Genomic DNA, 71,007 nt, shown 5'->3' on the forward strand with positions numbered 1-71,007 from the left:
AAATTATAATTAAATTGAATCATTTACATATTCTTCTTTTAACAATTCAGGCTGAAACACGACCCTGACTTGTCTAAGAGCTTCAGCCAATATCTTAAATGACTTACCGACAGGAGTAAATAGGTTTGGGAGTTTTTAAATCACTCATTTTAAGATGAGAGATGAATCTGATCTACAGAGGGAATGAGTTTGGTCTGCGGAGAGAAATATGAGACATTTGTGTAACTTTAATAAAGTTCCTATGGCCCGCTGCTCTGTGCTTCACGCTGTAATTGCTAGATGAGGCATTCCTGCTTTGCATCCCAGCGGATCGTGTCTATATCTACCCACACGCGGGGAAACGGTTGCCGTCTGGTTACCTGAGCAACGAGTTTCCACCGTCCTTCCATTCATCACCATACACTGCAGTGTGATCTCAAACACACGCTTTACCCAGCCATCTTCACACTGCACAAACACATGCTGGAACTCTGTGTTCTCATGTTCAGACTGACACTGGTTGAAGAGAAAGGGTAAACATGTCAATCAAAATGCATTATGGGAGCAAGCAGTTTCCGTGTAAAACCTTCTGTTTCATTAAATTTGCAACAGAAAAAAAGTTTTGTGTAATACTTTTAACAATACTTAGACCTGCTACCACCAAAAACCATCATACTTACACACTCTTACGATATTTTGTAACACAAAAAGTGTAAGAACAGTAAATAGCTGCTGATGAGGCGATGAAGAGGAGGAGCTGCTGCTGAAGAGGAGGGACTGATAAGAGGATGAAGTAGAGGAGCTGCTGTTGAATAGGAGGGACTAGTGATGAAGATAAGGGACTGATGACGAAGAGGATGGGCTGCTGAGAAAAAGAAGAAGTGGTTGATAAAGGTGTGAAAATGCTGATGAAGATGAGAGGCTGGTGATGAATAGGAGAAGCTGCTAATGAAGAAATGAAGAGATGCTGATGAAGAGGGGTTGTTGATTAAGATAAGGAGCTGGTGGCGAAGGGATAAAAAGGAGGGGCAGGCAGCTGATGAAGAGGAGGGGCTGGTGATGAAGAGTAGGGGATACTGATGAAGAAGGGGGGCTGGTCATAAAGGGGAGGGGCTGCTGATGAAGAGGAGGGGATACCGATAAAGAAGAGGGGCTGGTCATAAAAGGGGAAGAACTGCTGATGAAGAGAGGCTGCTTATGAGGTGATGAAGAAAAAGAGCTGCTGGTGAAAGGATGAAGAGGGGCTGCTGATAAAGAGGGGCAGTTGATGAAGAGGAGGGGCTGCTGATGAAGAGGAGGGGATACTGATGAGGTGGAGAGGCAGCTGATGAAGGGGAGGAGCTGCTGATGAAGAAGAGGAGGGGCTGCTGATGAAGATGAAGGGCAGCTAAAGAAGAGTAGGGGCTGTTGATTAAGAGGAGAGGCTAGTAATGAGGAGGAGGAGCTGCTGATGAAGAGGAGGGCCTGCTAATGAAGAAGAGGGGCAAGTGATGAAGATGAGGGGCTGATGACGAAGAGGAAGAAAAGGGGTTTCATTTCAAAAGGGGCTGCTGATGGAAAAGGGGCTGCTGATGAAGAAGAGGGGCTGCTGATTAGAGGAGGAGCGGCTAATGAAGAGGAGGGGCTGCTGATGAAGACGAGATCTGCTAATTATAGGGTGTAAAAAGGGGCTGTCGATGAAGAGGGGCTTGTGATGAAAGGATAAAGAAGAGTTTATGATATAAAAGGAGCTGCTGATGAAGAGGATGGGCTGGTGATGAAGAGGAAGGGCTGGTGATAAAGGGGGAGGTCTGCTGATGAAAGGGAGGGGCTGGTGATGAAGAGAAGGAGCTGCTGATGAAGAGAAAGGCTGGTGATGAAGAGGAGAGGTTGCTGATAAAGGGAGGAGCTTGCTGATGAAGGAGGAGTTGTTGCTGATTAAGAGGAGGGGCTAATGATGAAGAGGAGGGGATGCTGATGAAATGAAAAATTGATGATAAAGGGGAAGAGCTGCTGATGAAGAGGAGGGGCTGCTGATGAAGCGGAGGAGTGGCTGATGAAGAGGGATTGGTGAAGAGGAAAAGATTTTGATGAAGGGGAGGGGCTGTTGATGAAGAGAAGGTGCTGATGAAGAGGATAGGCTGCTGATGAAGAGGAGGGTCTGGTGATGAAGGGGAGGAGCTGATGAAGAGCAGGGGCTGGTGATGAAGAGGAAAAGATTTTGATGAAGAAGAGGGGCTGCTGATGAAGAGGAAGGGAAGGTGATGAAGATGAAGAGAAGAGGCTTCTGATAAAGAGGGGCTGTTGATGAAAAGGATGAGCTGCTTATAAAGAGGAGGGGATGCTGATGAAGAGGAATGGATGGTGATGAAGGGGAAGGGCTTCTGATGAAGAGGAGGAGCTAATGATGAAGAGTAGGAGCTAATGAAGAAAAGGGGCTGGTGATGAAGGGGCGGGGCTGGTGATGAAAGGGAGGGGCTGTTGATGAAGAAGAGGGGTTGCTGATGAAGAGGAGGGGCTGCTAATGAAGAGGAGGGGCTGATGATGAAGAGAAGCTGATGAAGAAGCAGGGATGGGGCTGCTGATGAAGAGGAGAGGCTGGTGATGAAGAAAGGTTGCTGATGAAGAAGAGGGGCTGCTGATGAAGAGGGGCTGGCAATGAACGGGAAGGGCTTCTTATGAAGAGGGGCTGCTGATGAAGAGGAGGAGCTACTGATGAAGAAAAGGGGCTAGTGCAAAAGAGAAAGTGCTAGTGATGAAGAGGAGCTGGTGATGAAGAAAAGGGGCTGATGGTGAAGAGAAAAATTGGTGATGAAGAGGAGGAGCTGATAAAAAGGAGGGGCTGGTGATAAGGAGGAGGGGTTGGTAATTAAGGGGAGGGGCTGCTGATAAAAAGGAGTGGCTGCGAATGAAGAGGGGCTGTTAATGAAAAAAAGGGGCTGTTGATGAAGGGGAGGAGCTGCTGATGAAGAGGAAGAGCTGAAGAAAAGGAGGGGCTGGTGATGAAGAGGAATGGATGGTGATGAAGGGGGGCTGGTGATAAAGATGAGGGGCTGGTGATGAAGAGGGGGTGCTGATGATGAAGAGGAAGGGATGGTGATGAAGAGGAAGGTCTGCTGATGAAAGGGAGGGGCTGGTGATGAAGGGGAGGAGCTGCTGATGAAGAGAAAGGATGGTGAGAAAAAGGAGGGACTGGTGATAAAGGGGAGGGGCTGGTGTAAAGGGGAGGGGCTGGTGAAGTAGAGGCACTGATGAAGCGGAGGAGCTGCTGATGAAGAGGAGGGGCTGGTGATGAAGGGGAAGAGTTGCTGATGAAGGGGGGAGCTTGCTGTTGAAGGGGAGGAGTTGCTGATGAAGAGGAGGGGCTGCTGATGAAGGGGAGGAGTTGCTGATGAAGAGGAGGGGCTGCTTAAGAGAAAGGGCTGTTGATGAAGGGAAGGGGCTGCTGATGAAGAGGTGAGGTTGCTGATCAAGGTGGGGTGCTGCCGATGCAGAGGAGGAGCTGATGAAGAAAAGCTGATGAAGAGGAGGGGCTGCTGATGAAGAGGAAGGGAAGGTGAAGATGAAGAGAAGACGCTTCTGATAAAAGGGGGTTGCTGATGAAAAGGAGGGGCTGGTGATAAAGAGGAGGGGCTAGTGATGAAGAGGAAGGCATGGTGATGAAGGGGAGAGGCTGCTGATGAAAAGGAAAGGTTCCTGATGAAGAGGAGGAGCTGGTGATGAAGAGAAAGAATGGTGATGAAGAGGAGGAGATGCTGCTGACGAAGAGGGCTGATGATGAAGAGGAGGGGCTAGTGGTATGGAAAAAGAATGGTGATGAAGAGGAGTTGCAGATGAAAAGGAAGGGCTGCTGATAAAGAGGAAGGGATGGTAATGAAGGGGGGGCTGCTGATGAAAAGGAAAGGTTGCTGATGAAGAGGGGGAGGTGGTGATGAAGAGAAGGGGCTGATGGTGAAGGAAAATGGTGATGAAGAGATGCTGATGAAGAGGAGGGGCTGTTGATAAAGAGGAGGGGCTAGTGGTGAGGAGAAAAAATGGTGAAGAAGTGGAGGAGCTGCTAATGAAAAGGAGGAACTGATAAAAAGGAGGGGCTGGTGACGAAGATGAAGGGATGGTGATGAAGGGAGGGGCTTCTGATGAAGAGGAGGTGCTGAAGATGAAGAGGAGGAGCTGATGAAGAGAAGGGGCAAGTGATGAAAAGGTAGGGATGGTGACTATAGGGAGGGGCTGTTGATGAAGATGCGGGGCTGGTGATGAAAGGGAGGGGCTGTTGATGTAGAGGAGAGGTTGCTGATGAAGAGGGGCTGCTGATGAAGAGGAAGGGATGGCGATGAAGGGGAGGAGCTGATGATGAAGATGAGGGGCTTGTGGCGTAGGGATAAAAAGGAGGGGCTGCTGATGAAGAGGAAGAATTCATGAAGAGGAGGGGCTGGTGATGAAGAGGAAGGGATGGTGATGAAGGGGAGGGGCTGCTCGTGAAGAGGAGGGGCTGGTGATGAAGAGGAGGTGCTGCTGATGAAGAAAATGGGCTGGTGATTAGGAGGAAGGGATGGTGATGAAGGGGAGGGGCTGCTGATAAAAAGGAAAGGTTGATGATGAAGAGGAGGAGCTGGTGATGAAGGGGAGGAGCTGATGAAGAGGAGAAGCTAGTGATGAAGGGGAGCTAATAAAGAGGAGGGGCTGGTGTTGAAGAGATATGAAAGTGATAAAGGGGAGAGGCTGATAATGAAGAGGAGGAGCTGATGAAGAGGAAGGGATGGTGATGGAATTGGAGGGGCTGGTGATGAAGAGGATGGGCTGTTGATAAAGGGGAGGAACTGCTGATGAAGAGGAGCTGATGAAGAGGAGGGGCTGGTGATGAAGGGGAGGGGCTTCTGATGAAGAGGAGAGGTTGCTGATGAAGAGGAGGGGCTGCTGATAAAGAGGGGCTGATGATGAAGAAAAAATGGTGATGAAGAGGAGAAGCTGATGAAGAGGAAGGGATGGTGATGAAGAGGAGAGGTTGCTGATAAAGAAGAGGGGCTGCTGTTGAAGAAGTGCTGGTGATGAAGGGGCGGGGCTGCTGATGAAGAGGAAGAGATGGAAATGAAGGGGAGGGGCTGCTGATGAAAAGGAAAGGTTGCTGATGAGGAGGAGCTCATAAAGAGGATGAGCTGGTGATGAAGGGGAGCTAATAAACAGGAGGGGCTGGTGATCAAAAGGAATGAATGGTGACGAAGTGGAGGAGCTTCCAATGAAGAGAAGAGGTTGCTGATGAAGAGGGGCTGGTGATGAAGAGGAGGTGCTGATAATGAAGAGGAGTAGCTGCTGATGAAGGGGAGGAGCTGGTGATGAAAAGGGAGGGATGGTGATGAAGGGGAAGGGCTGTTGATGAAGAGGCGGGGCTGTTGATGAAAGGGGGGGCTATTGATGAAGAAGAGAGCTTGCTGATGAAGAGGAGGGAGAGAAGGAGAAGATAAAGAGGAGGTGCTGGTGATGAAGAGTAGGGTATGGTGATGAAGGGGAGGGGCTGGTAATGAAAAGAAGGGGCTAATGATGAAGAGGGGCTGATGTTGAAGAGGAGGAGCAGATGAAAAGGAGGGGCTGGGGATGAAGAGGAAGGTATGGTGATGAAGGGGAGGGGCTGGTGATGAAGAGGAAGGGCTGTTGATGAAGAGGCGGGGCTGGTGATGAAAGGGAGGGGCTGTTGATGAAGAGAAAGGGATGGTGATGAAGAGGAGGGGCTGTTGATGAAAAGGAAAAGTTGCTGATGAAGAGGTGCTGATGATGAAGAGGAGATGATGAAGAGAAGGGGCTGGTGATAAAAAGGTAGGGAAAGTGATGAAGGGGAGGGGCTGTTGATGAAGGGGCGGGGCTGGTAATGAAAAAGAGGACCTGGTGATAGAGAGGAGAGGTTGCTGGTGAAGAGGAGGGGCTGCTGATCAAAGGGAAGGGCTGTTGATGAAGAGCAGAGGTTGCTGATGAAGAGGAGGGGCTGATGAAAAGGAGGGGCTTGTGATGAAGAGGAAGGAATGGTGATGAAGGGGAGGGGCTGATAATAAGGAGGAGCTGATGAGGAGAAAGGGCTGGTGATGAAAAGGTAGGGATGGTGATGTAGGGGAGGGGCTGTTGATGAAGAGAGGCTGGTGAAGAAGAGGAGGTGCTGATGATGAAGAGGAGGAGCTGATAAAGAGAAGGGGCTGGTGGTGAAAAGGTAGGGAAGGTGATGAAGGGGAGGGGCTGTTGATGAAGGAGCGGGGCTGGTAATGAAAGAGAGGAGCTGGTGATAAAGAGGAGAGGATGCTGGTGAAGAGGAGGGGCTGCTGATGAAGAGGAGGGGTTGATAATAAGGAGCAGGAGCTGATGAAGAGAAAGGGCTGGTGATCAAAAGGTAGGGATGGTGATGTAGGGGAGGGGCTGTTGATGAAGAGAGGCTGGTGAAGAAGAGGAGGTGCTGATGATGAAGAGGAGGAGCTGATAAAGAGAAGGGGCTGGTGGTGAAAAGGTAGGGAAGGTGATGAAGGGGAGGGGCTGTTGATGAAGGGGCGGGGCTGGTAATGAAAGAGAGGAGCTGGTGATAAAGAGGAGAGGTTGCTGGTGAAGAGGAGGGGCTGCTGATGAAGAGGAGGGGCTGATAATAAGGAGGAGGAGCTGATGAAGAGAAAGGGCTGGTGATGAAAAGGTAGGGATGGTGATGTAGGGGAGGGGCTGTTGATGAAGAGGCGGGGCTGGAGATAAAAGGGGGGCTGATGATGAAGAGGAGGAGCAGATAAAAAATTGGAGCTGGTGATGAAGAGGAGGGGCTGGTGATCAAGACGAGGAGCTGATGATGAAGAGGAGCAGATAAAGAGGGGCTGGTGATGAAGAGGAAGGTATGGTGATGAAGAGGAGGGGCTGGTGATGCAGAGGAGGGGCTTCTGACGAAGAGGAGGGGCTGCTGATGAAGAGCAGCCGATGAAGAGGAGGGGCTGGTGATTAAGGGGAGGGGCTTCTGATAAACAGGAGGGGCTGGTGAAGAAGAGGAAGAAATGGTGATGAAGGGGAGGGACTGCTGATGAAGAGGAGCTCATAAAGAAGAAGAGCTGGTGATAAAGAGGAACTAATAAAGAGGAGGGGCTGGTGATGAAGAGAGGCTGGTGAAGAAGAGGAGGTGCTGATGATGAAGAGGAGGAGCTGATAAAGAGAAGGAGCTGGTGATGAAAAGGTAGGAAAGAGGATGAAGGGGAGGGGCTGTTGATGAAGGGGCGGGGCTGGGAATGAAAGAGAGGAGCTGGTGATAAAGAGGAGAGGTTGCTGTTGAAGAGGAGGGGCTGGTGATGAAGAGGAAGAGCTGGTGATGAAGAAGAGGGGTTGGTAATGAAAGAATAAAGAGGCGAAGCTGCTGATGAAGGCTTAAAGGGAAGGAGTTGCTGATGAAGAAGAGTAGATGGTCACGAAAGGATAAAGAGGAGGGGCAGCTGATGAAGAGGAGGGGCTGCTGATGTAGAGAAGCGGCTACTGATGAAGAGGAGGGGCTGCTGACGAAGGCTTAAAGGGGAGGAGCTGACTATGAAGAGGAGACTGTGCTGATGAAAAGGAGACGCTGCTGATGAAGAAGAGGGGTTGGTGATGAAGACAAGGGGCTGCTGATGAAGACCTAAAGGGGAGGAGCTGGGGATGTAGAGGAGGGGCTGCTGATGAAGAGGAGGGGCTGGTGATGAAGAGGAGGGTCTGCTGATGAAGAGGAGAGGTTGCTGATAAAGAGGGGCTGCTGATGAAGAAGAGTAGATGGTCACGAAAGGATAAAGAGGAGGGGCAGCTAATGAAGGCTGATGAAGAGGAGGAGCTGCTGATGAAAAGGAGCGGCTGCTGAATAAGAGGAGGGGCTGCTGACGAAGGACTAAAGGGGAGAAGCTGATGATGAAGAGGAGACTGTGCTGATGAAAAGGAGATGCTGCTTATGAAGAGGAAGGGCTGGTGATAAAGAGGAGGGGCTGGTGATGAAGAGGAGGGGCTGGTGATGAAGAGGATGTGCTGCTGATGAAGAGGACGGCTAGTGATGAAGGGGATGGGCTTCTGACGAATAGGAAGGGGCTGGTGATGAAGAGGAAGAGATGCTGATGAAGAGGCAGACCTGCTGAGGGAAAGGAAAGGTTGCTGATGAAGAGGAGGAGCTGATGATGAAGAGGAGGAGCTGATTAAGAGGAGAGGTTGCTGATTAAGAGGAGCTGATGAAGAGGAGGGGCTAATGATAAAGCGGAGGGGCTGCTAATGAAGAGGAAGAGATGGTGATGAAGGGGAGGAGCTGCTGATGAAGAGGAGGAGCTAATGAAATGGAGGGGCTGGTGATGAAGAGGAGGGTCTGCTGATGAAGAGGAGAGGTTGCTGATTAAGAGGAGGGGCTGCTGATGAAGAGGAGGGGCTGGTGATGAAGGGGAGGGGCTGCTGACGAAGGGGAGGGGCTGCTAATGAAAAGGAGGGGTTGGTGATGAAAACAGGGGCTGCTGACGAAGACTTAAAGGGGAGGAGCTAGGAATGTAGAGGAGGGGCTGCTGATGAAGACCTAAACGGGAGGAGCTAGGGATGTAGAGGAGAGGCTGCTGATCTGGATAAGATGCTGCTGATGAAAAGGAGGGGCTGGTGATGAAGAGGAGGGTCTGCTGATGAAAATGAAAGGTTGCTGATGAAGAGGCGGAGCTGCTAATAAAGGGGAGGAGCTGATGATGAAGAGGAGACTGTGCTGATGAAAAGGAGATGCTGCTTATGAAGAGGAAGGGCTAGTGATGAAGGGAAGGGGCTGCTGATGAAGAGGACGGCTGGTGATGAAGGGGAAGGGCTTCTGACGAAGAGGAGGGGCTGGTGATGAAGAGAAAGAGATGGTGATGAAGGGGAGGAGCTGCTGATGAAGAGGAGGAGCTAATGAAATGGAGGGGCTGGTGATGAAGAGGAGGGTCTGCTGATGAAGAGGAGAGGTTGCTGATTAAGAGGAGGGGCTGCTGATGAAGAGGAGGGGCTGGTGATGAAGGGGAGGGGCTGCTGACGAAGGGGAGGGGCTGCTAATGAAAAGGAGGGGTTGGTGATGAAAACAGGGGCTGCTGACGAAGACTTAAAGGGGAGGAGCTAGGAATGTAGAGGAGGGGCTGCTGATGAAGACCTAAACGGGAGGAGCTAGGGTAAAGAGGAGGGGCTGCTGATCTGGATAAGATGCTGCTGATGAAAAGGAGGGGCTGGTGATGAAGAGGAGGGTCTGCTGATGAAAATGAAAGGTTGCTGATGAAGAGGCGGAGCTGCTAATAAAGGGGAGGAGCTGATGATGAAGAGGAGACTGTGCTGATGAAAAGGAGATGCTGCTTATGAAGAGGAAGGGCTAGTGATGAAGGGAAGGGGCTGCTGATGAAGAGGACGGCTGGTGATGAAGGGGAAGGGCTTCTGACGAAGAGGAGGGGCTGGTGATGAAGAGAAAGAGATGGTGATGAAGGGGAGGAGCTGATGATGAAGAGGAGTTTGCTGATGAAGAGGAGGAGCTGCTGATGAAGAAGAGGGGCTGGTGATGAAGAGGAAGGGATGGTGATGAAGGGGAGGGGCTGGTGATGAAGAGGAGGGGCTGGTGATGAAGAGGAGCCGATAAAGAGGACGGCTGGTGATGAAGGGGAGGGCTTCTGATGAAGAGGGGGGGGGCTGGTGATGAAGAGGAAGAGATGGTGATGAAGAGGAAGGGCTGCTGATGAAAAGGAAAGATTGCTGATGAAGGGGAGGAGCTGATGATGAAGAGGAGGAGCTGATGAACAAAAGGGGCTGGTGATGAAAAGGTAGGGATGCTGATGAAGAGGAGAGGTTGCTAATGAAGAGGAGGAGCTGATGAAGAGGAGGGGCTAATGATAAAGAGGAAGGGCTGCTATTGAAGAGGAGGAGCTGCTGAAATGGAGGGGCTGGTGATGAAGAGGAAGGGATGGTGATGAAGGGGAGGGGCTGCTGATAAAAAGAAAAGGTTGCTGATGAAGAGGAGGTCCTGGTGATGAAGAAGGGAAGGTTGACGAAGAGGAGGGCTTGCTGATAAATAGGAAAGGTTGTTGATGAAGAGGAGGAGCTTATGAAGAGGTAGGGATGGTGATGAAGGGGAGGGACTGCAAAGGAAAAGGAAAGGTTGCTGATAAAGAGGAGGGGCTGCTGATGAAAAGAAAGCTGCTGATGAAGAAGAGGGGTTGGTGACAAAAGGATAAAGAAGAGGGGCTGCTTATGAAGGCATAATTGGGAGGAGCTGATGATGAAGAGGGGTTGGTGACAAAAAGAGAAAGAGGAGGGGCTGCTGATGAAGAGGAGGTGCTGATGATAAAGGCTTATATGGGAGGAGCTGATGATAAAGACGAGGGGCTGGTGATGAAAAGGAGGGGCTGCTGATGAAGAGGGGGGCTGGTGATGAAGGGGAGGGGCTGCTGATGAAGAGGAGGGGCTGCTGACGAAGGCTTAAAGGGGAGGAGCTGATGATGAAGAGGAGACTGTGCTGATGAAAAGGAGATGCTGCTTATGAAGAGGAAGGGCTAGTGATGAAGGGAAGGGGCTGGTGATGAAGAGGATGTGCTGCTGATGAAGAGGACGGCTGGTGATGAAGGGGAAGGGCTTCTGACGAAGAGGAGGGGCTGGTGATGAAGAGAAAGAGATGGTGATGAAGGGGAGGAGCTGATGATGAAGAGGCGGTTAGTGATGAAGAGGAGTTTGCTGATGAAGAGGAGGAGCTGCTGATGAAGAAGAGGGGCTGGTGATGAAGAGAAAGGGATGGTGATGAAGGGGAGGGGCTGGTGATGAAGAGGAGGGGCTGGTGATGAAGAGGAGCCGATAAAGAGGACGGCTGGTGATGAAGGGGAGGGCTTCTGATGAAGAGGGGGGGGCTGGTGATGAAGAGGAAGAGATGGTGATGAAGAGGAGGGGCTGCTGATGGAGAGGAAGGGATGGTGATGAAGAGGAGGGGCTGCTTAAAAGAGAAGCGGCTGCTGATGAAGAGGGGCTGCTGACGAAGGCTTAAAGGGGAGGAGCTGATGATGAAGAGGAGACTGTGGTGATAAAAAGGAGATGCTGCTTATGAAGAAGAAGGGCTAGTGATGAAGGGGAAGGGCTTCTGACGAAGAGGAGGGGCTGGTGATGAGGAGGAAGAGATGGCGATGAAGGGGAGGGGCTGCTGATGAAAAGGAAAGGTTGCTGATGAAGAGGAGGAGCTGCTGATGAAGGGGTGGGGCTAATGATAAAGAGGAAGGGATGGTGATGAAATGGAGGGGCTGCTGATGAAGAGGAGGGGCTGTTGATAAAGAGGAGGGGCTGCTGATGAAGAGGATGGGATGCTGATGAAGAGGAGGGGCTGCTGATGAAGAGGAAGGGATGGTGATGAAGAGGAGGAGCTGCTGATGAAGAGGAGGAGCTGATGAAATGGAGGGGCTGGTGGTGAAGAGGAAGGGATGGTGATGAAGAGGAGGGGCTGCTAATAAAGAGGAGGGGCTGCTGATGAGGGCTTAAAGGGGAGGAGCTGATGATGAAAAGGAGATGCTGCTTATGAAGGGGAGGGGCTGGTGATGAAGGGGACGGCTGGTGATAAAGGGGAAGGGCTTCTGACAAAGAAGAGGAGATGGTGATGAAGGGGAGGAGCTGATGATGAAGAGGAGGAGCTGATGAACAGAAGGATCTGGTGATGAAAAGGTAGGGATGGTGATGAAGGGGAGGGGCTGTTGATGAAGAGGCGGTTAATGATGAAGAGGAGTTTGCTGATGAAGAGGAGGAGCTGATGAAGAGGAGGGGCTAATGATAAAGAGGAAGGGCTGCTATTGAAGAGGAGGAGCTGCTGAAATGGAGTGGCTGGTGATGAAGAGGAAGGGATGGTGATGAAGGGGAGGGGCTGCTGATAAATAGGAAAGGTTGTTGATGAAGAGGAGGCGCTGATGAAGAAGGGATGGTGATGAAGAGGAGGGGCTGATGACTAAGAGAAAGAATGGTGATGAAGGGTAGGAGCTGCTGATTAAGAGGAGCTTATGAAGAGGATGGGATGGTGATGAAGGGGAGGGACTGCAGAGAAAAAGGAGAGGCTGCTGATAAAGAGGAGGGGCTGCTGATGAAGAGGAGGAGCTGCTGATGAAGAGGAGGAGCTGCTGATGAAGAGGAGGGGCTGGTGATGAAGAGGAAGAGATGGTAATGAAGGGGAGGGGGTCCTGATGAAAAGGTTGCTGATGAAGAGGTGGAGCTGCTGATTAAGGGGAGGAGCTGATGATGAAGAGGAGGAGCTGATGAACAGCAATGGCTGGTGATGAAAAGGTAGGGATGGTTATGAAGGGGAGGGGCTGTTGATGAAGAGGAGGGGCTGGTGATGAAGAGGAGCCAATAAAGAGGACGGCTGGTGATGAAGGGGAGGGGCACTGATGAAGAGAAGGGGCTGGTAATGAAAAGGTAGGGATGGTAACAAAGGGGGGGGGGGCTGCTAATAAATAGGAAAGGTTGCTGATGAAGAGGAAGGGCTGATGAGGAAGACATGGTGATGAAGAGGAAGGGCTTTTGATGAAGAGAGAGAATGGTGATGAAAGATAGGAGCTGCTGATGAAGACGAGGGGCTGCTGACGAAGGCTTAAAGGGGAGGAGCTGATGATGAAGAGGGGATTGTGCTGATGAATAGGAGACGCTGCTTATAAAGAGGAGGGAATGCTAATGAAGAGGAGGGGTTGGTGATGAAGGGGAGGGGCTGCTGATTAAGAGATGCTGATGATGATGAAGAGGGGATGGTGATGAAAGGATAAAAAGGGGCAGCTGTTGAAGGCTGATGTAGAGGAGGGGCTGCTGATGAAGAGGAGCGGCTGCAGATGAAGAGGAGGGGCTGCTGACAAAGGCTTAAAGGGGAGGAGCTGATGATAAAGATGAGGGGCTGCTGATGATAAGGAGATGCTGCTGATGAAGAGGGGGGCTTGTGATGAAGGGGAGGGGCTGGTGATGAAGGGGATGTGCTGCTGATGAAGAGGACGGCTGGTGATGAAGGGGAAGGGCTTCTGACAAAGAGGAGGAGATGGTGATGAAGGGGAGGGGCTGCTGATGAAAATGAAAGGTTGTTGATGAAGAGACGGAGCTGCTGATGAAGGTGAGAAGCTGATGATGAAGAGGAGGAGCTGATGAACAGAAGGATCTGGTGATGAAAAGGTAGGGATGGTGATGAAGGGGAGGGGCTGTTGATGAAGAGGCGGTTAGTGATGAAGAGGAGTTTGCTGATAAAGAGGAGAGGTTGCTGATGAAGAGGAGGAGCTGATGAAGAGGAGGGGCTAATAATAAAGAGGAAGGGCTGCTATTGAAGAGGAGGAGCTGCTGAAATGGAGGGGCTGGTGATGAAGAGGAAGGGATGGTGATGAAGGGGAGGGGCTGCTGATAAAAAAGACAGGTTGCTGATGAAGAGGAGGTCCTGGTGATGAAGAGGAAGGGATGGTGACGAAGCGGAGGGGCTGCTGATAAATAGGAAAGGTTGTTGATGAAGAGGAGGGGCTGATGACTAAGAGAAAGAATGGTGATGAAGGGTAGGAGCTGCTGATGAAGAGGAGGAGCTTATAAGGAGGAAGGGATGGTGATGAAGAGGAGGGACTGCAGAGGAAAAGGAGAGGTTGCTGATAAAGAGGAGGGGCTGCTGATGAAGAGGAGGAGCTGCTGATGAAGGCTTAAAGGGGAGGAGCTGATGATGAAGAGGAGGGGCTGCTGATAAAGAGGAGATGCTGCTGATGAAGACGGGTTGCTGACGAAGACCTAAAGAAGAGGAGCTGATGATGAAGATATGCTCCTGATAAAAAAGGAGATGCTGCTGATCAAAAAGAGTAGATGGTCATAAAAGAATAAAGAGGAGGGGCAGCTGATGAAGAGGAGGGGCTGCTGATGAAGAGGAGCGGCTGCTGATGAAGACGAGGGGCTGCTGACGAAGGCTTAAAGGGGATGAGCTGATGATGAAGAGGAGACTGTGCTGATTAAAAGGAGATGCTGCTTATGAAGGGGAGGGGCTGGTGATGAAGGGGAGGGGCTGCTGATGAAGAAGAGGGGTTGGTGATGAAAGGATAACGACGAGCGGCTGCCGATGAAGACAAGGGGCTGCTGACGAAGACTTAAAGGGGAGGATCTAGGGATGTAGAAGAGGGGCTGCTGATGAAGAAGAGGGGATGGTGACGAACGGATAAAGTAGGGCAGCTGTTGAAGGCTAATGAAGAGGAGGGGCTGCTTTAAAGAGGAGCGGCTGCTGATGAAGAGGAGGAGATGCTGATGAAGGCTTAAAGGGGAGGGGCTGATGATGAAGAAGAGACTGTGCTGATGAAAAGGAGATGCTGCTTATGAAGAGGAAGGGCTGGTGATGAAGGGGAGGGGCTGGTGATGAAGAGGAGGGGCTGGTGATGAAAAGGATGTGCTGCTGATGAAGAGGACGGCTGGTGAAGGGGAGGGGCTTTTGACGAAGAGGAGGGGCTGGTGATGAAGAGGTAGAGATGGCGATGAAGGGAAGGAGCTGATGATGAAGAGGAGGAGCTGATGAACAGAAGGGGCTGGTGATGAAAAGGTAGGGATGGTGACGAAGGGGAAGGGCTGTTGATGAAAAGGCAGTTAGTGATGAAGAGGGAGGTTGCTGATGAAGAGGAGGAGCTGATGAAGGGGAGGGGCTAATGATAAAGAGGAGGGGCTGCTGATGAAGAGGAGGGGCTGTTGATAAATAGGAGGGGCTGCTGATGAAGAGGAGGGGCTGCTGATGAAGAGGAAGGGATGGTGATGAAGAGAAGGAGCTGCTGATGAAGAGGAGGAGCTGATGAAATGTAGGGGCTGGTGGTGAAGAGGAAGGGATGGTGATGAAGGGGAGATGCTGCTGATGAAGAGGAAGAGCTGCTGATGAAGAAGAGGGGTTGGTGATGAAAGAATAAAGAGGAGGGGCTGCTGATGAGGGCTTAAAGGGGAGGAGCTGATGATGAAGAGGAGGGGCTGCTGATAAAGAGGAGATGCTGCTGATGAAGACGGGTTGCTGACGAAGACTTAAAGGGGAGGAGCTGATGATGTAGAGGAGATGCTTCTGATCAAAAGGAGATGCTGCTTATGAAGAGAGGTTGGTGATGAAAGGATAACGAGGAGCGGCTGCTGACGAAGACTTAAAGGGGAGGAGCTAGGGATGTAGAGGAGGGGCTGCTGATGAAGGGAAGGGGATGGTGACGAACGGATAAAGTGGGGCAGCTGTTGAAGGCTAATGAAGAGGAGGGGCTGCTTTAAAGAGGAGCGGCGGCTGATGAAGAGGAGGGGCTGCTGATAAAGGCTTAAAGGGGAGGAGCTGATGTTGAAGAGGTGGGGCTGCTGACGAAGAGGAGATTGTGCTGATGAAAAGGAGATGCTGCTGATGAAGAGGAGGGGCTGGTGACGAAAGGATAAAGAAGAGGGGCTGCTCATGAAGGCATAATGGGGAGGAGCTGATGATGAAGAGGGGTTGGTGACAAATGAGAAAGAGGAGGGGCTGCTGATGAAGAGGAGGTGCTGATGATAAAGGCTTAAAGAGAAGGAGCTGATGATAAAGACGTGGGGCTGGTGATGAAAAGGAGGAGCTTCTGATGAAGAGGAGGGACTTGTGATGAAAGGGAGGGGCTGCTGATGAAGAGGGGGGCTGGTGATGAAGGAGAGGGGCTGCTGATGAAGAGGAGTAGATGGTCACGAAAGGATAAAGAATAGGGGCAGCTGATGAAGAGGAGGGGCTGCTGACGAAGGCTTAAAGGGGAGGAGCTGATGATGAAGAGGAAACTGCTGATGAAAAGGAGATGCTGCTTATGAAGAGGAAGGGCTTGTGATGAAGGGGAGGGGCTGGTGACGAAGAGGATGTGCTGCTGATGAAGAGGAAGGGCTTGTGATGAAGGGGAGGGGCTGGTGACGAAGAGGATGTGCTGCTGATGAAGAGGACGGCTGGTGATGATGGGGAAGGGCTTCTGACGAAGAGAAGGGGCTGGTGATGAAGAGAAAGAGATGGTGATGAAGAGGAGGGGCTGCTGATGAAGAGGCGGAGCTGCTGATGAAGGGGAGGAGCTGTTGATGAAGAGGCGGTTAGTGATGAAGAGGAGCTGCTGATGAAGAAGAGGGGCTGGTGATGAAGAGGAAGGGATGGTGATGAAGGGCAGGGGCTGGTGATGAAGAGGAGGGGCTGGTGATGAAGAGGAGCCGATAAAAAGGACGGCTGGTGATGAAGGGGAGGGGCTTCTGATGAAGAGGCGGGGCTGATGATGAAGAGGAAGAGATGGTGATGAAGAGGAGGGGCTGCTGATGAAAAGGAAAGGTTGCTGATGAAGAGGCGGAGCTGCTGATGAAGGGGAGGAGCTGATGATAAAGAGGAGGAGCTGATGAGGAGAAGGGGCTTGTGATGAAAAGGTAGGGATGGTGACAAGGGGGAGGGGCTGCTAATAAATAGGAAAGGTTACTGATGAAGAGGAGGTGCTGATGAGAAAGGCATGGTGATGAAGGGAAGGGGGTCATGATAAAGAGGAAGGGATGGTGATAAAATGGAGGGGCTGCTGATGAAGAGGAGGGGCTGCTGAGGAAGAGGAAGGAATGGTGATGAAGGGGAGGAGCTGCTGATGAAGAGGAAGGAATGGTGATGAAGGGGAGGAGCTGCTGATGAAGAGGAGGAGCTGATGAAATGGAGGGGCTGGTGGTGAAGAGGAAGGGATGGTGATGAAGGGGAGGGGCTGCTGATGAAGGGCAGGTGCTGCTGATGAAGAGGAAGAGCTGCTGATGACGAAGAGGGGTTGGTGATGAAAGAATAAAGAGGAGGGGCTGCTGATGAAGGCTTAAAGGGGAGGAGCTGATGATGAAGAGGAGGGGCTGCTGATAAAGAGGAGATGCTGCTGATGAAGACGGGTTGCTGATGAAGACTTAAAGGGGAGGAGCTGATGATGAAGAGGAGATGCTTCTTATGAAAAGGAGATGCTGCTTATGAAGAGGAAGGGCTGGTGATGAAGGGGAGGGGCTGCTGATGAAGAAGAGAGGTTGGTAATAAAAGGATAACGAGGAGCGGCTGTTGATGAAGACAAGGGGCTGCTGACGAAGACTTAAAGGGGAGGAGCAAGGGATGTAGAGGAGGGGCTGCTGATGAAGAAGAGATGTTGCTGATGAAAAGGAGGGGCTGCTGATTAAGAGATGGTGGTAGGGATGCTGGGATGGTGACAAAGGGGAGGGGCTGCTAATAAATAGGAAAGGTTGCTGATGATGAGGAGGTGCTGATGAAGGCATGGTGATGAAGAGGAGGGGCTGATGATGAAGAGAAAGAATGGTGATGAAGGGTAGGAGCTGCTGATCGAGAGGAGAAGCTGATGAAGAGGAAGGGATGGTGATAAAGGGGAGGGACTGCAGATAAAAAGGAGAGGTTGCTGATAAAGAGGAGGGGCTGCTGATGAAGAGAAGATTGTGCTGATGAAAAGGAGACGCTGCTGATGAAGAGGAGGAGCTGGTGATGAAGGGCAGGTGCTGCTGATGAAGAGGAAGAGCTACTGATGAAGAAGAGTAGATGGTCACTAAAGGATAAAGAGGAGGGGCAGCTGATGAAGGCTGATGAAAGGAGGGGTTGCTGATGAAGAGGAGGGGCTGCTGATGAAGGCATAAACGGGAGGAGTTGATGATGAGGAGGGGTTGGTGACAAAAGGATAAAGAGGAAGGGCTGCTGATGAAGAGGAGGTGCTGATGATAAAGGCTTAAAGGGGAGGAGCTGATGATAAAGATGAGGGGCTGGTGATGAAAAGGAGGAGCTTTTGATGAAGAGGGGCTGCTGATGAAAAGGAGATGCAGCTGATGAAGAGGCGGGGCTTGTGATGAAGGGGAGGGGTTGCTGATGAAGAGAGGGGCTGGTGATGAAGGGGAGGGGCTGCTATGAAGGGCAGGTGCTGATGATGAAGAGGAAGAGCTGCTGATGAAGAAGAAGGGTTGGTAATGAAGACTTAAAGGGGAGGAGCTGATGATGCTGATAAAAAGGAAATGCTGCTGATGAAGAAGAATAGATGGTCACGAAAGGATAAAGGGGCAGCTGATGAAGGCTGCTGAAGAGGAGGGGCTGCTGATGAAGAGGAGATGCTGCTGATCAAAAGGAGGGGCTGCTGACGAAGGCTTAAAGGGGAGGAGCTGATGTTGAAGATGAGGGGCTGGTGACGAAAGGATAAAGAGGAGGGGTGCTGATGAAGGCATAAAGGGAAGGAGCTGATGATGAAGAGGGGTTGGTGACAAAAGGATTAAGAGGAGGGGTGCTGATAAAGAGGAGGTGCTGATGATAAAGGGGAGGAGATGGTAGATGGTCACGAAAGGATAAAGAGGAGGGGCAGCTGATGAAGGCTGATGAAGAGGAGGAGCTGCTGATGAAGAGGAGCGGCTGCTGATGAAGAGGAGGAGCTGCTGACAAAGGCTTAAAGGGGAGGAGCTGATGATGAAGAGGAGACTGTGCTGATGAAAAGGAGATGCTGCTGATGAAGAGGAAGGGCTGGTGATGAAGGGGAGGGGCTGGTGATGAAGAGGAGGGGGTTCTGACGAAGAGGAGGGGCTGGTGATGAAGAGGAAGAGATGGCGATGAAGAGGAGGGGCTGCTGATGAAAAGAAAAGGTTGCTGATGAAGAGGCGGAGCTGCTGATGAAGGGGAGGAGCTGATGATGAAGAGGAGGAGCTGATGAACAGAAGGGGTGGGAAATGGAGGGGCTGCTGATGAAGAGGAAGGGCTGTTCATAAAGAGGAAGGGCTGCTGATGAAGAGGAGGAGCTGATGAAATGGAGGGGCTGATGATAAAGAGGAAGGGATGGTGATGAAGGGCAGGTGCTGTTGATGAAGAGGAAGAGCTGCTGATGAAGAAGTGGGGTTGGTGATGAAAGAATAAAGAGGAGGGGCTGCTGATGAAGGCTGATGAAGAGGAGGAGCTGCTGATGAAGAGGAGCGGCTGCTGATGAAGAGGAGGAGCTGCTGACAAAGGCTTAAAGGGGAGGAGCAGATGATGAAGAGGAGACTGTGCTGATGAAAAGGAGATGCTGCTTATGAAGAGGAAGGGCTGGTGGTGAAGGGGAGGGGCTGGTGATGAAGAGGAGGGGGTTCTGACGAAGAGGAGGAGCTGGTGATGAAGAGGAAGAGATGGCGATGAAGAGGAGGGGCTGCTGATGAAAAGAAAAGGTTGCTGATGAAGAGGCGGAGCTGCTGATGAAGGGGAGGAGCTGATGATGAAGAGGAGGAGCTGATGAACAGAAGGGGCGGGAAATGGAGGGGCTGCTGATGAAGAGGAAGGGCTGTTCATAAAGAGGAAGGGCTGCTGATGAAGAGGAGGAGCTGATGAAATGGAGGGGCTGATGATAAAGAGGAAGGGATGGTGATGAAGGGCAGGTGCTGTTGATGAAGAGGAAGAGCTGCTGATGAAGAAGTGGGGTTGGTGATGAAAGAATAAAGAGGAGGGGCTGCTGATGAAGGCTTAAAGGGGAGGAGTTGATGCAGAGGAGGGGCTGCTGATAAAGAGGAAATGCTGCTGATGAAGACGGGTTGGTGACGAAGACTTAAAGGGGAGGAGCTGATGATGAAGAGGAGATGCTGCTGATGAAAAGGAGATGCTGCTGATGAAGAAGAGTAGATGGTCACGAAAGGATAAAGAGGAGGGGCAGCTGATGATGGCTGATGAAGAGGAGGGGCTGCTGATGAAGAGGAGCAGCTGCTGATGAAGACGAGGAGCTGCTGACGAAGGCTTAAAGGGGAGGAGCTGATGATGAAAAGGAGATGCTGCTTATAAAGAGGAAGGGCTGGTGATGAAGGGGAGGGGCTGCTGATGATGAAGAGGGCTTGGTGACGAGAGGATAAAGAGGAGCGGCTGCTGACGAAGACTTAAAGGGGAGGAGCTAGGGATGTAGAGGAGGGGCTGCTGATGAAGAGGAGGGGCTCCTGATTAAGAGATGCTGCTAATAAAAGAGGAGGGGCTGCTGATGAAGAAGAGGGGATGGTGACGAACGGATAAAGAGGGGGCAGCTGTTGAAGGCTGATGAAGAGGAGGGGCTGCTTTGAAGAGGAGTGGCAGCTGATGAAGAGGAGGGGCTACTGATGAAGGCTTAAAGGGGAGAAGCTGATGATGAAGAGGAGATTGTGCTCATGAAAAGGAGATGCTGCTGATGAAGAGGGGCTGGTGACGAAAGGATAAAGAGGAGGGGCTGCTGATGAAGAGGAGGAGCTGATGATAAAGACGAGGGGCTGGTGATGAAAAGGAGGAGCTAATGATAAAGAAGAGGGGCTTGTGATGAAGGGGAGGGGCTGCTGATGAAGAGGAGATGCTGCTGACGAAGAGGAGGGGCTTGTGATTAAGGGGAGGGGCTGCTGATATAGAGAGGGGCTGGTGATGAAGGAGAGATGCTGCTGATGAACTGGAGGAGCTGCTGATGAAAGGATAAAGTGGAGGAGCTGGTGATGAAAGAATGGAGCTGCTAATGAAGGGATGAAGATGACCTGCTTATGAAGAGGAGGGGCTGCTGAAGGAATGAAAAAAAAGCAGTTGCAGAATCAAAAATTCAATAAAACAAAAGTGTACATTAAACTATCAGGACATGAGTTTGTTTTCACGCCCCAAAACAATAGTTTTCTGAAAAACATATTAATTACAACATAACAATTTTCAAAAAGTGATACAAAGTGATTTAAGCCGTATCCACTGAAACATATATGGACTGTTTCCACTTGAGCCTGAAATAATTTTTTTTTCAGGAAAAAAGTGTTCCTGCCTTTTGTTTGGTGCCGCCAGTGGCACAGAAATTGCTTACAGCAGCTTTAAGTATAATTGCATGTGTATGTATTTGTGCTTATGTGCTTTTGTGTCTGTTCTGATGTTGAAAGTCATCACTCTATACCTTGATTGTGTGAAATGTTACATCTTCAGAGTGACAGCTTTACAGTACCAGCTGACTGCTGTGGATGCATGCGATCTGGAACCCAATCTCCATGTGCTTCTTGAAATCCTGTTCATTTCTCTATCCTGCCAGCACAGAACAAGCATTTCTCTATTTTGTCTGAAAAGAAAAAAACACAATCTGAGGTATTTCTAGGTACAATTTAATCTCCTGAACAGCCTACAATACTCTGGTTCACACATTTTTTAAAAGACAGGTAAGATTGCAGTGGTGAGCGCTTCAGCTCAATTGCACCGCTGTCATCTCTGGTTTTCTGGATTGATGTTATGCTTTTAAGAAGCAAGATTCAGAAGCTTTATATATATGCAGTTGAACATTTGAGATTTGGTCCTAAAATTAAACTCAAACAACCTACACCCAAAAATAAAGTTGTTTCCTCTATATCAATGCATTTAAAAATAAATACTCAGCGGCTGAAAGATTTAATTGCAATCTTAGAGAAACAATTGAGCCATCAAGAAATTTCAGATTTTTCCCCTATAATTACCTGAACAGAATTAGATATGAAGGTGTGCCTATTTTAAAGTAGTCCATTTCCCACAACCTAGACAGATGCACCTGCATATCAAGAGCTCTTTCAAAAAACTTTCTGTCTTTGCCCTTGGCATTGATGGTCTGTTTTTCTAAATACCCCACTGTTCGTAACTGAGATGAGACATCAGCTGAAAAGGTGACTGGCACTTTGTAAGCAGCTCTGGTCCATCTGGTGAAATTGTGCATTTAATCCAATTTCAGCGGAGGTCTGAATTCATGTGTGAAAGCTGAAATGAGATGCACCCATTACATATACACAGAGGTTTGCCACTACAGACGTGAATGGCATGCAAAAGTGGCCTCGTGGCAGGGTACAATTAATTTCTATCAAATATTAAATTAGGATATTTTGTTTAGATTTCCAAAGAGCCACTAAATGTTACACAGGCAGCATGTGATTTGTAACCACTAAATGAAATGTGGTCATTATTTACTCACTCTAGCAGCATTTTCAAATCCATAATAATGTTTTATGCATGCCTCTTTTACAAGCTCAAGGCTGCACAAATACATAAGTTAAATATCTAAGGTTTTAAAGAATCAATATAATAATAACAGTTTGGTACATTAGAATGTGCCGTTTAATTTAGCTTCACTGAAGACACTCACTAAAAGTTTGTAACAACGTAATTAACGATGTAACAATAATTTAGGTAGCGCAAAATCTGTAAATTTAGAGCAAGAATCATTCATTCATTCATTTTCTTGTCGGCTTAGTCCCTTTATTTATCCGGGGTCCCACAGCGGAATGAACCACCAACTTATCCAGCAAGTTTTTACACAGCGGATGCTCTTCCTGCCGCAACCCATCTCTGGGAAAGAGCAAGAACCAATTAATGATATTTAAAAGACTATTTAAGAATCACAATGCAGCCAAAACATACTAGGTAATTGCTTTCTAAAATCTTCATACTTTGTCACAATAATTTTTGTCCAACCCCTTTGTCAGCATGAAGTTTTACATCATTCAAAATTTTGATTAAATTAATTAATTTAATAAGAACAAGTCAGAATAATGTGTTGTTTAATTTTGACATAAACACATTTGTTAAGCTAAACTATGATGATGATGCATCATTTCACTGTCATTTTGTCATTTTATTTACACAAATGTGATTTGAATCAATAAAGTATACCATTTGGTTGGTTTTAACATGCATTCAATGCATTGAAATAATTTTTAATAGTTGAATATGTTGTCTATAACCCACCCCTCCGACAAAAACAAAACTAATTGCAATAATAACAAAATACAGAAAATAGAAAAATACAAGTTCTCAAAAAGATTGTTTCATAAATTTGGTGCAAACACACTAAAACATTTTTAGATTTCTGTGAAACATAATAAGTTTACATTATGCTGCTCTTAATGGGTTTTAAACCACATAGAAGTGAGTAAATAAAAATCTAAAGATCATTTTTAAAGAATAGCTAAAGTGAAAAATATTTTTAGAGAAAATGTGCTCTGTATGTTTAAGAAAATGAGTTTACCAGTTATTGAAAACTCTTTCGGGGTCTTGCTGAGGAGAGTTCGCACTGAGGTTGGCCAATTCTGATGTAAGGACTGTTTGAGAAAGAGATGGAAAAAAACAGACATGGACAATATTGGTGAACAAACAATGTGGGGGCTTTGATACAGCATTGCGTCCCACATGGATTGAGTGTCGCAGACAGTACAGGAGAGCCTTGGGAGATGAGCACACATATCAAAATGCAGACACAAACACCTGGGCCCCACAAATATCACAGCGCCTGCCTCTTATCTGTCTTTCTGCCTGTCGCTAACGCTTGTCTATTTGCTGCATCTCTCAACATGTGCATTTATTAAAAAGAAAATTTTCATTTACTCACCCTCGTGTCATTCCAAACCTGTGTGCGGTAATTTATTCCTGAAGAGCACAATTTTGCAGGATTATTTCAGATCACAGTCATTTCCAAGATGTAAAAAACACAACAAATCTGTATTCAAATTGCATAATACCATATATAGTAAACTATGGTTCGAAGCTCTCTTTTTAAGTGTTCAGCAGCTGCAGGATCCCACTGAGATTAATAAGTGTCATGCAAAGAGCTGCACTTTCTGTAGCTGTAGGACACTCAGACGCCATATGCCAGAGAATAACAAGCTAATGAAATAAAGGGGAACGCAGACATGAATGCACAACGCATTTCTTCTTGCACACCAGCAAGAAAGTATGCAGTTGTTTGGGAAACACTTGTGGGTTTTTGATTTTCTTTTAAAGAAAATCAAGTGTGAAATGTCCAGTGTTGTCCCCAAATCAAATTACATGGATGCACACTGCCATCTAGTGGCAATGTTATTCATTAAAAATCTTTAACTGTGGTCACAGTGGCCCCTGTTGATTTAAAAGGATATTTCACATATTACAAATTCTGCAAAATCATTTGCTCTCCCTCAGGACAGTGACTAGTTGTAAAATAAATGGATATAAATTATTCACCAAATACTGGTGTATTGCAGTATTAAATTTAATTTAAATGAGAGCAATCTATGCGAGAAGCAATGACTGTTGAAGTCATCCCTACTGGTATGACAAATTTCTACAAAGTGTCTGTAGTTATTTACTGGTTCTCATGTCTTTACTTTAATGTTACTGAATATATCTGCATTATTTTGAATAAAAACAGCAATAAAGAAATATTATATAATGCTACAATTTAAAACAACTGTTTTCTGCTTAAATATATGCATAATTTAGTATTTATATAGACATCTTTTAAAAGCTAAATTATGCACAATGTTTTTACCAATATCAATCAATACTGGTTAAAATCCCTGTGTGACTATGCAATTATACATTTATACCAATTATACTTTTATCAGGCAAAGAAGCATATATGTTAACCTAATTGGCATTGATTACCAATTTTTTTAAAGTCATTAAAGTTCAAATGCCTTGTTATAACTCCCCCAAGTAACACTCCAGGGTTTTTCCAATAAGTGTTTCAACAAGTGCCCTATAAAAGGTTAAAATAACAGTAAACTAAATTAAGCAAAAACTAATTGCAAACTAACTAGTAGTTAATGTAATGTATAACTTATGCAACAATTTAGTAATTATTAAAGCTCTGTGCAACGTCCTAGTTGTCAAATGACCTTGTGGAGAAAGGAGTTGCTTAGTTATGCTTTCAGCGAAGTGAAAGTAAAGGGAAGAAACGAAAGTGTTGGGTATAGTGTAGGTTTCACAGTATCTTCAACAGTCGAGTGTCTCCACTGGGGATTGTTTACAGTCATGGCAGATGCTCTGTCTTTTTTGGAAGAGGATTTGTCATGCCTCATCTGCTGTGATGTCTTTACTGATCCAGTCACTCTGAAATGTAGCCACAGTTTGTGTGAGAATTGTCTCAAGAGTTTCTGGAAGACTCAAGATGTGCTGCAGTGTCCAGTCTGTCGGAAGGAATGCTCACCTGACGAGCCCACCAAGAGCCTGGCATTCAGAGCACTCTGCGAGTCCTTCAAGACGAGAAAACCCACAGCTGTTTCAGGAGACGTCTGTCCACAGCATAAGGAGACACTCAAACTCTTCTGCTTTGAGGACAAGCAGCCCATCTGTGTGGTCTGTTACACTTCAAAAAAGCATGAAAATCACAAGTGCTCCCCTGTCGAGGAGGCTGCTGGGAATTTAAAGGTATGAGGAGTTTTGAAATCTGATGTGGCCGACTTTTGACATCTTCAAGCTCATTATTAAAGAGTTTATCTTGTGATTCTAGGCGGATCTTAAGATGCAAATGGACAAGCTGCAGGTGACGCTTGATGACCTCAAGAAAACACATGAGAGCTGCATGGAACAGGCTGAAAATATAATGGTATTGTATGTGGTTAGTACTATAATAAAAATAACCAGGTCCTAAAGCTAACATTCTGCCACACCTGCCAATGGCTAGTTCATGTTTCACTTTACCTGATATAAAACTGAATGAGCATAACTTTGATAACACGCTGGCTCAGCGTTAATCATGCCAGCAGTATGACATGACAATATGGTGCCAATTTTATATTAAAATGTAGTTTTTTTTTCATATTAGCATATTATATATTCTAGCAGCATTAAAAAATGTGTTTAAACATGCCAAAAATTTGCTAAAGCATTCAAATCAATAGTTATTAATGTACAAATACAGACAACAATGCCTAAAGCTTGTTAACATCTTCGAGTCAGCAACATCATTGCACCAGATCTTGCAGATTTTGCAATGAGCTCAGTAGCTCAGGCGGTCTTTGGCTGTTGTTCGAACGTATTCAACCACATGCGTGTCTACAGTCTGTTTAGGGGGGTGGAGTGTTGCTGTTGGGGAAACCAAGATGCTGGCTCAACATTGTTAAGTCTGTCAGCCATTGTCTACTGGCACAACCCTATTACCTGTAAAGGAGCCATATTACTTTTCATTTAATGATAATATTTATTTGTTTACCGACTAGTTTGGGTTTTTCACAGTGGTGTTTTATGTTTTGGTCACATGGGCATACCTGGCACCTGCTAGCAAATAAAGGGCGCTCACACAGGTGTTACGAACATGAATGAGAGTGAGGTAGCCGTATTTGTTGTTGACCGCCACGGCACACACAACAACCCTTTATAACTACACGCTACAATGCAATAATCAGCCTTTGACGTCATGCTTAACAGGTATTCAACCTACAGATTGCTGTTTGTTATGTCATGTTTTAAGTTTATATAAAGTTTTGCTACAAACATCTTGGGCTCAGCATGTCTGTCTCAGCCACCAGCGTGTCACGAATCAAAGGACCCTCACTGCCTCTCTAGCCACTTAAGAAATCAGGAAGTCGCAATAACCTGCCTTCATTGTTTCTTCTTGTTTCCGCCATTACCTGCAAAGACATACAGGGAAGTTAAACAGTGTCATACGATGCACATTAACAAGTGACTCAGACTCACAGAACTTGCAAAGTGGAAGTGTTAATGGCTATGAGACTGAAAACATGTCAAAAGTCACACAACAGTAGATTATGTTTCATATTACATAATTAAAACCTAATGTTTGCAATAAGACAATCATGTTAAACTGCAAACCATAGTAACACTGTTTCACATATGAACTAAAGGTAACTATCACCAACGTGGCACTTGGTGAGTGTTAATTTTAGCACTGAGTATGATGATGTTAACAGAAATGATTAAGCCTTCTTACACCATTTCAGGAAAAAGAAGAAATCCAAATCAAGAAAGAATTTGAGAAGCTGCATCAGTTTCTCAAAGACGAGGAGGACAAATGGATCAAAGCATTGAAGAAACAAATAAAACCTCAAGATGGGAAATTTAAAGCCAGAATCAAGCATCTGTCCACACAGATAACAGATCTCTCTGAGAGGATGGCAGCCCTCTGGCAGGACATGGAAGCTGAAAACATCCCATTTCTCCAGGTACAGCCTAAACACTCAAAAACGCACACAACTCCAGGGATGAAAGTCAATCAGAGAGCTGTAATCTAGAGCAAACGTGTCTGATAATCAATGTTTGTGATGTTTACCTACCTACATGACTGAACACTAATAGCTTTTTATTTCTCATTCAGAATTACAGCGATACATTACAAAAGTGAGTCTTTTTCCAATTAGCATTCTGATTCTGATGCAGTAGCTTTTTCTCTCAAATGTAGCATTGTTTATGTACACAGACTCAAACACTCTTCGGTAGAAAAGAGACCCGCTGAAGCAGAGAAATATCAACACCATTCTCCTCAGACAATGATCTTCACCACCTGGGCTAGAATGCAGAACCTTGTGGAGCAGCGTAAGTAATCAAGTCTGCTTAGATTTTAATTACTTACCAAATGCTGCTCAAATTAAATGGTGTAATTTGTTTAAAAGGAACACACAATTCCTGCAGCTCTTTCTCATTTAGCTCATGATAACCAAAAGCTGGCAAGGGGGAAAGCGTTCGTTCTTAAACTGCATCTATTTCTATTTATTCAGTTAACAAACACCTTTGTTTAGTCTGACTTAAAATGAAGAACACAAATAAAGTCAAATAAAATGACAACATCGAGGTTTGGATAAGCATTTTTAAAAATATTATAAATGGTATTGAATTGTTTTTTTAAATTACAATACAATCACATTTTCTAAATATGATCGCAGTCATTATATAAAATCGCAATGGAGTTGACATTAAAGTGTCTTTAAAGGTCTTTTTGATTATTATCTTTTATTCATTGCGTACTGTAGCTCTTGGCGAACACTATATCTAAGTTTAAACAGATGAAAGTGAATGACAAATAAATGTGTGTTCTAACAGAGATGAATAATCATGAATAATAATTGATGGAAGCTGTAAAATGAATTTCTAACAATATGTCCTACATTTACGTACGTAATTTTAGTCATCGAGCAACATAATATTTTCAGCCATGGCAAATCTAAACGTGATTGGCCACTGTGCTCATATACTCTCAGCAGAAATGGTGGTCATTGTTATCATTCTCTTTACTTACCATTAAAAAAAAACATATCATTCGCTCAAGTGCTTGTGATGAACATTTAAATTTAATAAAATGTGATGTTTCATCAACATACTTGGGCTTGAATTGTCTTGATAAAATCCATGATAGTGCATACAATTGTGGATGACTGAGAAAGCCGTCTAACAATGGGTGTTTTCTGACACGTGGTTTAAACTGTAGACTAGGGGTGTCCAGGAGGGCCGGTGTCCTGCATAGTTTAGCTCCAACTTGCTTCAACACACCTGCCAGGAAGTTTCTAGTATACCTAGCGAGGGCTTGATTAGCTGGTTCAGGTGTATTTACTTAGAATTGGAGCTAAACTCTCCAGGATAACGGCCCTCCAGGATCGAGTTTGGACACCCCTGCTGTAGACCAATCACAACAAAACGGGCCATCTGACCAACCAGAATAGAGCAGGCTCTCAAAAATGAGAGGTTTAGAAAGAACAAATGTTAGACAATTGTTTAGGAATGCATTTGGTGAATATGAATGGTGATGTTTTAAACCGTGGAGGCAAACAAACATTTTGGAAGAATCAATAAAATAAACAAATAAATAGATTTGCCTTTAGAAACTTCTGTGTATCTCTGCAATGTAAATATGCAGCTATGTTTGAAAATAAATCTGTAACTCTTACTTACACTACAGTGCCACTACTGTAGTTAATGATTATCTGTGTTTACAGCTCCTGTGATTCTGGACCCGAACACAGCTTCCAGTAAGCAGTGGGTGTCAGCGGATTGCACAAGTGTTCAGTATGTCCTAAAGAAAGTGCACATGTGTGATAACCCAAAAAGGCTGTTTTTGGGAGTGCTGGCTTCACAAGGCTTCAATTCAGGTCTGCACTGCTGGGACGTAGAAGTAAGAGACAACAACCACTGGACACTGGGTGTAGTGGGTGAAACTGTGTATCGTAAAAGACTTTACAGAATGGATCCGAAGAGTCGTTTTTGGTGTTTTCGCTTTGTGGATGGCAAATTCAAGAAAGGTAACAATCCTGGCAAAGCAATCGATGAGAATAAGAGGCCAAATATCATCCGGGTTCAGTTGGACTTTGAGAAAGGAGAATTGAGATTCATTGACCCCTTCAGAAATAAAAATCTGTGCACCTTCACAGGTGGATTTCCGGAGAGAGTTTTCCCATATTTTTGTAGTGGAGATTTGGCAACACCACTGAATATATTCCCAGCAAATAAGGAAAAATTTTAAAACCACAACCAACATCATTTAATTTCATATGTTATAAGTATGATAGGACAGTAAATCATATCACATTTTAATAAAAAAGAGCTGGATCAAATGTGATGTCCTTATAAGTTTAAGTGTCAGGTCTTAATTATTTCAATAGCGCTTTCACGATGTAGACTGTGTCAAAGCGGAAGAAAATTTATTTTAAAAATGTCATGCGAAATGTAGCTTATTAGGCATTTCGATTAATCATGCAGTATTTCAATATATTCAGTGCAGCCTTTACTATAAGGCAGATTGTAATGTAATAATTACCTGTGTAAGGAACAATAAAGACCTCTTTGTTGTATCAATGATGTGATATTATTGGATTTTATTCATGTATAGTGGAGGATGACACATACCTGCTCTGATGAAACTCTCAGGCCATTAAGACAAGCAAAACTGTCATGGATATGCCTACCCGAGGGTGTGTAACCAGCTTCGTATTCTCCAAGGGCTGCTGAGACTGAGCAGTTTATCCAGCGACTCTAGGAGAACATCACAGCATCTGTTAAGGATTTTTATCTCAATCATCATTCATAAAAGAACTGTATTAATCAGTCTAACTACTAATAAGATGTATCTGTTGTTATACAAATGTTAGAAAACAAGTTTTTTCTGAAGGGGAAACAACAGCAACTCAAGCAGCATTTGGTAACGCTTTATAATCAGGTTGTATTAGTTCATGTTAGTCAGTCACAGCTACCACAAATGATAGACCCCAAATGATGCTCAAGCACTGGTCATGTTTTTAATTACATTTAATGTTAGCCTTTTTAATTAAGATAATGTTTTACTTGACAAAAATAATGCAAAATGTGTTTGTTACAAGTAGCAAATATTTTATGATCAAGACACCACCTCTGTCTCATTTTAAGCCAGGACCAAAATAAAAACTGGTTTATGTATTTACTTACATGAACAAACAATTTATTTCTAAACAATAAATGAAAAGTAAGTTTATTGCATTAATTATTAATCTTTATTAACATTAGTTAATGAAAATGAAGTTGTTGTTATTTTATGAAATACAAGTTCATATTTGGATTTTACATATATAAAATGTCATATATGCAACATATATTTCGAAATATTGATTTATCAATCATTGGAATTACAAATATGTGCATATATGTTCAAATATATTAGTTATAATTGTATATATGTATTCATATATGGCCATATATGAATACACACACACACACACACACGTATACATGTGTGTGTGTTTGTCTGTGTAATTATAAATATACTGCCTTTTATATACCTAAAATTTAAATATGAACTAGTAAGTCATATATTATTTGCATATTTTCCATGTATCAGATTTCTATATGCATTATTAATACATTAGTACATGTTAAACTATGATTAATAAATTATTTAATAAATAATTTAACAAATTAATTTATGTTATACACTGACTAGTAATAAGTAATGAAACTTAATTGTAAAGCATTTATTACGGCATATACAACGGGATATTCATAATATATAACTATCTGTAACTGTTTAATTTAATATATACGGTAGGGCATAATGAAGAGTAACTTAATAAATTATTATTTAATAAAGTGTGTGGTAGTAACTTAAGTTTCGCTGGATAACGTTAATCTTACCGACGTTAAACAGGTTGGGTAGAGAAAAAACGCATACAAATATCCTTTAGACATTCATAAATCTAAATCACACAGTTTATAGTCTGAAGCTTATGAATAATATTTAATAACTTTATAAAACTCCGGTTTTATGATAAAGTTGTCGTCAGGCAGTAAGTTAGATAACGTTAACTTACCTCAGAAAAACGCGCCGGTCACCTCACAAACTACATTAACCATTACTGGATGTGATATTGATAACTTTTAATATTCATTATACACGCAAACTTCATAAATTTCATAATGAAATGCTTAAAAAAGCGTGCCTTAATAACTGACGTTTAAGGTTAGCTTACCCGGCCGAAAGAACGGAAAGAATGCTTCCTAGAAACATACTGAAATGTTATTCACAAAGTTTACATTATCAAGTTTCAGAATAGTATATACCTTTATAAAAGTAACGTTACCGTTTTGTAATAAATTGTCGTCAGGCAACAGCTAACGTTAACTAGCTTAACGTTACGTTACCTCAGAAAGCGCGCCAGTCACGTTATCCATCAAACTAACGCTAGTCGAGCAACATTAAACGGGAAAATTTACCGTCAAAATACTACCTATAGACATACTGAAATGTTATTCACACAGTTTAGAGTCTGAATTTTGAGAACAATATTCCACAACTTTATGAAAGTCCCGTTTTATAATAAATTTCTCGACAGGCAACAGCTAACTAACTTACCTCAGAAGGCGCGCCAGTCTCGTCAGTCAGAGGACTAACGTTAAGGTTAAGCTAGTCGAGCAACATTGAACGGAAAACCTAACCGTCAGAATTATACCTAAAGACATACTGAAACGTTATCCGCACAGTTTACAGTCTCAAGTTTTAAGAATGTATTTCATAACTTTATGAAACTCCCGTTTTATATTTCTCGTCAGGCAACTGCTAACCAATTTACGTTACCTCAGAGAGCGCGCCAGTCAGAAAACTAACGCTAGTCGAGCAACATTGAACGGATAACTTTACCGTCAAAAAATTACTTGTAGACGTACTGAAATGTTATTCGCACAGTTTATAGTCTTAATTTTCAGAATGATATTTCATAACTTCATGAAAGTACTGTTTTATAATTCATTTTTCGTCAGGGAACAGCTAATTAACTTACCTGTGAGAACGCGTCAGTCAATTCAGTCTGACGTGTACGCGCAGTCTTTTGGCGCCACCGTGAGTGCGCGTGCTTTATAAAAAAAATAATTAAAAATAAATTTCTTGAATATAATTAGTAAAATGAACAAAAACCAAATAAATTTCATTTAAAAATGTTGTATAATAGTTTAACTAGGTAAACTGGTTGATATGCAGACATGATAGGTTTAACTTACAGCTAATTAGTTTGATAAACAATATTATATAAATAATATAATTATAAACAATATAAAAAAATAATTTTACTACATGCAGTACGTTTTAAAAGGAAAATATTTGTATCACTTATGAGAAAAATACAACTGATCAGAAAGAAATGATCTCAATCTATGAGAAAGATGCAGCTTGAAAGCTAAATCCTTTGGCTGAGAAATGTGTAGCAGGTTTTTAATTATCCAGCTTTAGTCACACAGTCAGGATCCAAAGTAATGCATTCATTTTGTAAATATTTATGACCTTTAATAACTGTATTTCTATTAACAGTGTCATCAAAAATACAGTTTGTGCAAACAGGTTATTGATTTAAAATGAAAACAAAATGTTTTACTTTATATATATATATATAGACACACAACATATGATAAACACCAACACACATATCAATCATATCAATAGGAATACACACTGAACAGGAACAAATGTGCTTGAACTTCCCTTCTCTGTGATGTAAACACTCTTCTGACACTCAGACACTATTTACAGTACAGCAACATATTAAGGCAACGTTCACAATCCATGCAGCAGCGGTAAACAACCAGAAGTGTGTGTCCGTTTTGAAAGGTTAATACGAGGGGACGAGAGAGAAGAATCCAGCGTTCTTCTTCATTGATTAGCATGCAATGTATTTTCTCAGGGATTTTTGGTGAGCAGATATGAAGTTAAAACAGAAAGTGTTAAAACCATCAAAAATACATCAACATCATCTGAATTTAAAATCTAAATCTTATGAAAATACATTTAGAGCACATCACCTTCATATCAAAAGAGGGAAAATGAATGAATTATATTGTACACAAAGAAAATTAACTTAAAAATTCCAATTATCTCTAATGCATCTAGTACAAAGTAGTGCAAGTCATAAAACTATCGTTATTACATTATTTTGTTTTTGCTCGTAATTAATTAATTTTCTTGATGCAAAATATAATTTTTTTAGTTTTAGTGGTGAAATGTTCTGAACACTCTCCCTAACCACATACTCTTTAGATCCATCAGAACAGCACAGAAAATATCATAAGTATCCTAAATATAATCTGTCAGTGTAAGAACAAACCTCGGTTTCTTTTCTATTGGTTCGTTAAGCATAAATCCAGCTTCTCTTTTCAGAAAAAAAGAGGATCTTGTCAGTTATTCCAGGTAGTAAAAGATTAGATGAAGCATTTGCCTTGTACAACAGTTAATTTGGTCTCTTTTGTTTAATTTGTTGAAATGGAGTACAAGTCCTCTTGCTCTGGTGTGAATTGTAGGACAGATGAGGTGACCTGAGCATGAGAGGCTTGTGTGTGTGTGTGTGTACTGGTTTGGTGGTTTACAAGGACAGAAATTTGTATATTGACATGGGTAAACCTTAGTTGTACTCTATTATTTTGTTTACAAAGACATGCCTTGTGTCCTTGTAATTCAATATGCTTTAGAATTATACTTTATGGGGTCTTTTCACATTCAAATATTGCCACAGGTTTGCTCTGAGGGTTGGGTTTAGGGCAGGGGTGTCAAACTCAGTTCCTGGAGGGCCGCAGCCCTGCAGTTTAGTTCCAACCATGTTCCAACACACTTACCTGTAGGCTTCAAACAAGCTTGAATGAATTAGTTTAATCAGGTGTATTTAATTTGGGTTGGAACTAAACTGTGCAGAGCTGCGGCCCTCCTGGAACTGAGTTTGACACCTGTGGTTTAGGCGTTGAGCCATATAGTAAGCATTTTTAATGTATAAAATACATCACACCTACAAAGTGTCCTCGTTAACCACCACACGGCAAAATATACTTTTCTTACTTAGATTTTCTGTCTTGTTTCTAGTCCAGATATCTGAAAATTCTTAAATCAAGAAGCTTTTTATAGACAAGTAAAACACATTGTCTTACTTTAAGAAATAATATGCCAAAATTAAGTGAGTTTTACCTTAAAACAAGCTAAATAATCTACAAATGGGTTGAGCTAAAAAAAAACTTATTTTAAAAGGAATAACACGAATATCTGGCATATTATTTCTGAAAACAAGACAGTATTTTTTGCTTGTCTAGAAAATGCTTCTTGATTTAAGAATTGTTAGATATTTGGAGTAGAAAAAATTAAATATCTAAGTAAGAAAAGCATTTTTGTAGTGCATTATACCAACATGTGTGGTGTGTATGTATACATGTGTGTGTGTCTCAGGGTCACTCGCAGGCCAGCTTGCTGTCGAAGCTGGACAGGCCGATGGCGAAGGCCTGCAGGGCACACATGGGGTAGTTATAGTCCAGAGTGAAGATGTCCTCCGCCACACGGCCAAACTGCATCACGATGTAGTCCGCTGAAGACACAGCAACACGCAATCAAACAACCGTACAGATGCAGCAGTGTAACAACACTCAAATTAAATTTGGATTGTGGGACAAAATTTAAATGCTTTCATAAGGCAATTATATATGGCAATATGTAGCTGCTTTTTCACTGTGTGAAACTAAATTGCTCATGGTGAGTGAGTGTATGGGTGTTTTCCAGTGCTGGGTTGCAGCTGGAAGGGCATCAGCTGCATAAAGCATATGCTTAAGTAAGTGGTGGCTCATTCTACTGTAGCGATAAATCAGGGACAGGATAGTAAATGACTGAGATTTGATGTCTCATATTATAAATCCAATGATGCTGGTAATGATGATTCTCTTGGACCAATCAGAGAACAGCAGCGTGTATAAGCCACGTTTTGGTAATCAGCTTGCTTGAAAGCTTACCCATAGAAAACTCTCTAAAAGTGAGATGTTTTGAAACGAACCCTGCAGTGGAACAGTGCCTTATGCATACAGTAACTTACGGTCATTGTCGTGGACGATCTGGAAGTTCTTGACGGAGGCCTGAGTGACTCTGCCGTGGAAGTTCAGCACGTAAGACTGTGTGTCATCGTTCCACACCGGCGCTTTATTATGCAGCTCGATGAGGTTCTCCAGCGAATGATTCTGCCATTTACTCAGCAGAGACTCCTGCTCCTGAAACACACACACACACACACACACATGCATGTTAATACATCATTATTTTTTTGCAAAATGTGCACAAAATTTAAAGAAGCTTGCCATTTGATTTTGGCTGCCAGAATAGTTTGCAGCTTTATATTAAATAACAATTTAATTGCATTTATAAAGTGTGTATGTGCATTTGCAATTGGTGTGAAAAAAAAACCCAAGTTGTCTCACTGACATTGCATGGGGCTCGACTTTAGACACATCATGTGACATGAATACATGATGAAATGTATTTTGTTTGAAGAATTGTTGTAAGAGTATGAAACTCAAAAGGCAATATACATTCAGCCACAGAAAATCAACACAAAGAAATGCCACAAACATTTCTACAAATTATGAAAAAAGGGAACGCAAAAATGTAGGCTGCACTGATCAGAAAGAGAGGCTGGTTGAGCAGTGAGCAAACAAAAACTAGACAGTATTTTAATAGGTGCAGCACTGTAACTGCATTTGTTTGCCAGTTGACAAGTGGGAAAGAAATAAAACGGTAGTGGAAAATAGCTGAACCATGTCAACAGGCAAAGCAAGTTCATGCATCACACCCAGTGCAAGCTCATGATGAGCATCTGATTGACACACATACACACATTCAATGAACATCTAAATGACACTCACAGAGGCAGGCCGAACCGGGACCCGCTCAAAACTCATGTTCATGCCAGGAATGATCACAGTCATCTTCCGCGGCCCTTTAAAACCCAGAACATTGGTCTCCTGTAAAACAAACACACACACAAACACTCAACAGTGAAAAATGGCCAAATAAATAGAAAGAGAAAGCCATTTAAATGATCAATTAAATAAAGAATTTAGCATTATATTATAAAATCATTATAATAAATTACAATTTATGAATTAAATAAAAGAAACAGCAAGAGAAGAGTCACACACTTAGTGTTAATTTTGTTGACTAGTCATATTTGTCACATTATTCGTCAAGAGTGCTGGATCTACTAAGTTGCAAAGTAACAAGCTACTGTCATTAAATAATGCTTTCACTGAAAAGGTATAGCAAGGGGTTACTTTTCATTTTTAGGTCATTTAATTACAGTTACTTGCCTAAAATACTGTACATAAATTCAACAGTTCTGCATAAATCAAAGTCATTGCATTTGTATTAATTTTAATATTTATTTGATCATTTATTAATGTATTTTACCTAACTACCCTAGTTAAGCCTTTAAATGTCACTTTAAGCTGAATACTAGTATCTTGAATCATATCTAGTCAAATATTATGTGCTTTCATCATGGCAAAGATAAAATAAATCAGCTATTGGAAATTAGGTATTAAAACTATTGTCTTAAATAATGTGCTGAAAACATCTTCTCTTCGTTAAATATCCTAAAGAATAGAAGTTTCGGGAATAAATGCTTATATTTATATCAGGAGTATACGCTTGATTAATGTATTACAATTTAACTAAACCTGAAGATTGTAAATCTCATGAATTCAAGTCAACTAAAACTTGGGTAAAACTAAGCCGTTCTAGACGACTAAAGATTTAACTGACTAGAATTTCATCTACGTTAAGCTGCTTTGATATGATCTACATTGTAAAAAGCTGTATAGAAATAAAGATGAATTGAATTAAAGTGTGCAGTTGGACTGACGTAGCATATGGCGGCGAGCTCCTGTCGTGTGTTTGTCTCCTCCAGCAGCGCACCAGGGTTTTTAGATGGGTTTGTGCCGTTATCATACACTGTAAACTTGGTTCCCATCAGATTAGACCTGCAGTCAACAGAGAACAGCATGAAGATGAAGGATCCGCAGAGTTTAAGATGAATTTAAAAGGTGTGTACCATGTCCAGAATAATTAACTGCACAGCAATATTGTAGTTTGCACTTTTTTTGCAATAACTCATTAGAATTTAAATATTTAAATGCATTATCTTTATATTCCTTAAGATGTTTGGTGACCAAACTTGTATTTTAATGAATGCAACTGTTTGATAAAACTGTTTTGTTTTAATGCATTAAAATATATTGTCTATATTGACCGAGAAATTAATAAAAATATTTACTATAAAAAAATTTAGGTGTATATATATATATATATATATATATATATATATATATATATATATATATATATATATATATATATATATATATATATATATATATATATATATATAATACAGAGTCCAACTCAAATATTTTTTTATTGCACATATCAGGAAACATTTTAGTTGTTTATTATAATTGAGGATTAAATTGAATAATTTTTTTAATTATTATTTATAGTTTACCCTAATCAAATCTTTATTATTAAATAATCATTTCTAATAATATTACTTAATTAGAATTTTCTTGGAAAGATTTACTTATTTTAAACCAGTTACACTTTTTTATCCATTTTACATTAATACTTTTGCATGATTTACACTCATCTCATATTAGTCTCTAGTTTTATGTTAAAATTAAAATGTCCTTTTAAATATTGAATGTTATTGAATGTCTTGTTTATGTGCTTTCATTCTAAATGCAGTATTGGTGGTGCACGGAAATAGTGTTGTGTGGTAAATGACTGAATGTGTCAAATGCAATCAATAGATCTTGACCTTATTGAGCAGGAAAGCTCCATGCCTGCGGTCTGATCTCTAGTTCACAGCACTAAATCATTCAGAGATGAGCGCAAATAAGCAGAGAAAAGCTGATGATTGACCTGAGTTTCCCGATGAAGCTCTCGCCCTCGCGGGACAGATCTGTGGCGTCTACAGAGATCAGATAGTTGGATGTTTTGCTCTTTTTCCTCTTGCGTCCCGCCAATAGAAACACCTGATGAGAGATGGAGATTTTACTGAACCAAGTGTAATTGGAAAGGAAAATGACCTTTGAATGTCAAATGTCATTTGAAATAGCTAAATGTCTTTTTTCAAAGTATAATCTAACTTTGGTTAAAACTATACAATTTAATTGAATCCAAATCAAAAATACTTATTGTGATTCAGAAAAACATTCTCACAAAGGAATAATATTGTTTAATATAGAGACACAGACAAATATATAATCTTATTTAACCTTAGATCAAGGTATGATCTTGCTTTGGATAAACCTAAAACATTACAGTAATTTGACACAGCTAAGTTTATAAATGTTTTGACTTGGTTAAAAATAAAAAATGCAATTTAATATTAATAAAAATATTTATTCTGCCAAAGGAAAAAAATGAATAGACTCAAATGTAAAATATTGGTTTTACAGATGATGAATTAACTGAAATATTTTGGTTTAACTTAAAAGTAATTGCATATAAACTATAATACAGACCCCTCGATTTTCACAATTTTTTTTGTGATTTTCTGAGATAAAGATGACTGATTTTGTGGTGGTAATTCGCAGAAAATTGCGGAAAATTTTGCAATTAAAAAACTTATATAAATATATGACACAAATCACAAAATAAAGCTTCTTTGTTTTGTTCTCTTGTCAAGACAGTAGGGATTAAGCCAAAGGAAGGTTGTATAACTTTTAATTTTATCCACAATTTTTTTTTTCGCTCAGATTTCACTCCCTGGAGCATCTGACATCATGTACCTCACTCAGGACTTGCGTTAGGGATTCCCCTTACTGTAAAACACCTAAAACTCGGATTGCCGTAAAACTTGTCAATGGCAGGGAGGTGTTTTCTCTCATAACTGCAGGGAAAGAGTATAAAAAAAAATATCTATTTGACGCAGATCATAATATCAGCTAATATAATAGATGTAAAGCAAAATAAAGTCCTTCAATTTTGGTCACGTCCAGCGGCCGTCATCCTTGAACCAGTCTCCATCATTGTAAGCTGCTTGCTTTTCTGACTGTTCCATTGCTCTGTTTGTTAGATGTTTCCCACTTTCTTTTGCAGTCTTAAGCACGTCAAATGCAAGAAACGCCCAAGTTTGCACCACAGGATGTCTATTCACATCTTTGCATTGTCTTTACGTGTAAATCACTCGCGCTTCATCCGTTTCTGCTTACTGCACGGGCTGCAAAACAATACCGCCCCCTTCCATGTAATGTTATGATTGTGAGGCTGCAGGAGAGACATCATTTTCCGAGAGACACTCAAATACATCACGTGCACTGCGTATGCAACGTCTATAAGTCATGTAAAACAATTAATTAAAAACTGAAATAAATGTAATTTGATTTTATGTTTTGGAATTTGATGTTTTATGAGATTTTTTACATTTTTGTTACATTTTTTACATACATTTTTTTACATTATTAATTAAGAATTTTAGAGGATCATAAAAATTTGCGACTATTTGTTGATTTTGCATTGGATTCAGCGATCACGGAATCATGCAAAAAAAAAAAAAAAACCTAGTCTGATAAAAAAAAAACATATGCTTATTAGAAATAGATAAAAACCACTTCACGTCGGGCTGCTGATTAATCTGTGTGGCTTTATTCTGTGATAATAACCTGCTGGATGTACTTTATCCATAACTTAATGTAAAAACATTGTTAACTCACAGTGCATTAACAGTGCATTATGTTAACTACAGGTATTTATAGATAACAAACTAGATTACAAAAAGAAGGTAAATAAGAAACTAGTATCAATAATTTATTTCTGTCTGACGTTAACAAAGAAACACTCAACAATGTATATAAAACAGAAATGGGAAAAGGAAACCAATATAATTATAACAAATGAGGAATGGTATTTGGGGAACACAGATGATCACAATTAATTTAGATTCATGGAGGGAATTTATTTGGAAAAAAGTAAACAGGTTCTTTATCACACCCAAAATGAAACACGTTCAAACAAGAGAGCAAAAAAATGGTGAATGCGGGAGAAAATGTTGAAATGTATTGGCTTATTATTTCCACATATTTTAAGAATGTAATATTATACACAGCTATTGGCAAGATTTGAATAAAGAGATAAATGCAATAATGGGATTGAATCTGGAATGTGATTTTAAAACTATGTAACTGGGAATGTACTCTTCAAAAATACCAAAAAATGATGCATATCTTCTTAATGCACTACTAACAACTAGCAAAAAGGCAATTACAAATTAATGGCTCAAGGGAGATCCTCCATTTGCAGGTGAATGGGATGATACTGTAAAAGGAATGATATGGAAGTACTGACATTTTCCTTGACACAACAAGCCTATAAAATTTCTGCATACTGGGGTAAATGGTTGAGAAGAAATGTATTGTTTAATTGTATTGTGGAGCTTTTATTTTACATGCATATATGTCTTTTTTGTTTCCATGTGCCTTTGAAAAAGTGTTTTTTTGTTGTTGTTGTTTGTTTTGTTCCAGATTGTTTTGAAAAAGGAAAAAAAAAATATAGCAGCAATACAGTTTTGTATTTTAATAATGCATTAGTAAATGTTGGACTATGATTCATAAATACTGTACAAGTATTGTTTATTTTAAGTCCCTGTTAATAAATACATTCATTAACACATGCTGAGATCTTCACCTTTTTGCCGTCTTCTCTCTCAAGATGCATGAAGTATGTGGGGTAGAGGCCGCGGTCCATGCCTTTCTTATCCCGAGAGATGCGGCACTTCACCGTGACTCCCTGTGGAGCCGGACGGAGAACAAACTCCTCCAGATTGTCCACCTCAATGGAGGAGCCCTCAGCTGATGGAGAGCCCACCGGGATGCACTCCTGACAAGACGCAAACACACCAAACAATCAGAAACTGAGTGAAACATCATTATAATGGTATAAACACAGTATAATGGAAGATTATTTCTGCATTTACAGGAGGCCGCTGAAGCTTCTTCTTCTTGTTGTTTTAATAAAAAATAAGCACAAAAATATTATATAAAAATAGATGCGATATTGGTAAAAAAAAAAAAGCTGCATTGACTTAATCTACATAGTAAAAAGCGCGATAGAAATCAAGATGAACTGACCTGAATTTATTACATATACACTGAATAATTCATTCATTCAATCTATTTTCATATACTCGAGTTTATTTTGATCAAATGTTCATCATTATTTTTGTATTTGTTTAATTGCGTTTACATTTAATACTAGCTTTTTAAATTTTTGATTTCATATATTTTGATGTGCTTGATCTCTGTGTTCGTCTCACTGTAGTGGATTTAGTGCTGGATGCAGACGCCGGCCGAGTGCTCTCGGTGTTCGGGGACAGAGACCGGCTTCGCTCTTCAGCTTCGTATTCATCATCTTCATCCTCATCCTCACTGGCTTCATCATAGTTCATGCTGCCAGACAGACCTGAGAACAGTTTGAAAGTGAAAAACAACAGTGTTTCTTGGTGTTAGCTTACCAAACACATGATAACGAAATAAAAGAGGTATAAAACTTTTGGCTTCCCTTGAGAAACAACTTGTTCTGTGTGTGTCTTACCGCGTCTCTGCAGCAGTGTGTGTATGTCAGTTTTGGGCTCCAGCAGTGTGTCGGTGTCAGCATCTGTCTCTGGCTCTTCTGTCACAGGCGGTGACGGCTGCTGTGGTGTTTGACTGACCGACAAAACCTGGATCTTACTGCCCAGATCAGGAGCTTCTGAACCCAGCAGTGCTGCAGGTCCATCAATGCCTGAGGAGTCACACACACACACTCAGATTAATCATTCTGTTCACCACAGACAACAGCTATGGAATGACAATCAAAAACTTAAACTAAGGAAATTTGAAAACACTTCAGATCACTTTCAGACTGATTATCGAAACATGCAGCCAGTCAGCAGTAAAGGGAAATGTCTAGAAACTTTAGCAGTGATATCAAAAAGAGGCGTAGTTCTGTTGAGTGATAGGCCTGTTAGGTCTGTCATAGCTTTTTCCATGCACCTATATTTGTGCGCATTTTGGAATATCGTATACATTAAGATGTGCATAATTTTTTTTAAACGTGCATTAAAAAAAAAAGAGTATAATAAACTTTCTATCTGCTTACAAAACTGCTCATAAACCACGATGTAATTAACATTTATTGAAAAAACTCCAGTATCCACATCAGTAAAGTGATGTGATTTAGTTTGATCAGAGGATGATCAGATAAAAATGTGAGTGATGGCATGCATTAATGAACAAATCAGCATTTCCAGCACATCACAGTGCTTCAGAATTATTATTATTCCCTCCAGAACTGTCTTGAGCATCTGTCTGCTCTCCCAAAATCGCCTCACTCCTTCAAAATCTACCACATTGCATTGAGGCAGAACTCATTTATTACTAATAATGATCAACTTTATTTTAAATAGCATCTTTAAAAGCAGTTTCTCAAAGCAATGAACACTGTGCAATACAACACTATCAAATAATACACAATCAACGTATAAAAGCAAGTTTAAAATAAAACTTCTTCAAATTTGAACCTCATTAGAGAAGAAAAAAAGTCCACAGTGGCTTTTCCTACGACACAAAACTACATTTTTAAGTCAGTCATTTGGCTCCAGTTTATCAGGAAGTGACTATTTTGCCACTCGCTCATATCGGGACTTGTGGAGCTACGCTTTGGTGGATTTGCTCTACAGTGTTTGAACTTTCAGCAGTGAAATTTAAACAACACTGAACTGAACTAAACTTAACTTCAACTCTGAAATCTAGACTTTACTAGAACTATGTTAAGCTGCTTCGACACAATCTACATTGTAAAAAGCGCTAAATAAATAAACATGACCTGAATATTTTGTTCTCTTCAGATGGAAACGCTGCTTCATTCACAAATGTTTAATGCAATATTCCAGTTTTGCACATAAATCTACTCCACATCTTTGAATGCAAACAGAGCTACTGATGTGCAGTATGTTTGTACCGTCGAGTATGATGTCACTGGCGGTGCTGATGTTGGTCTCCACCAGAGGCGCCTGCTCTTCGCTGCGTCTGGGCCGTGAGCGTCTCGGTCGGCCATCAGGGTTTGGCTGAACCATCAGAAGCTCCTGACGCTTCCGCCGCTGCTTCTGCTCCAGCAGAGCCCTCTGTCAATGCACAAACACTGTTAACACACTCATCATTCATTATTCAGCTCCTAATACAGCACACGCTTTCTAACTCAAAGATGCTTACAGAGCATTTAACAGATGGACAAACCATTACTGCAAACATAAACAAGGGTGTTGTCTGTTTGTGGGAGAGCAACTCCATCTGCTGCACATGAATCATCTTTCTGCTGGAAAACTATTCATTTTCAGTAAATAAAAGAGAGATTTAATGTAATACTAAATAAATGACTGTTTCAGAATTATAGGAACTAAAACCGATATTGAAATTATTTTAAACTAAACAAAAAACACTACAACATCTCTAATAAGACTTTTGCTGGAGTCTACTCCAGTATTGTTCATTCACTCATTTTCTTCTCAGCTTAGTCCCTTTATTAATCTGGAGTCGCCACAGCAGAATGAACCGACAACTTATGCAGCATCTGTTTTACGCAGCGGATGCCCTTCCAGCTGCAACCCATCACTGGGAAACATCCATACACACTCATTCACACACACACACTTTGGCGAATTTAGCTTACCCGATTCCCCTATAGCACATGTCTTTGGACTGTGGGAGAAACCGGAGCAAACCCACGCCAACACGGGACTCCACACAGAAATGCTAACTGACCCAACCGAGGCTCGAACCGGCGACCTTCTTGGTGTGAGGCGATTGTGCTACCCCCTGCGTCACCATGCTGCCCCCAGTATTGTTTACTAAAGCTATTCAAAATAATTGTCAACTAAATAGCGCTTTGAGTTTAAGAAAAGCGCATTACAAATAAAATGTATTATTACTATTATTAAATATAAAAATTATTTATATTTTACTTACATGAACTGAATATAAATAATATAAATATAATTATTTATATTTAATAAATATAAATATTTTTTATTTTAATAATTTTTCAGTCAGTTTTAATCTAATTTTTTTTATTTATTATTATAAACAATAATTTGTCTTTATTGCAATGTTAAAAAGTATAAGCATTACAATGAAATTAAAATAATTTAAAAATTACTTATAATGTAAAACTTTCATTAAAAAAAACGTTATAAATATTACATGAAAAACTTTTTAGTTTACAAAATTTTAAATAAACTAAAATAAAAAAAGAAACTAAAATAAAAACCTATTAAATATACAAATCTAAACCTTAAAAACCTTTTAATAAAAGGAAATATTGCCTTAAATTAAATATTAATTAAATTAAATAACAACATTTAAATTTAAGTACTAAAATAACTAACTCAATTTTTTTTATATAAAATTAATTAGAGGAAAATAAAAATATATAAAAATACTAATAAAAATGACAAAAGCACATAACAATAATAAATAATAATAAAATAATATAAACAATAATAAAAGTACATTAAATACCTCTTTTGCACAATATTAAACCTTAAATACCTATTTTGCACAATAACCTGCACAACAGTGTTCAGTCTCATGTAAATGTACTTGCATAGCTTGTCTTATGTGTATAGTTAAGTATCTCATAGCATATGCTAGTTATGCACAGGTTTTTAAAATAGCTCTTATGTCCAGTGCTTGTATTCATGATTAATTTATGTAGCACCGTTGTCCTGCGAGACACAACATTTCGTTCCTCTGTATGTCCACACATGTAGCGCAATGACAATAAAGCTTGACTTGACTTGATAAAGTTACTCAAATTTAAACTAAAATAAAAATGACAATGTAAAATAAAGTCTAATTCAAAACATTAATATCATAACAGTAAACAAAAATACCAAAATGATTCCTTCAGTTATTATATGAGCATCTTATACTGAAACATTTTCCTTAAGCTCTGTTTGATTATGGTACTTCACAGTATAGATAACTTTAATATGGTATAAGTTAAAAAAAAAACTAAATGCTTTAATAAAAAGTAGGGAAATAACCTACTTTAACAGAAATAAACGCACCGATAGCACAGGAAGTGAAGTGTAACATCAGTATCAGGAGCACATGTGCAGAAAACAAACACACAGCACAAACACACAATACTATCTTGAAAAAAAAAAACTCACAGAATGCTGGAGAAAGCGACACACACTCGCTAAAATCATCTTCACAGCAGCTGAAGCCAGGAGTGTGTGTTTGTGTGTGTGTGTGTGTGTGTGTGTGTGTGAAAAAGAAAACCGGCATCAAATGAATCGAAACGACAGAAAACAGCAGACAGGAAGAGAAATGAGGCCGAAAACAATGAGCCTTAATTCAGATGTGGGCAGAGGGCGGAGCTTTCACACAGGAAACCGCATCATAAATTGCTTTCGTCCTGGAAATACACACCGAAATCAAAACATTTCACAATATCGTACATATTTTATGTAATGCTTTCACTAAGAATGCATCAGTGCAAATTTGTGCATGAAATATGCGTACAAAAACTTTCACAAACAAATCGAGATGACATTTTTGAAGTCATGTAAATTACTTGTAAATTGAAGTCGAATTTATTGTAAACTGTCACCTCTCAGCAAAAAGGGTTGCTGGTTCGAGCCTCGGCTGGGTCATTTGGCATTTCTGTGTGGAGTTTGCATGTTCTTGTTGGCGTGGGTTTCCTCCGGGTGCTCCGGTTTTCTCCAAAGTCCAAACACACGCGCTATAGGGGAATTGATCAACTAAATTGGCCATAGTGTATGATTGTGTGTGAATGAGTGTGTGTGGATGTTTCCCAGTACTGGGTTGCAGCTGGAAGGGCATCCTCTGCATAAATTCATTCTGTTGTGGCGACCCCTAATAAATAAAGTGACTAAGCGGAAGAAAAATGAATTAATAAACTGAGCCTATGACAAGACTCACGAAAGGAAGTGTTGTTTGGACAGCCCTTATATGGAGATGTTGTGGGCGTGTTTTATGCAAATGTAAAACCTCTAATACAATACCGCTTATTTAGAGTACAAACACAAGAATGACCTCTAGACATAATTTAAATTTTTATTGTATTAATATTGATAATCTACACAATTATTAGTGATGGAGACCCATTTTACGCGGATTAATGAGAATTAATGCATTGTGTTTTACTGTGTTGTGATGTCTGTATGTGTGTTTTGACCCATTATTGTGTACTGTTGTGTTTTTTGCAGGATACTAGTATTCAGCTTGAAGTGCATTTTAAAGGCTAAACTAGATTATAGTTAAGTTTACTAGCCAAGTTTGGTTATTCAGGCAAGCTATTGGATAACAGTGGTTTGTTTCGAAGACTATAGAAAAAATATTTCTCAAGGTGTCTAATAATGTTGACCTGATCAGTTTTTAATATTAATAAAATAAATAAGACTTCCTTCATGAGAAAAATATTATAGGTAATACTGTGAATAAAGTCTGTTAAAGATCACAAAAATATGTAAATTTCAGAAATGGGCGAATATTTGTATCTTCAACTATGTGTGTATATATTTGTAATTCTAATGGTTGAATAAAAAAATCACAAGTATTTTTGTATATTGATGAAATATATAATGTACATAAAATATTAAATCTGTGAAATCCAAACAAAAAAAAATTAGTATATGAAGTGTTTCACATATAAAAAACAAATATTTCAATACTTATTTCACAGATATAAATATTTAAGTATTTATTTAATTTATGCACATATGTGAAACACATCTGTGAAATACAAACATAAAATAGTATATTGCATGTGTGTTCCGCATATAATGCCTCATGTTTTATTTCTATACGGGGTTTTAATATTGATATCTATCATTGAGGATTATTGTGTCTTTTTAACATTCTGACACATGTTATTTTTTACTGTGGTCTGACATTTCATTGTGTTTCTGACTATTTGTTATCTATTATTGTGTTGTTATTTTACTGTTTGCACGTGTTCTTAATATTTTGTTGTGCGTATATGTGTCTCACCTGTTTCTCCAGTTTCTGCTGCCTGAGGTTCAGGCTGTCGTCCTCCAGTGAGCTGAAACACACCAACACAACATTACAATCTCATTTACAGGACAACACACACCTCTATCATCTCCTTCAACAGATAATCTCAACACCTGATAGACGGGGTGTTACTTAGTGTCTGCTTTAGTACCTGAAGTTAAAAGTGTAAAAAGAACAAGTGTAGACTGGGTGCCACATTGATTTATTAATTTTTTCTTTGGCTTAGTCCCTTATTTATCAGAGGTTGCCACAGCGGAATGAACCGCCAACTATTCTAGCACGTGTTTTACGCAGCGGATACCTTCCAGCTGCTACCTAGTACTGGAAAACAACCATACACTCTCACATTCATATACATACACTATGGACAATTTAGTTTCTTCAACTCATCTATAGCGCATGTGTTTGGACTGTGGGGGAAACCGGAGCACCCGGAGGAAACCCACGCCAACATGTGGAGAACATGCAAACTCCACACAGAAATGTCAACTGGCCCAGCCAGGATTCAAACCAGCGGCCTTCTTGCTGTGAGGCGACAGTGCTAAAGGCTGAGCCACCGTGCCACCCTGGGTGCCAAAATATGGGTTAAAAAATAAGTGCAGAAATGAATTGCAATTAAAAAGCAACTAATCAGTGTTATTTAATTTCGTTTCGTTTCGAAAACCTTAATCTGTATTAGGCCTGCACGATAAAATTGCAATATTTTTTAATTCTGCGATATATACTGTGATATGAACACAACTTCACAAGATGAGCTGAATAACTATTTGGAAAGAATTGATAATACTAGATTGATTAGGATGATTCTGTATAGGGGTGCATAAAATATAATAAACGATCTACAAGCATAGAGAAACTCAATAAAAATAAATATACTAATTAAATAAACAGCGTTTTATTGTTTTCCGAGAATTCAAACCTTATTCAAGTATACAGTAATTGAACAATCAAATGAAAAATAATACTGCTTAGTCTTCGTTTTACAAACAATTCAATAAAAGTAATCATTATTAATTTGTCAAAGTTAAATTTTCTTATGCCTGATTGTATTTAAACCCCTCACACAGTTGCAACCGTCAAAAAAACTTGTGAAATGATCAATTATAATCCAGACTCAACATTGTGTATACTCGCGATGTGACTATTGCGAATGATCACACTGCGATATCGATGCTGAAACATTTTATTGTGCAGCCCTAATCTGTATGTACATTTGGAAACTGCAATAAACAATACAAATTATATAATAATAATAATAATAATAATAATAATAATAATAATAATAATAATAACTAAATAAACTAGCTTTATTAAGATTTTACAAAATTCTGGTTCAAAGCATTTCATTTTATTTATTTATTTATTTATTTATTTATTTATTTATTTATTTTTATTATTTATCTTATTTTATTTTAAGTGCTACTACAACCATGATGATGCTGTGATGAGTCCATATCCCAACTTTAAAACCAAACACACTGCACTGCGAGTGTTTGCTCTGCCATCAGTCATTGTGTTGCCAGGCGACCGAGAGACACCCAAACGAAAGAAAATCAATTCCACACAAACATCCTCACATACACACATCTATATGAATATGTGTCTAAAAATACACACACCCACACATGAAAATCCTCACGCTGCAGAGACTGGGAAAACATTTCAAACCCGCGTTAACGGCAACTCAACTCAACTCAATTTTATTTCTAGAGCACTTTCAATCAGCCACAATGGGTACCAAAGTGCTGTAAATAAAACACAAAATACATGCAAACAAGCAAATACCAAAATACATAAACTCACAACACATGACTAAAAGCTAAAGAAAATAATTGTGTTTTCAGTGACTACAAAGTAAGGAGATGTTCTTAAGGAGAAAGAAGAAAGATGATACTTTTATTTTTACTAGCATATATTGCTAAATATGTGGTAACACTTTCAAATAAGGTTGTGTTAGTGTATTTATGAACGAAAAATAAATTAGCAAAGCTGTTTATTGTTAGTTCTTGTTAACGCAAAGTGCATTAACTAATGTTAACAATCCTGAATTTGCTGTACAAGTATTTCTCATTATTAGTTGATTTTTAATAAATTTATCCACCAACATTAACTAATGAAACCTTATTTTAAAGTGTGACCAAACAATCTTTGCTGGCATATATTACAGGGCGTCTCTCCTTTTTAAAATTATTTTACCACCTGTTTTAATCATTTTAATTCTTTGTTGTTTGTATTTCTGTGATTGTTTTATGATTCTCTTAATCATCTTGTTTAATTAAAGCACTTTGCGTTGCTATTGTGTATGAAATGTGCTATATAAATAAACTTTGCCTTCCATCGGCTAAATAAAAAGTGCTAATGTGACCTCTTATTTTATGTAAAATCCGGCATTTTCACCTTATCTAGATGAATCTGGATCTGGATTTGTGTAAATGAGATAATTAATGTGATTGGAGGATGGTGGTGGTGGTGATTTGCATTTAAAATAAAGTAGGATATTATAATATATAATTATTTAAATAATAATGAATAAATAAAAAAGTATTTATATTGATTATACTTTATTTAACAATATAAAGGTGTTTTAAACAGTTTGTATTTTTAGAAAGGCATATTAATTATCTAACAAGTAACAATTCTACCATGCATATGTTTATATTTCTCAAAATATTAATATCGCTCTCAGTATCCAAGTCCTTGTTTAATGTTTTTTTAACAAACTGCTTTACATGCATGTGCTTCACAATATATTTATATATATATATATATGTGTGTGTGTGTATATATATATATATATATATATATATATATATATATATATATATATATATATATATATAAACACATACACATATAAAAGAATAAAAGATACATAAAATAATATATAAAAGAAACACTTTTATCATGACTTTATTCGCACCATATATTAAACCATTCTTCTATGCATATGTTTACTTTTAATTATTTAACTTTAATTATTAAGAGACAATCATCGATATCATGTTACAATACAAAAGAAAACATCTAGCTAGTTTCACAAAGGCTTTAGTAGCATTTTATAAATACAAGTTTAATAATAATAACAACATCATTTAAAAAAATAAAAAAAGTGTTTTACAATTTAAAAAATGTAATTAAATTAAATTAAAAAAAATAAAACAAAGCTTGTTTACCCAAAAAGTCTAGAATACAAAGGACTTTTACTTTTGAATGAGGAAAAGTTTAACTGTCAAGATGGCGAATGAAGCCCCGCCTTCTAGTAAAGGATCCAATCAGCAATCGCTATATGGCAAATAAAGCCCGCCTTCTAGTACAGGAACCAATCAGCGATCGCTATCCAATGACAATTTTACTGGGGAGGGGCTCGGACCAGACGTGTGTTTCTGCAGATTTTGTGTGAAATGAACATTTAGAAATGAAACTCAATAGACAGTTGTTGTTTTATTTTATTGGTTATTTGTAATATGGAATGTAATCGTAAGCTTGGCAAGTCATTTTGGAGAATTTGATGTTTCCCCAATCAAACAGAATGATCGAGCATATTGGCCTGAGAGGTGTTTTAAAGATGGCTGCCGAGTGAAATGACTTGCCTTAAAGGGACTTTGCTTTATCTAATTTAAAATTCCGCTTTTGAGCTCTAATAATTTCAGCAACTAAAGCAACCACATAGTAACAGCCTTGCAACTCCTCAGAACACATTAGCAACCTCACAGCAATGTCAGATTATTATATATAGCATCGCTGCACTGCACAAATAAACCTGTGTTTGTAGCGATTTTACCTGGTCATGACTGTGGACGCGAAGCTGGAAGAACTGGAGGGTCTTTGTTTCCATGGTGGTAACAGGCAGACACATAGAAGAAAAATAGAAACTCAAGGTCAGTGATGATGATTGTGAGCTCATTTGGCAGCTGTCTGTACACACACACACACACACACACACCTGAATGAATGTTTCATGCTTGCAGTCTGACTGAGTTTAAATGACACAAGCTGCCTGTTGTGACACCTGTGTAACCATGGTTACCAACATCAACAAGAAACACCTCTTACACTCTAACAGGTGAACTCAGAATCAGACAGGAAGTAAAAGCAGCAATAATGCAGAGTTGAGTGAGGAATGATGAGCGGAAAATTCACTCTCAGCAGATCTGAACATCTCAGGGGTGTTCAGAATACACCACCAAGCAGAAGAAACAGCTATCTATTCATCTATACATAAATACATCCAGCCATCCTCCCATAAATGCTTCTATACATCCATCCACTCATCCTATATTTTCATCCATTCATCCAATATTCACACCTATTCATTTATTCATTTTCCTTTGACTTAGTCCCTTTATTCATCAGGGTTCGCCACAATGGAATAAACAGCCAACTTATCCAGCATATATGTTTTTCAGAGCTGATGCCATTCCAGCTGCAACCCAACAATAGGATTATTTCCATCCATCCATCCATCCATCCAATATTCCATCCATACTATATTTTCATCAATCCATCCAATATTTCCATTTATCCATACTATATTTCCATCCCTCCAACCAATATTTCCATCTATACATCCATCCAGCCATCCATCCACCAATGCTACATTTCCATCCATCTATACTGTTTTCCATCTATCCATCCGTCCATCCATTCTACATTTCCATTTATCCATCCATCCATCCATCCATCTAATATTTCCATCTATCCATACCATATTTCCATCCATCCATCCATCCACACCAATACTACATTTCCATCCATCCATACTGTTTCCATCCATCCATCCCTAACATATTTCCATCCATCATTCATATTATTTTCCATACATCCAGTATTTCCATCCATTTATCCATCTATCCATCCATACTATATTTCAAGTAATCCATTTATACTATATTTTCATCTATCCATACTGTTTCCATCCATCCATCCCTAATATGTTTTCATCCATCATCCATACTATTTTCCATCTATCCAGTATTTCCATCCATTTATCATCCATTCATAATAGATTTTAATTAATCCATTCACACTATATTTCCGTTCATCCATTTATACTGTTTTCCATCCATCCATCCCTGCTATATTTCCATCCATCAATTCATCCATGCAACATTTTCATCAATCCATCCGATAGTTACATCCATCCAGCCATACTATACTGGCATCCATCCATACGCATATGCATTTAGAATTGATATATTCTTCATTCTGCATTAAATGTAAACAGCAGAGACACTGTTTAGGAAACTAAACCCACTGTGAACTTAATGACTGCAAACACACCTCGCAAAAACACACAACAGAGCGTCCTCAAGTGAATTAAGGCTTCACACACCTCGATATGAAACACAAACACTTTCAACTCGCCCCGAGTTCTCTAAACGTAAAACCTCAGCTTTGTCTGGTGTGTGTGTGTTTGTGTGTGTGTGTACCTGTACGACCAGCGGCTGTAAGAAGGCTGAGAAGAGCTCTTCACCGTCTCCATGTCGAGTGTGTGTGTATGTGTGTGTGCACGGATGTCTCTACCTGTGTGGAGGTCATGAGGGAACAGACGTATGACAGCCACAGGTGAGCCCGAGGGCTGCTGCCAGTCACTATGGCAACAACACCCCACAGACGCCCTTTGAAAAGCAGGACACTAGTGGAACCCAGGGCAGGCCTCTGAAGTCTGAAACCCACCAGCATAAAACCACACATACTTCTACACGCCTGTCATTAATGCAAGAATTACAGTTATGTTGATTTGAAGTAAAATTTTAGTTTGACTTGATTGTTTTTTTTTGTCTTAAAATTGTCTAAACCGGAAGATCTACCTTCCAGCAGACTTCAGATGCAACCCTGACCAAACACAACTGTCTGTAATCATGTGCTGCTTTGTGTCTTAATTATTTGGTTAAGGTGTGTTTGATCAGGGATGGAGCTGTATTAAGGTAGATCTTCAGGAACAGAGTTGGTTTTCCCTTGCTATAAACTGAATATTCACAAATCTAAAGGACTGTACTGCATGTTTGTAGTAACTTAATTAATTTTATTTTCATATTTATCAATCAATCCATCACTGAATAAATCAATTTTAGGTAAAAAGTTCTGTATCACAACCAAAGTGCTTTTCAACAGTAACATGAAATAATCAACAAAACTTTAAAACAAAAAAAAAATTCTTTAAACAATATTAATATGTCTATATAACAAAAAAAGAGCCTTAGTGATATCAATAATTAACAGCTTTTCTTGGTCGCGCTTTATTTTTAATACGTAATTCAAGCTTTCAACAAACCATTAACTAAAACTTTTAGCTCAATAAACTGCAAATTTGATGCGTATTAATATTTATTACACTAAAGTAGAATACGTTCATACTTTATAAATACTAATAAGCAGCCAATTTCTTAATAGTAGGAATGTAATAAGGCGCAAGTTAATAGTACAAATTGTGTTAGCCTTTTCTCGATTGTTTTGGCTTGTCATATGATATATGGTTTATGACTATGATTTATTACATTTTTTCTTGATGTGATCAATTTGGGCTGTGCGATACATCTAAATCTAATTGCCAACGTAATTTTAAACATTGCGATTAGCTAATCGCAAGAGGCTGTGATATAAAATATATATGCATTATTCAATTTTCCCCGCCCAGAGCAAATGCATGACTACCGTCAGTGTGTGATAGTCTTACTAGCCAATTGAGTGAGCCCACTTTCATTCTGCTCAATCAGATTTGCGCAACCGAACCATGTGGAACGCCCACAATAAAAAACAAAAAAGACAAACAGGAAAGCGTGGACAATTGGAATGATGGCATCTGCTGCTTCAGAAGCATTAACAGACTAATAATGTCAAAGAAAAACAGGACATCGGGAATAATACAGGAATATTTTGGTTTCAAAGTCAAAGACACCAAACAAAACCAGGTCATTTTTAAGAGCTGTCGCAGAATTGTTGCCACTGCTTACAGATTACTGACCTGAAGCTTGACTACAAAATTAAATCTCAAATCAAATCGCAATTGCAATATCCGTCAGAAAAATTGCAATTAGATATTTTCCCCAAATCACACAAGCCTATTTTGCACTTTGACAGATGAAACGATTAGTTTATCCAAAAAAATTTAAATCTGCTATTAATTACTCACCCTCAGTCCCCCCCAGACTTTCTAAACCCAAATAAAGATATTTTAGGCAAAATCTGAAAGCTCTATGACCCTCCATTGACAGCAGGGGTCCCGAAATGCTGAAAGTCTAGAAGAGGATTCAAACGAAGCTGCAAGAACAATTTTATGCATCAAAAAACCCCATCAAAAATCACTTTGTTCGCTTTTACCTTGTACATCAAGTTAGGATCTATATGTTTACTATGGGTGATACAATGCATGTTATTAAAGTTTTTGGTGATGTAACGACGGGGAGGAAGTGACAGATACAACAGAGGTAAGATCCAATATGCAGGTTTATTCAGCATCAGGCAAGCAATGGTCAAATCAGGTACAAACAGGTATGTGCAGGCAAATCCTAAATCGTAGTCGTAAATCAGGCAACAGGTCACAAGGCAGGCGGCTAAACAGGAGAACAGGGAATACAGGGCTAAGGTCTAACACGGAGAAAACAAGACAGGGAAACGCGTTGTAATGTCACAATAAGTAAACAAGACTCGGCAAACTGGATGGGTGCAAGAGTGGCTTATGAATGGTGTGTATTCAGTTTCTGACAGGGTTCAGCTGGTGAGTGTAATCAAGCTGGATGAATGAGCAGGCGTGCGTTTCTGGGAGAAGTGCATGTATGAATATGTAGTCCTGGGAAATGCGGAAGTGTAGTCCTGGTGTTCGTGTGAGAACCAGCGATCTGTGGAGAGCGATCGCTGGTTGTGTGACAGGTGAACAATAGTGTTCGTAGCTTCGTATGATTACAGCTGAACCACTAAGTCACATAGACTGTTTCGACAATATTTTTGGTTCCTTTTTTGGACATCTAGGGACACTTGTTGTCTATGGAGGATGAGGGAGCTCTCAGATTTTATCTAAAATATCTTCATTTGTGTTCAGAAGATGAACAAATGTCTCAGGGGATTGGAACGACATAATGGAGTGATTAAAAACTGAAAATTAAATTTAGGGTGAACTAACCCTTTTAATAATAGTTTTTTTTTTTGGTTGGACCCAACATTTATAACCAGTCTGATCACCTGTAAATATGAATGTGTTCATGTAAACAAGCTGTTTCTGCTGTTTAATATCAATCAATGGTGTTTTTGGAAAGTTTTAAAGAACTTCTGAAACTCTTTTTTTTTTTTAAAAGAAGCAAAGTTTATATTTTAATGAGTGATGAAAATAAAGCAGAGTGCTGTGTACATGGGTTTGGCAAGCCACCGTCTGCTATGTAAATGATTATAAATGTAAACACAAAGTGCAATCGTCTCATCTGCAGCGTGTCATTTCCTCTTACGTCTCTGATAATGATGCCAATCTCAAACTACGCCGTACTTCCACATTCATCTAATGGCCACCGAACAGACCATAATTGCGCCGTAATGACTCTCTCAGACACATTCATCAGGTCTGCGAATGGATGGACCATTTTCTGGCTTTATGATTGAACTTCTTAAAAATGCACGCAATGATATGCTAAGCCAAGCCAGCTGCGTTCATAAAGGAGACAGACATGTGCAAACACATAAATAACACGCCAACATGCATGCAAACAAGAACACAACTAATGCACTCTGGTAACATTCACACCTAAATTTCCCAAAATAAAAGCTTTTAAGACATATATTTTGTGCTTTAAGCCAGGTCATTTGATAAAATATGCTTCTATAAAAGCCAAACCAGTGTGATTTGAACTTTCCTTAATCTCAAAGCAAATCCACCAATTACAGAACTCACAGAAACCCTGAAACAGAAATCACAGTAAATAAGTTCTTCTTCTACTCCATGAAGCAATGTAAAAAAAACAAAATAACAAATTTGGAACCTTAAAAAAATTAAATATAGATTAATAATGTTAATATAACACATATAAACATTTTTTTTAAATAAACATGAAAATAATTATAAATAACTATATTTCTGAAGCAGTTATGAAAGCATTAACCAAACAACTCTGGATATTTATAAATATAGCCCACAATTAAATTAATTAACGTTTCAATAATACAGCTTTATTATATAAAGCTATAATAGTATCATGTTGTACTGTTATTTCCAATTGCATTATTTGCAATGCCTCATGGGATGTGTAGTTCACTTACTTGAAACTAAGTCTTGTACATTTATCTTTAAAATGTTTATGGCTTACATTATATGGTACAAAATGGTTTGTTTCAAGGCTTTAAATTCCTTTAAAGTGAATATAAATGAGGACTTCAGATGCTATTTGAATTGTCTAACCATAAAAATCCCATTAGGTTCAGTAATTTCACTTTTTATGGCAAATAATATGTCCTTTTAATTGTCTTACTAAACAAAAACATAGCAGGTTTTTGTATTTAAACTCAATTTCCATGCATCTATCAATCCATCCTATATTTCCACATCCCTAATATATTTGCATCTATCTATTGATACTGTTTTTCCTCTATTCAATACTTCTATCCATTTATCCACACTATATTTCTATTATTCCATTTATACTATACTTCCATCTATCCATACCAGATTTTCATCATTCCATTTATATTATTTTCCATCCATCCCTACTATATGTTCATCCATATATCCATCCATCCATCCAACATTTTCACCCATTCATACTAATTTATTGAAAAAGCCACTCTTTAATTCAGTTCTTCACATGAATCACAAATCATTCTGTCAATGCAAATGTTGGGACTGAACCACTGCGCTTCAGATAAAACAATCCCAACAGATCACAGTGATCTAGACTTCAACCCATCCAAAACAAGAGACCCTTAACAAACTTACAGAATAAACTATGACCTGAACATGCATTTACATTATAGGAGATCTTAATGGGATAGTTCACCCAAAAATTAACATTTACTCACCATTTACTCAATCTCAACTGGTTACAAACCTTTATGATTTTCTGTTGAATGCAAAAAAAGATATTTTGATGAAAGCTTAAAACCTGTAACCTTTAATTTCCATAGTAGGAAAACAAATAAATTCTATGGAAGTCAGCTTTTCAGCTTTCTTTAAAAATATATTACTTTTACCATTGAAAGAGAAAGTCATAAGATTTTAAATAAGTAAAAGGGAGAGTAGATGACAGTACACTGAAATTTTTAGGTGAACTATCCCTTAAGTAAACTGCATTCGCTGTTCCCAGAAGATGTATAATAAACAAAAGCTGCAGATAAAACCAAACCACGGCCTTGTGCATCAGACAAAACCACACTGAATTCCAGCTCGCAGCATCGTGGGAGAGGAAGGAGTGAGCATTTTCTAAACGGACAGAGCTGCTCGTGTTTAGAGGACAAAACATGAAACTGAGAGCAGATGTCGATTATTTTGAGTTCTGCCAACACATCGGACTGAGAGTCAAGGACGAAGAGCTGCACCACTTTCTCACAGCTGTCCCAACAGATTCATCACTCTAATTAATGATTATAACGAGAGCCTGTCTAATTAATCACTACATATGATCAGCATCAACTGTAAAGAAGCAATCGCAAAATGATGTCAATACCAATTTATATTTATGAAGTAATTGTGAATCTAAAATGGGTATTACATGCAGTCTATTTCAATCATTTAAATACCTTTCCGGAAAATAAAAGGCCAAAATATTTCTGCAATAATGTTCCATCATCAAACAGTGTAAGAGATGTATTTATGTACAAATTATACAACATATTTATTCTGCACTCTGCATTCCATCCATACGATCTTTACATCCATTCATCCATCCAATATTTCCACCCATTCATACTATACTTCCAACCATCCATCCATCCAATATTTCCACCCATTCATACTATACTTCCAACCATTCATCCATCCAATATTTCCACCCATTCATACTATATTTTGTAATCATCCATCCCATATTTTAACCCATTCATACTCTACTTCTAATCATCTATCGGTTCATCCATACAATATTTCCATCTCTTCATATTATACTTCCAACCACCCATTCATCCAATATTTCCACTCATTCATACTATACGTCTTATCATCCATCCCATATTTCACCCTTTCATACTATCTTTCCAACCATCCATCCATCTATCCATCCAATACTTCCACCCATTCATACTATACTTCTAATCATCCATCCCATATTTAAACCCATTCATACTATACTTACAACCATTCCTCCATCCATCCAATATTTCAACCCATTCATACTATACTTACAACCATCCATCCATCCATCCATCCAATATTTCAATCCATTCATACTATACTTACAATCATTCATCCATCCATCCAATATTTCAACCCATTCATACTATACTTACAACTATCCATCCATCCATCCATCCAATATTTCAATCCATTCATACTATACTTACAACCATTCATCCATCCATCCAATATTTCAACCCATTCATACTATACTTACAACCATTCATCCATCCATCCATTCAATATTTCCACCCATTCATACTATACTTACAACCATTCATCCATCCATCCATCCATCCATCCATCCAGTATTTCAACCCATTCTGACTATACTTCTAATTATCCATCCAATATTTCCACCCATCAATTTAAGCATACATACATACATCCATCCAATATTTCCATGCATTTGTACTATATTCGTCCAAACTAATATCAAACATATTAAATTTATTAAATCATACTAAATTCAATGGTATTTTTAAATAAGTAAAAGCGAATGATGATTTGAAGAAAATAAAATTCATACTGTATGACAATCCATAGTGGCTTTCTTCTGTGAATCAGACTAAGAATGCATGTCATTTTCTTTTCTTTTTGCTCAGGAAAAAAACAACAACAAACATAAAACATATATGGGGAACAAAGATAAAGCTGTCAGCTGATATAACAGGCATATTACTGACCTACAAATGACATCACATGAAACGACTAACACGGCTTTATGTACGTCACAATAACAACTTACGGCAGTAGGACTCTTTGAAATCTTTGATCCAAAAAGGCATATTAGTTACTGGCATACTACAAATGACAAGTAACATTGTTTTATTGATCATATGTAGGTCACAGTAACAGTTTTTCAGCTGTTGGATTCTTTTATCCAAAAAGATGTCATTTTTTCAGATTTACAGTTAAGTATTTAAGTATGTGTGATTACATAACAAGTATAATGTCATAAAGAAAGCGGGATTTTCATCTGTTTTACCTGTGATTTCTTTTTGCACAGAATTAATAACAACTAAAGACATAATATGTATGGGAAAGAAAGTTAAAGCAGTATTATAACGTAACAAGCATATTAGTAACTGGCATACTTTAATTGACATCATATGAAACAAGTAGTAACACTGTTTTATTGATAAATATGTATGTCATAGTTACGACATTCGGCTGTTGGACTCTTTGAGATCTTTCATCAGAAAAAATGGCATGTTTTTGGATTTACAGTTAAGTATTTGGCCATCATGTGTAATTATATAACAAATATAATGTCATAGACAGAGCATGATGCTCATTTGTTTTCCCTACACCACATTAAACCAATCAGACTGCGTTTATTTACACACTGTAATTCATTCTTCTGTAAATTAGATTAAGAATGTTTGTCATTTGGTTAAATTTTGCTCAGAAAAAACAACAACAAACATAAAACGTATATGGGGAACAAAGATAAAGCTGTGTTATGACGTAACATAGCATCTCACTGACATACAAATGACATCACAGAAAACTACTAACACTGTTTTACTGATAATATTAACTTCATTGTGTTTGAGATGCCAAGATGTCATTTTTTTTTTATTCACATTTAAGCATTCGGCCATCGTGTATAACTATGTAATAGCAATAAAGTCAAATAGATCTGAATTCCCTGCTAAAACCATCCAGCTAACGTTAACTGCTACCGTTACACCCCGTTAAACCCAACTGACCACATTCATTCACTCTCTGCCGCTCTATTCTCCCTCTCTTCTCCATAATTCAGATGTTTAATGTGTGTTTGTGGTGTTTGTTCGCAGTCTGTGTGTGTTGTGTTTTGTTTTTAGCTTTGGCTGATGTTACAGCGCGCATGAAACGCAACAGGACCCGCCGAGAAAACCCAGCAAAGTTACGAAACAGGCGATTGTTAAGCACAAATCCCCGTGCATCCCGCGTTTCCCATACGGCCGTCACTTTTGGATCGTTTCTGAGAATTGTGTTTCCATCGGTGTGTCTTACCTGCTGTAGTAACTCATGTTTATCCGCCGTTGCTATGGGTCCCTCCGAGGCTGCAGCGTCGCGTCCCTGTGCGCAAAACCCGCAGCCACCATGACGAGCACGCGCAAGCGCACATGCTCAGGTCATGTTTGTTGCTAGAAGGGATACAGCTGTGGCCGGAAGTTAATGAGAAATGTTTATATTATTTTCTACAAAACAGCTGCATTTTAAACCACGGCGAATGGCTCGTTTTGAAAAGCAATGTGAAAAGTAACACATCCCACGTGACAGAGCTTTCTATTCGCCTTCACTTTTCGCTGCGCTTTTTCAAGATAAACCAATCACGGTCGTTTCTGTTGAGCCTGCAGTCATTGCAGATGTAACGCAATAAATAAATATATATATATATAAATATATATATGTGTGTGTGTTTTTTTCCTGACATAATGATAAGTGTACGTTTTTCCCAAGGACTGATTTTGATTTAATTACTTTATTTTTATTGGAAATACAATCCTCATTTTACTGTTGTGTTGCCTATTAACGCTGCTTAATTATACAGTATATCCCAATGACATTAAAAATGTCTTTAATAATGATAGTACAAACAGTACTGGCTTTAATAGAAACTGAATCAGTCCGTGTTTGTCTCTACTACTAATCTTTTATTGGAGTCCTAATAGAATATAAACCCAAATACTACATAAACCATTCAGATGTTCTGGTTTTAATTGTTAATCATCGATGGTTTTTTAATGAAATATCACAAATAGTACTGTGTGATGTTTGCGCCACCTTTTGGTGACTTTTAACATATACTTCCGATGTAATTCTACCCTAAAATCTCTACTAGATGGCAGTAGAGTGTTTTATTCTTTGATTCAAACTTTAAGTAATGCAGTTGAAAGCATCTTTTACGTGTGCTTTCATCTGTTTGGTAAACATGTTATAAACCACGCGATGAGTCAGGCGAATAATTAGTCAGTGTGAGAATCTGCAGAAAAAATAAATTATATGATTTATTTATTAATATTTTTTATTATGTGAACGTCCAGCTTGTTCATTGATTTGAAGTTGTTTTGTTTTATGCCTCTATGTGACAGAAAGCGAAATGTGTGATATTTGTGTATGGTAGGAGGGGTCCAATTTTGCTGCATGTAAAAGTGTATATGACAAATAAAGGCCTCGTTATTATATTATATTATATTATATTATATTATATTATATTATATTATATTATATTACATTATATTATATTATATTATATTATATTATATTATATTATATTATATTATATTATATTATATTATTTTATATTATATTATATTATATTATATTATATTATATTATATTAATTATTTAATATTATATTATATTTTTTTATATTATATTATTTTATATTATATTATATTATAATATATTATATTATATTATTTTATATTTTATTATATTATATTATTATTTATTTATATTATTTTATATTATATTATATTATATTATATTATATTATATTATATTATATTATATTACATTACATTATATTATATTATATTATATTATATTATATTATATTATATTATATTATATTATATTATATTACATTACATTACATTACATTATATTATATTATATTATATTATATTATATTATATTTTATTATATTTTATTATATTATTTTATATTATATATAGCGCAGTAGGTAGTGCTGTCACCTCACAGCAAGAAGGTCGCTGGGTCGCTGGTTCGAGTCTCGGCTCAGATGGCGTCTCTGTGCGGAGTTTGCATGTTCTCCCTGCGTTCGCGTGGGTTTCCTCCGGGTGCTCCGGTTTCCCCCACAGTCCAAAAACAATGCTTTACAGGTGAATTGGGTAGGCTAAATTGTCCGTAGTGTATAAGTGTGTGTGTGAATGTGTGAAAATGAATACATTTTATATTATATTATATTATATTATATTATATTATATTATATTATATTATATTATATTATATTATATTATATTATATTATATTATATTATATTATATTATATTATATAACATTATATATGCTGCACTATTCTTAAGTCATCAAAATAAACTAAATTCAAAATCATTTTTGGAATGAATTACACTAAATTCAGAGATATTTTACATAGCATGTAAAAAACATAAGTAAATGATGATTTAAAGCATAGGGGCAAAGTATAAATATTTTTGTGCTAATTATGTTGCACTTAATGACAGTCTATAGTGGTTTTCCTCTGTAAACTAGTTTATGAATGTATGATTTTTTTACCTGTTGTTCTTAGAAAAAACAACATCAATCATGAAACGCACATGGGCAACAAAATAAAGCTGTAATATGATGCATATCAGCCTATTACAGTAATACAAATGACATCACAGGGGACAAACAGTGTTTTATTGATAATATGTAAGACACAGTAACAGCTTTCGGCTGTTGATATATATCATGTAATTACATAAAAAGTATAATGTGAAACATCATAGAACATTGTTTCTCAACCATATTCCTAAGGGCCACCAGCACTGCATGTTTTGGATGTCTCCATTGTCTGTCACACCCATAACTGGTCTTTGAGTCTCTGCTAATGAGCTGCCGATCTGAATCAGGTGTGTTTGGTTAAGGAAAATATGCAGAAACACTGGAACGTGGTTGAGAAACACTGCAAAACACAGTTAAACATCACTTTAAAAATGTTTAACATCACAGTAGGGTTAATAACTGTGTCTTCATGTGTGTCATAAAGCACTTTGTTTTCAAACCCCAGAAAACAGCTTTTCACAACATTGTCGAGCAGCACCTGAGTACACACATTAGATGAAAAATAGCCCAAAATATCCTCACGCACGCAGGGGGGATTGAGACGGGGGTCAGGAGAGTCTGCATCTACAGCCATTCGAACATGAGAGAAGAAACATGAAGGAAAACACAGCTGCTCGTCATCTGACCGATACACTGGACATACAGCAGATTATTTACACAGATCAGCTCGATCAAACGACACAAACACATCCAGCCTCTGCAAACAAACACAATCTGATGAAAAAAAAGACGAAGAAAAACACTTTGGGAACATCATGATGCTTTCATGTGCACATTTTCAGATTCACAAACACAGATATACCCAGCGGATATTGGGGAAAGTTAAAAGTAAAAGAGCTAAGGAGTTGTGCACAATGAAAATAATGACTCATTGGATTTACTACATTTCTTGAGGTAAGTGGCTGCAAACAATTTACATTTGCTGGATTTAAACAAGCAAATCAGGTTGAACATTAATGCATTTAAATTGTGTGTTAAAATTCAGCCCATAAACATTGTTTGCAACCATTCATTCATTAATTTTCTTTTCGGCCTGGTCTCTTTATTATTATGGGGTCGCCACAGCGGAATGAACCGCTAACTTATCCAGCATATGTTTTCTGCAGCGTATGCCCTTTCAGCTACAACCCATCACTGGGAAGCATCCATACACATTCATTTACACACATACATACGGACAACTTAGCTTACCCAATTCATTTGATTCAATTGATTTGTTTTATTTTAGCTAGAATAAAAGCAGTTACTAATTTTTTTAACACCATTTTTTAGGACAAAATTATCAGCCCCTTTAAGCTATATATATTTTTTGGTTGTCTACAGAACAAACCATCATTATACAATGACTTGCCTATTCACATTAAGCTGTATGAAGTGTCTTGAAAAATATCTAGTCAAACATTATTTACTGTCATCAAGGCAAATATATAATAAATCAGAGATGAGAGATTAGTTCCTAAAATAATTATGTTTAGAAATGTGTTGAATAAATCTGCTCTCCATTAAACAGAAATTGGGGGGGAAAAAAACAGGGCGGCAAATAATTAAGAAGGGCTAAAAATTCTGACTTCAACTGTAGATGAGTTATACAGTATACGCTTTTCACACTTATCTGACTGTGTGATGGTCCTGGAGTCAGGCCTCTCAATTGACAATCAGATCTGCTATATCTCTGTGTAAACAAACATTAAACGCTAACTAAACGGCACCATTGAAATATTTGGTCCCACTTTACATTAAATGTCGTTAACTACTATGTACTTACATCAAAAAAATAAATACGATGTACTTACTGTGTTTATAATGTATTTGAGAACACTTGTGGTGCTCTTGAGTAGGGATAGAGGTTGGGTTATGGACAGGTTTGGTGGCATGGGTAGGTTTAAGGGTGGGTTAAGGTGTAAGGGATGGTCAACAGTGTATTTACAAATGTAATTACAAAAGTTAATTACAGATGTAATTACATACATGTATTTAATCAAGCATAAGTACACAGTACATACATGTATTTACATAATAAGTACATTGTAATGAACTATAATTTCTGTGTAAGTACATTTTAGTTAAGGCCACTTAATGTAAAGTAGGACCCAATATTTTATAAAGGTATAATACATTTGGTTTTAAAAATATTGTTAATATGTCTCTTATTAAAATGGTTTATAAATGTGCAAGTCATCTTGCACCACTTTTAACCTTGGAAAGTTGTAAAGAGTGACTTTAATTAACATTTTTATAGTGTGCAGTGCTAAATTGTCTGGGTTGGTGTTGTATATTACGCTACAAACACCTTGTAATGAACTGCGGCACATATTTTTTATACTATTTCAAAGTAAAATGTTAAAGTGTTAAACTCTAGAGTTTCATTTTCAACACTTGTAAATCACACAATATGGAAACTGTTTATTAACATATATTTTTAAAGTATCCTTCAAACCGAATAAATGTTATACTGCACTGTCCCTGTTAATTAAACAGAAATAACAATATATCTCAAGAAGACACTCATGTCCTCTGTGATGGAGAATAATGATGGACTGAAGCTGTTTTTTACTCTAAAGATGTTTTCTTCAGGTCCAGAATCGATGCTCCAGCTGTAAGATCTGCAGGTGTGTGTGTGTGTGTGTGTGTGTGTGTGTGTGTGTGTGTTTGCTTCTTGTTTTATTGGGGCACTGGAACAGAAAAACAAGTGTGCAGACATCTGTGTGTTTGTGTGTGTGTGTGGAGGAGATGCCCTGGCTGCTGTTGACACAGATGGACACAAAACATGGAGACAAAACACACACACAATATCATTTACTGATGAATTCCTATAGCTAACAGTTTTAGGTTTGATGAAAACATTTTTTAGTTTTTAGACAATGTTTAAAGGATTTTATTATATAGTTTTATTATATAGTTACTCTGTGTTTATTACACTGAAAAAAATAACATATTTTGTTATTTATGTTTTTATTTTTCTCATTTTTTAATTTATTTCTGCTTTTAAATTGTATCATCTGATCTTGATATTTCTTTCAACAACTTTTAACCTTGAAAAGTTTGTAAAAAGTGTCTTTTATTGACATTTTTAATAGTTTAAAGTGCTATATTGTCTGGGTTGGTGTTGTATATTAAGCTACAAACACCTTTTAACAAACTGCCAGTGCATTTACTGTTATTTTACAGACTAATTTCCTATATATCTTAATATCAAATCCTTTTAAACTACTAAAATGTCAATAAAAGTCACTTTGTTAAACTGTGGAGTTGACATTTCAACATCATAAGTGGACAGAGCAGAGATCAACATCCCATAATGCAGTTCAAAACTGTACTGGTCTAACAATAACTAATTAATACTGATAGCAACAATTATTTCAGGATGAATATTATCATAATAACTCAAATCAAACATATCGTTAATTCATATTAATTCATAGAATAACCAAAAAGAGAAGAAAGGCAACTGCACTCTTTTATTTTATTCTTTAATTCTTTGTTTATAGGTTTTAATGAACATACAAACAAAAACAAACAAGGACAAAGACAAGGATATCAGTAGACACAAGTATAGCAGCAGAAGTCAGAAAAATAAATAAAAAATGGATAAATAAATAATTTAAAAAATAAACAGAATACAAAAATCACAATAAACAAATAAGGCTCTGCTGTGATTGAGTACACAGTTATTATGAAAACACATCAGAGGTGGTCAGAGAGTCACAGGTTCATTAGAGGCATCCATATATTTTGAAAGACATCTCCTTTGTTACTAAAGAGGTATGTATATTGCTCCAAGAGCATTGCTTCCTTCAAGAGTTGTGTGAACAGTTGACATGTTGGAGGCCTTTGTTGAATCCAGTTGAGCAAAATGCATTTTTTTGCTGGATAGGAAATAATGCAAAGTCTTTTAAAATTATTTTAACTAACTACAAACAAACTGTAAGTAACAATTTGATAAGACTGAACAATAATCATCACGGTGGCACAGTGAGTAGCACGATTGCCTCACAGCAAGAAGGTCACTGGTTTAAGCCCAGGCTAAATTGTTCGTAGTGTATGTGTGTGAATGAGAGTATACGGGTGTGTCCCTGTACTGGGTTGCAGCTGGTAGGGCATAAAATATATGCTGGATAAGTTGGTGGTTCATTCATTCAGTTTGATCAATATGGAGGGCTGGTGTCCTGCTGAGTTTAGCTCCAACTTGCTTCAACACACCTGCCAGGAAGTTTCTAGTATATATAGTAAGCTTGATTATCTGGTTCAGGTGTGTTTGATTAGGGTTGGAGCTAAACTCTCCAGGACACTGGCCCTCCAGGACCGAGGACCCTGGCTTAGACCCTTTATTCATTAGGGGTCGCCACCACAGAATGAACCGCCAACTTATCCAGCATAATTACACAGCTGCAACCCAGTACTGGGAAACACCCATACACGTTCACATTCTCACACTCACTCATACACTATGGCCAATTGAGTTCATCAATTCCCCAATAGTGCATGAGTTTGGACTGTGGGGGAAACCGGAGCACCCGGAGGAAACCCACGCCAACACGGGAAGAACATGCAAACTCCACACAGAAATGCCAACTGACCCAGCTGGGACTCAAACCAGCGACCTTCTTACTGTGAGGTGACAGTGCTAACCACTGAGCCACTGTGTCGCCCCAAAGCCTAAACATTAATCTTTAAATAGTCATTTATACAGTGTAATGGTGAAATGTTGAAGAAATAATGTCCATCGTGTCATGTGGCCACAAAAACAAGTTTGTGTTTCTCATCAGGATGTGTTCTGTCTTTCTGTGTGTTGTTGATAAAGCAAAATGACTGGCTTTTAAATAGATAATTAGTTTTTTCTGTTCCCAGCAGAGGAAACTAACATAATGAAGAGCATGAGGCAGATATATTGTATCATATATTTTTAAAGATCATCTGAAAGTGTGTTGCTGAAAGCCACGTTTTGTCTCACATAATTGTCCGATTCTTCTGCTCCGTTGATGTCTTTATAGTCAACATGCAGGTTATATAATGGCTTATGTAACATATTTAGGGAGAGCTTCTGAGAGCTGATTTGGTCTGATGGTCACAGAGGACCTGCCATTAACAAAACCTCATTAAGAAACGCCACGTGAACATCAGCATGGGAAGCTCATTACGGGCTTCAAAAGACTACATCAAGCTCTGACAGAACAGGAAACATGAACTTGTTATGCACAGCATGCTAGTAAACATGCTAGCTCAAGTTTAAAATACTTTAAAACATGCTAGCAATGTGTTAAAACATTTTAGGTATGCTGGAAAACATGCTAGCAACATATTAACCATATTAAAACTTGTTATTTAATGCTAACAGCATGCTAAAGAATGTTAGGCACATTAAAACAAGCCAGAAACATGCTAGCAACAGGTTAATTCCAATTTTTAAACATGTTAAAACATGCTGGCCATGTGGTAAAACATTCTAGTTATGTTACAAACATACTAACTCATGTCAGCAATGTGTTAACCATGCTAACAAACATGCTAGCAGCATGCCAATTCTTGTTAAAAACATGTTTAAACATGCTTGCCATGTAGTAAGACATTTTAGGTACGCTGGATAACATGCTAGCAATGTGATAACCATTCTAAAACTTGTTAATTCATGCTAATAACATGCTAAAGAATGTTAGTCATGTTAAAACAAACAAGAAAAGTGCTAGCCACATGTTAATTCCAATTTAAAACATGCTGGCCATGTGTTAAAACATTTTAGTTATGTTACAAACATACTAACTCATGTCAGCAATGTGTTAACCATGCTAAAACATGCTAAATAATGTTCATCGTTATAAAACAAGCAAGAAACATGCTAGCAACATGCCAATTCTTGTTAAAAACATATTGAAACATGCTTGCCATGTAGTGAAATATTTTAGGTATGCTGGAAATATGCTAATCCATGCTAGGAATGTGTTAACCATAAAAAAAACTTGCTAATTTATACCAACTACATGCTTAAGAATGTTCATTATGTTAAAAAGAGCAAGCTAGCAACATGCTAATTCTTTTTAAAACCATGTTGAAACATGCTTGCCATGTCGTAAAACATTTTAGGTATGTTGAAACATGCTAATGCATGCTAGCAATGTGTTAACCATGCAAACGACTTGCTAAATAATGTTCATCATGTTAAATCTAGCAAGAAACATGCTAGCAATATATGAATTAGGTTTAAAACAATTTATAACATGCTATTCATGTGCTAAAACATTTTAGTTATGTTGCAAACATGCTTAGTTTAGCTAGCAATGTGTTCTCCCAGCTAACAACATGTTAAAGAATGTCAATCATGTTAAAACGAGCAAGAAACATGCTAGCAACATTCTAATTCTTTGCAAAACCATGTTGAAACATGCTTGCTATGTAGTAAAATATTTAGGTATGCTGAAAAGATGCCAATTCAACCCATTAACCATAATAAATCTTGCTTATTGATGCTAACAACATGCTAAAGAATATTAGTTGTGTTAAAACAAACAAGAAACGTTACATCAGCATGTTAATTCCTGTTAAAAAACATGTTGAAACATGTAGTAAAACATTTTAGATATGCTAAAAAACATGCTAGTTCATCCTAGCAAAGTCTTAACCATACTAAAATTTGCTAATTGATGCTAACTGCATGATAAAGAATGTTAATCATGCTAAAACAAGCAAAAGAAAATGCTATCAACATGCTAATTCTTTTTAAAAGCATGTTAAACATGTTAGCTATTTAATGTTAAATATACTAGAAGTCATGCTAACAACATGCTACATAAGAAACATCCTAGCAACAGCATACTGCATAGCATTACCTATAAACTCACAGACTGCAATAAATACTGTGGTATAGTTTAGTTTTTACAACAGTAAAATGTGGTGCATTGTAGTACAACAGCTCAATTCAAGTACTTTACAATAGTTTGGTTCAAAAACACTTCAGTAATTGCTATAGTATATTTGCATGTGGGTAACTTTGCTTCTCACGCTCTGCTATAATAATGAGGTTTTGCCGCTGGATGTTTGGATGACTGAATGTCCAGTAATAATTACAGTGGACAGTAGAAACAGTCGTCCCATCAGCCCCTGCACAGCGGGAATGTTGCTGTTCACATTCCATGCTGTCCCAAACACTCACACAGTATTCAGTTATGCATCACATCCAAACTAAAGACCAGTCCACAGCAAACGACAACATATTTTCAACAACACAACTGTCTTCATAGCTGGAAAAACACATACAAACAATCCTCAAACCATTTGAAAAGCCTGAGTGTCATGATGTTTCTGTTGGTCAAATGACGCAGCCAATATTGTGCTTTATATTGGGGGTCACTTTATGACAACAGATCTCTTTAAGTGGAAAAATATATATTGTATATAATAATTTTTTTTTCTAATTATGCATGATATTTCTCAGAAAAATGTTATTTATTTATTTAGTTTGTTTATAATATGGCAGCATGGTGGCTCAGTGGTTAGCACTCACAGCAAGAAGGTCGCTGGTTCAAGTCCCGGCTGGGTCAGTTGGCATTTCTGTGAGGAGTTTGCATGTTCTCCCCATATTGGTGTGAGTTTCCTCCGGGTGCTCCAGTTTCCCCCACAGTCCAAGCACATGTGCTATAGGTGAATTGAACTAAATTGGCAGGAGTGTATAAGTGTGTGTGTGAATGAGTGTGTATGGGTGTTTCCTAGTACTGGTTGCAGCTGAGAGGGCATCCGCTGTGTAAATTGCTGGACAAGTTGGTGTTTTTTTTTTTGCTGTGGCAGCGCCTGATGAATAAGGGACTAAGCCGATGAATGAATGAATGAATGAATGTTTCTAATATCTTATATGACATGACTGCACTCATGTGATGTTTGGGGTCAATTTGTTTATTTGGATTACTTTTGATTAATAATTATTTTATGATTTTGTTTAAACTATTGCAATTGTTTGGTTGTTGTTTTTCTATTATGCACATCATTTGACTTCATTCTGCTTCATTTGATGTAAGAATTTATGATACACTGACTTCTAAGTAATCAATAAAAACAATTCTTATTATTATGCTATTATTTAAACTATATGTATATACAATAATTCATATTTAAATCTATTAATATTCAGGGATGTGCCAGTTTGCATGTGTGGAGTTTGCATCTTCTCCCCATGATGGCGTTGGTTTCCTCAGGGTGCTTTGGTTTCCCCACAGTCCAAACACATGTGCTATAGGTGAATTGGGTAAGCTAAATTGTCTGTAGTGTGTGTGTGTGTGTGTGTGTGTGAATGAGAGTGTATGGAGGTGAGTGTGCAGTATGAGTGTATAGTGATAGGTTGCAGCTGGAAGGGCATATGCTACATAAAAATATGCTGGATAAGTTCATTCCAATGTGGCGACCCCTAATTAATAAATGTAACTAATGCCGAAAAGAAAATGAATGAAGGAATTCTTTTAAAAATTATAATAAATAAATAAAT

At 39.2% G+C, this 71,007-nt stretch overlaps 2 protein-coding genes across 10 annotated transcripts; one reads left to right on the top strand and one right to left on the bottom strand.

Annotated features, from left to right (window-relative positions):
• Positions 1-24,478: 24,478 nt before the first annotated feature.
• trim35-14 (tripartite motif containing 35-14) lies at positions 24,479-29,387 on the top strand. 2 transcript variants are annotated; one of them, XM_001344987.8, is made up of 6 exons: positions 24,479-25,015; positions 25,098-25,193; positions 26,548-26,769; positions 26,922-26,944; positions 27,024-27,139; positions 28,534-29,387. In XM_001344987.8, the coding sequence occupies exons 1-6, from the start codon at positions 24,479-24,481 to the stop codon at positions 29,055-29,057; spliced, it is 1,518 nt and encodes a 505-aa protein (XP_001345023.2). In that variant the 3' UTR covers positions 29,058-29,387. The 2 variants fall into 2 exon arrangements, 1 of the variants encoding a protein (XP_001345023.2); XR_012401691.1 differs by lacking the exon at positions 26,922-26,944 and having other exon boundaries at positions 27,006-27,139.
• A 2,930-nt stretch (positions 29,388-32,317) lies between these two features.
• tulp3 (TUB like protein 3) lies at positions 32,318-60,335 on the bottom strand. 8 transcript variants are annotated; one of them, XR_011011405.1, is made up of 13 exons: positions 60,237-60,335; positions 50,709-50,750; positions 46,904-46,955; positions 42,846-43,008; positions 41,439-41,627; positions 41,161-41,306; positions 40,533-40,724; positions 37,767-37,879; positions 36,712-36,829; positions 35,714-35,812; positions 34,891-35,062; positions 33,767-34,392; positions 32,318-33,605 (listed from the first exon to the last, which is right to left on the bottom strand). XR_011011405.1 is itself a non-coding variant. In XM_689489.9 (12 exons), the coding sequence occupies exons 1-12, from the start codon at positions 60,251-60,253 to the stop codon at positions 34,259-34,261; spliced, it is 1,437 nt and encodes a 478-aa protein (XP_694581.5). In that variant the 5' UTR covers positions 60,254-60,335; the 3' UTR covers positions 32,318-34,258. The 8 variants fall into 8 exon arrangements, 3 of the variants coding, with proteins under 3 accessions (XP_694581.5, XP_005164515.1, XP_073802943.1); XR_012401688.1 differs by having other exon boundaries at positions 32,318-33,621; XR_012401687.1 differs by lacking the exon at positions 60,237-60,335 and adding an exon at positions 52,357-52,418.
• Positions 60,336-71,007: the final 10,672 nt, after the last annotated feature.

Source organism: Danio rerio, chromosome 4 (genome assembly GCF_049306965.1).
Source record: "Danio rerio strain Tuebingen ecotype United States chromosome 4, GRCz12tu, whole genome shotgun sequence".
NCBI lineage: Eukaryota > Metazoa > Chordata > Actinopteri > Cypriniformes > Danionidae > Danio > Danio rerio.

What these genes read in the sequence shown, in the direction of transcription:
- trim35-14 (XM_001344987.8), top strand. Translation starts at nt 24,479, where the DNA reads ATGACCTTGTGGAGAAAGGAGTTGCTTAGTTATGCTTTCAGCGAAGTG. An exon ending in AACAGGCTGAAAATATAATG is followed by an intron (nt 25,194 to 26,547) that starts GTATTGTATGTG and finishes ACACCATTTCAG; the next exon opens with GAAAAAGAAGAAATCCAAAT. An exon ending in AAAACATCCCATTTCTCCAG is followed by an intron (nt 26,770 to 26,921) that starts GTACAGCCTAAA and finishes TTTCTCATTCAG; the next exon opens with AATTACAGCGATACATTACA.
- tulp3 (XM_005164458.6), bottom strand. Translation starts at nt 52,409, where the DNA reads ATGGAGACGGTGAAGAGCTCTTCTCAGCCTTCTTACAGCCGCTGGTCG. An exon ending in AGCAGAAACTGGAGAAACAG is followed by an intron (nt 43,009 to 46,903) that starts GTGAGACACATA and finishes GTGCATTGACAG; the next exon opens with AGGGCTCTGCTGGAGCAGAA. An exon ending in AGCTTCATCGGGAAACTCAG is followed by an intron (nt 36,830 to 37,766) that starts GTCAATCATCAG and finishes TGTTGACTGCAG; the next exon opens with GTCTAATCTGATGGGAACCA.